Source organism: Lonchura striata, chromosome 4, assembly GCF_046129695.1.
Source record: "Lonchura striata isolate bLonStr1 chromosome 4, bLonStr1.mat, whole genome shotgun sequence".
Taxonomy (NCBI): Eukaryota; Metazoa; Chordata; class Aves; order Passeriformes; family Estrildidae; genus Lonchura; species Lonchura striata.
The window spans coordinates 12,933,286-13,005,374 of NC_134606.1; the positions used below are offsets into that span (position 1 = coordinate 12,933,286).

General features: G+C 42.6%; 1 protein-coding gene across 1 annotated transcript; it reads right to left on the reverse strand.

The window, feature by feature from the left end:
* Positions 1–22,576: 22,576 nt before the first annotated feature.
* MSX1 (msh homeobox 1) lies at positions 22,577–24,941 on the reverse strand. The gene is made up of 2 exons (XM_021554333.3): positions 24,497–24,941; positions 22,577–23,083 (listed from the first exon to the last, which is right to left on the reverse strand). Exons 1-2 carry the CDS (start codon positions 24,939–24,941, stop codon positions 22,653–22,655), a joined length of 876 nt encoding a protein of 291 aa, XP_021410008.1. The 3' UTR covers positions 22,577–22,652.
* Positions 24,942–72,089: the final 47,148 nt, after the last annotated feature.

Below are 72,089 nucleotides of genomic sequence, written 5' to 3' on the forward strand. Positions count from 1 at the left end.
CTTCTGATAGAGTGACTCTCTGTCAATGGTACAGTGAGAACCAATTGGCACTTTGGGGAAGCTGAAGAATACCTCTGGATCAACCAGAATTCTTGAAATTACATTATTTTTCATGCCAGTATGTGAAGACAATATAATAAATTGCAAATAAATGAAAGTTATGAGAACAGAGATCAACTCAAGAGATTCTGCTGGCGTTGTTTTTATATAAAGCTTAATTAGGCTGTTTTTAAAGGGCTAAGACACATGGAATCAACATGAATCTGAATTACCTGTATTCCATAATCCCATTATTATACCTCATCAGAAAGCAATTACTTGAAATATAGCTTGCTCTAAAACAGTCTCTTTCTGGCAGCAGTAGAACAAAAATACTAAAGTTCAGCCATGTCAGCTAAGACAAAGCCTGGTGCTGTTAAAAACCGCAGGTATGCATAGTCTTCTGGTGTAATGTAATAGAGTAATATTAACTTTTAACAAAACACAATGAACATTCTATTCAACAAGGTGTGACATACCTTGTTTATGTCATTTATCTCCTCTAATGTTACTTCTTTGGCTTCAAACCAGTTAAGCCAGAGAACCCCAATACAAAATCTCTAGACCAGTATTTCTAGGCCTAACCAACGTATGAACCATGTCAAACTCCAGATTGCTCTGACTGCCCCACTGCAAAATTACTTGAAATCATATATTTATGAAAAGAGGAACATCAGATGTCATCCTAGCTTTCTAGCATTTGGGGAACTTGCTTCCACCCTGTCAATAAAAGTAGGGTTTATTAACAGAGCAGGAACTCAAAGGAATTGCTTGAAGCCTCTTTCTTAGATACACAATTTATTGTATTCAGACAAATTCACCAAAAATGTGTCAGGGGAAAAAGGTTGTTTCATATATTTTCTGATCAAAGAGCTCATTATTTAAAATACTGTCAGGTCGTCTTTCATCTTCAGAACTGGCAAGCATAGGAAAACATATTGCAAATAAAAGCAGCATTCCAAAATGTCATACTGATTATGCATTCACAAGTCAGCTACTTGAGGTTCAGTGAGACAACAAATATCACAGAGCCTACTATGTGTTTTAGCTGTTGTGGTTTGAGAGGCTGGACAATAGCCTTTTCTACACATATTTCCAGAACAGCCATGTCACCATATGTATAGCCAGTGACTGTATTCCCTAACCTATACATTTAAGTTTAGGCTAATTTCTTTTGGTGGTTGACAGAATATGGTAGAGACAGGCATCAAGTTCCTTGCATTTTATCACATCACTTCTTTCACAGGACATATGTTGATATGTTCTGTAATTTGGTCAAGTAATTTTTCCCCACTATTTCCCCACATTATGACAACGACTACAATATATGACAATTTGGTTCTAGGAACCTGAAAAAACTGTAATACGTGTTAAACACTTTTTGGGCATGCAGGATCTTCTTCAAAGTTATGAGATGTTCCCCAGTGTGTACCCTTCCAACATTAATGAGGTGTTGAGAAAAAAAAGGAATGCATGTTAAATTGTAACTATTAATGTGCAACTATTTATTCTACTGAGTTTAACATTTTTTCTCTCTCAGAAAAAAATCTTTAGTGTATATTTTCATTAGTATGGGATCCTGAGAAGAACAGGGAAATTGAGAGTATTTAATGTCTTTTGAAGGAATGCTTTCAACTGCTGAGAATGGAGGGGAAAAGCCATGGAAGTAATTTGCTACTGAATTTCTTCATAATTACAGGGTTACGACACATGCAAAAACAATGAGTCTCCTTTTGAAATTTTACGTGGGTGAAAGGTGAAGATCAAGCTGAATTGGGTCACTTGTTTACTCTGACAGTGATGACAATCTTGAATATCTAGTAATCAAAAGAACCCAAGAGCCACATTGACATAAATGAAAATTAACACACCCTAAATTTCAGAAAAGCCTATAATTATTGTCTTTCTTTTTCCAAAATTGTTTCTACATATTTTACTGATAGAACCAGTACAAACTGATAAAACACCAATATAGCTTAATTATCCCCAAATTTTTTCATGTCCATATAGCCTGTGTCTGTAGTAGTGCCCATTATGACACCCTTTGGCTGTCTTGGAAAGCTGGCAATAAGTTAATGTCTGATGATACCCAACAATTCAGCTGAATCAACGTTTACTGGTATAGGAATAAAGTTTGTGAAGAAGTTATTACATGGTGTGCCATTGACATCTTAATTCATTAATGTTCTTTAGCACACACAGGTAGGAAATTCTTCACTTCAAGGATGGTGAGACACTGGAACAGGTTGTCCAGAAGTGTTGTGGATGCCCCATCCCAGGAAGTGTTCAAGGCCAGCTTGGATGAGGTCCTGAGCAACCTGGCTGAGTGGATGGTGTCCCTGCTGGCAGGGAGGGTTGAAACTTGATGATCTAGATGATATTGAAGGTCTCTTACAACTCAAACCATTCTATGACTCTATGAATTTCAGCTGAAATTAGAATCTCTTTGTCCAAGAGATGGTGAATGAATCATAATTCATCAGGACCAGTTCAAGGTCCTGCACAAATCAAAAAGCATTACAGAAAGTGTTCACATGTCTCTTTAAATATGTAAAGATGGTGCTAATAGGATTTAGTCTTCTGAGGAAACAGAATTATAAATCTTTGTGAGCATAAGACACACCATTGTTTCATATTTTTTCCCTAGGTTTTGAGAAACAAAATATTAGATTCAAGCTGCATGATTCATGTAATTCCCAACACTTCCTTTCCTGTTTTAGCCCTGTAGAGATCCATATTGTGAATCAGCAAACTCACCTGCTTTGTTTGGGTAGGAAAGGACCCTTTGTGTGCTCAGATAGAATTATTTTGTAGGAGTCATCCTCTGGAGATGAAGAAGCAGATTTTAACAGGTTTTACATAATACAGAATTAGAGACTCCAAATAACCAACTAGAGAACAGGTAAATTCAATGAGCTCTTCAGAGTCACACCGAGGGCTTGTAGCCATAACTGCTCTCAAATCCAGACCTCTGGGAGCCAAATAACTTCTGTACAAGATCTTCCTTATTCATCACCATGAAGATCCAAATCTTGCTTAAAAAGTAGTCTAGGTAGACCAATAATTATAATTAGGAGTATTATTAAGAATGTGTCTTGAGAACATCTTCCAGGTGATCAAATCAGACTGTGATCTCAACAATGTTACTAAAAAGGAAAAGCATTAGAGAAAAGAACATCATTTCAGGCTGAAAAAGACTACCTGTTATGAACTAGTGAATTAACATTTTCTTCTAGATAAAATATGGCAGCATACTGGCAGTATACTCAGTTTGTCATGACGAACAAAACAATTTATTAGGTTTCTTTCATCTTTAATTTCAAAAATCACCTATCTACTTCAACAGATGGAGCTTTTGACAAGGGCCAACAGTAATGATGATGGACATACCCTTTTCACTTACAGGGGATTTTTTATTTACATATATAACGTTTCTCATAGCATTAACAGTATTCAAAATATGCTGAAAAGGTTATTGAAGCAAGTCTAGATCTGTCTGTCATGTAAACATGGGGAGTGCAAATATATACGGGATGCTTATCAGTAGCTTAAGTGTCTTCTGTCATAATGGCATTTAAGCCTTATTTCATGTGTTCTGAGATTTTTTTTAAAAATCTGTTTTTAAAAATAGGAAGACAAATCACTTCTTGAGAGTTGTTCAGCCATTTGACTAAGAATTACTCTTTACCCCCAAAATCCCACAGCTCTTCTAGCATAAAATATAAAGTCAAGATATTGTAAGTATCAGGAATAACATTGCAATTATTTTATTTAAAGTGTATTTGTTTACTTGTTTCTGTTCTCTACATTCCTAAAATATAGTTCTTAAAAGCTGTAACAAGAACTAATTTAAGTAGCACCTCAGAAATGCAAAGAACTCAATTCTTTTTTATCCTTACTATGTTTGGTTTTCATTCTGTAAAATGAAGTATGAAATGAAGCCTGAAGCAGAGTGATTAAGAAAGACAACTGTAACAAAAATGTCACCTTTCTCAGAATATTATTTCCTGCTTCTTCTGATCCCAGTATTCATTTCTCACAGCAGTATATCTGTTTCTCTGCACGAATATATGGGCCAGAGGTTGATTTTTTGTCTATGGAAAAAACTAAGTATAGTAGTATAGAATCTAAATACAATCTTTTTGCAACTTGCCTTACTTACCTACACATACCAACACCCATCACTCCTGCAATGGGATGGTCAGACAGCTTGCAAATAAATCTCTTTTTCCAGAAAACTCAGCCTAGCAGTAATTGTGGGTTTGTGGGAATAACTTTGTCACAAGAATTGACCAAATCAGAGCCTAAAGCAAAGAGCAAACATTCCTTTTGCCTACACAGCTCCCTGTCATCCAGCTGTCTTCTGCACACCCTTGCACAAGTCAGAAGCAATAACGTGTCCTCCCAAAAGCAACTGCTATTTGGTATTAAAAACAAGAACCAGGAGGCTTTGGCTGTACAGATCCACAATGCTAAATGTTGGTTCACAACACAATCAGATAAAGACAGAAAATGGAATCAGAAGGAAATCATGAAAACTACTGTATCAGCAGCCCAATAAGGTTTGTTGAAATAGGAAAATCTCATCATTATATTGAAGTTGTTGAATACAAAAGTAAAGATTGTTCCTTAGCCAGCAATGCCATACAGCAATTTTGATGGTAATTTTTGTATTATGGCATCAGTTATTTATAACTAAATATGTGCCCTTCTCAAGATGAAAATCATATGATGAAAACAGAAGTTAAAATTATTTTTTTCCCTATTAGCCTGTTTGTGATTTTTGAGAATAGGCTTTTCACTAAGCCTGCCTTTTGTCTCACTTCTTATGAATAACAAGATTAAAACTTGAAGGGCTCTGTCCTCAGCCAGTTTACATTTGAGTACAAGAGTTGAGGCTTTGGACTAAACTATTCAAAAGCTCAATTGTGTTTTAAAAATTCAAACAATCTTAATATTTTAATATTCCCCCTCGGGTTATTGAGAAAAATCAGATTTAATACTCACCAACCATCTGATTTATATAAATATCTTATAAACTTTAATACTGGTGCCTTTACGCACTTAAGAGCCACATGGGATATGAGAACAGGGAAAAGTTGCAGAGAAAGTCAGTGGGAAAAGATCTGGTTTCTTAGTTATAAAGCAATAAAAAGCATGCATTTAAAATTACATATTTTAATATTTCACATAACCTGCACTGGATGCTGTGGAGAATGAATGCTGTGGGTTCTGAACTTTGCATGTGCTTGTTGATGGTTACAAGTCCAGGTGGGGGGCCCTCGCTGTGTGCTCAGGCACTGTGTGGTCAAGCAAGCCTGCTGAGGAAAATCATCCTCCTGGCCCAAACTCCATGAACCACTCCTGCTTTTTAGGTTATTCATATTCCTCATCTGTGGGATTTACCACCAATAAAGGTAACTGGGCTGCTGCTAACACGGATGGCAGTGATGTCATTTGCTGTATAGCACTAAAATGACAGAATTCATTGGAATTCATCACCTGATTTGGACAAAATTCCTCCCTGCAGAGAGGGTTGATATGAAATGAGTGTACTATTAAATCTTCAAAATAAGCTGCAGGCTAGGGAGCACAGGAGGGAATCCATGGGGATGGAGGCAAGAGGAATCAGAGAGTGGGGCAAGGTAAATGTGTCAGGTAGGTCTCCATGACAATGCTCCTGCATGAATCCTGGAGGATGTGAAAACCCCCTGTGTGCCCCTGGAGATGGAGAGGAGGGATGGAGGTGTCTGAGGGCTTTTGGCACTGGGATAGCTCTGTGCTGGCCTGGCTGTGCAGAGGGAGGACAGCATGCCAAGGGGACTGAGGAAGGAACTCAAACCCATAGCCTTATCTGATGTCATCTATTGCTGTATAGCTTCACAGTACTGTGGAAGGTTCTTTTTTTCCAGGATTGACTGTGTTATCTTACACTGTGAGAACTGAGGGGCAAAAGCAGGGCCTGTGCTGAAAGCTGCCATTGACCCAAGAGTGAAATGGCAAAGAGCTGCAAAATGCCACCAGCCATGAGAGGTGACAAGAACCAAATCCCACGGTTGTTGTTCGACCCATGCAGACCCTGGGTCTGCTCAGAACAGCACTGTGCTCCAATGTCACTTTGGAATCTAAGTGGTTTTAAAGCCAAAGGAAACGGACTCTATCGCAGAGCAAGCATCTCCCCAGACAGCAGTGCAACAGCACGGTCACACTGGAGCCCTGCCACAGGAAAAACCCTGAAACCTTCCCGTGATGACAAGCCCCCAGGCTGATGCTCCCTCTGGAGCTCTCATGGCTGCAGACGCCAGGAGACTCAAGAGAGAGAGGCCCATGGAAAGGCAGAAGCAAGGAGCAGCCTCTGCACAGTGTCCTTCTCTCCTTCCACTCGTCTTGGACAATGTCACCATACAGGGACCATCACAGGATCATTAAAAATTAAAAGAAACTTTAAAAGTTATTTAGTTCACTCTCCTTTTCCCCTTTCAAATGCAGGATCAAATTTAAATCAGCTCATGATAGATGCTCGTTCCCCTGTCCTGAAGGAATTTCTAGCTATGGACATTACTTAATTTCCTTAGTAATTTGTTTTTTGTCTTTGTCTTTTTTTAGTCTTTACCATTAGACATTTTTCCCCAATAGCTCACTAAACTAGGAAATTTAACCTCATCATTTATTTTAGCAGACAGAGAAGCACTTTTTTCCTTCCTCACTGAGGAACACTTGACATGTTTGAGACTCCTAGGACATCTTCCAGAACCCATCTCCTCAATTTCAGACTGGGAAAGGCAGGCAGATGGTAAATTACTTACACAGAAAGCTTATGTATTAGACTATTGCACCCAAGTCTGTTAATGCAACACAGATATAACAGGATAATCCATCAGGAAGAAGCCCTCTACTAGGAGCAATAATTTCAATGGCAAAATTGAGTAAATAGTAAATATTAGAAGAATCCCATCATTTTATTGAACTCTGTGCTCCAGAACTGACCTTAATCTGATTTACAGAACTTCTCTTTTTGGTGTTAGTGAAAGAATGGTATATGATCCATAACTTCAGACTAACAGCTAAAGGAATTGGGAGTGGCAATGCTTGGTTCTGACAAACTACTGTATATGCCATTCTTGCTGGAGACAGATGTGAAAATGGAAGGGGTCATTTGCACATTAGCCAAGCCTTTTGTCCCATAAGAGTGTTTTATAAACATGAAATGTCCAGATGATTTCCAAAAGAGATAAAATATTTATTGCAATATTGATATTGATTGCTCAAAGTCTCAGATGTGTCTGTGTCTCACTGTACACTGAGACCTAAATTCACCCCCTCTAAATGGATCATCAAACTGAGGTCCTATACAGGCAGTACAGAAATACAGGACCCTCCAGAGAGCTGCAGGAAAATCATTCGCTAATTGCCCATTGCCTTAATTGAGGAATTAAAGGCAATTTTATTCACTACTTTGTCACTTCAGCCAATCCAAAACTCTAATTATGTAGGCCAAGAGTGGAACTTAAGGCATATGATCTCCTACAGGAACTGTTGGGTGCTCTAGCCCACATACAGTGATACCACAACATTTTCCTACTTACCTTGTTCTGATTCATAACTTATCTATACTGACTCCAACTGCAACCTGTTGCTCTGATATCTCTACTACATTGTATTTATGATACAATACACCAATCCAAGCTTTTTCTTCTACAGAAGTGTTGACATTCAGAGCAACAAGAACAGAAAAACAATTCTGAAACAAAGGAAAACGGGAATAATTTTGTAGAAAATTTCTGTCTTTCTAGAAGGAAATGTAAAGAAGAAATGAAGACATACAGCTGTGTAAGCAAAGAAACTACTTTTATAGATTGTCAACGGGTATAATTGGGCCTGAGACTCTACTTTCAAAGCCTGAGACTTATTTACTACATGCAGAAGACATGTAAAGTAATATGGAATTTCCCACAGCAAGGACAACTTAAAAGTTCTGCATGTTGACAGAAACCCAAAAACTTTGCCACCTGGCAATCACTTCAGTGACCTGTGAAAAATAAGTCGATGGTCTCAACTCAGTTTCCAGATGTAAAGTGGCCACAGTGAGAAAATCTCCATTAAAATTAACAGTAGTTGGCAGCTATGCCAGCGAGGCCTCAGATGTCCCCTGAGAGCTGGCCAGGAATGGGAAGAGCTCCTTCAGTTTGCAGTCATTAATAAACAGCTTGCACCCTTGCTAATCTTACAGTACAGTAACCAGTAATGGCCACACAACTTACTCACAGATGCAAGATCTGAAATATTATTTTTTATTTCTTTTTACAGCATTTATTTCTCAACACTCTGAGTCCCTTCAAAACATTTTTACTGAAACAAAATTTCTGTGAAGAAATCCTCATTTTATGTATTTCTACCACGTAATGGGGGAAAAAAAAAAGATCAAATTCAAACATCTGTCCTAAATAAAATACAACACAGACTCATGAATCTGACAAGGAATTTGGTTAGCAAAAGCTTTATTAAGGTAATTCAGGGCGCGTAGTTTTTATAGCTGGGATGTGGCTGCAGAGGCAGTGCAGTCAGACCCTGCTTGGACAGCAGATGGTGTCCTACTGTAACACTAAGCTCCAGTGCTCAAAGAGGAATCTTAAACCAGCCTTTAAAATACTCTCCAATTTCCATTTAATTACTTTAATTGCCTTTATAGGCTATGTAATAAAAATGATGGATCTGTTTAAGCACTAGGCTGAATTAAAAGGTTTAGTGCATCAAAACCAGTGATTTTGAAATATATGTCCCATTTCTATGAGTATTTTCCAATATTTAAATCAACTTTCAAAGAATGTGATCATGCCACTTAGCTGCCTGAGCAGTCCTCTTCAAAGGTACCACAGACAAATAGCTATTAAGAATCCCACTGAGTGTCAAGGGAATCAAATACCTCCCTATTCTCTGGACCTTGGAAAATGTTCTCCTTACAGTATAAGTTATCTGCATATAATAATGAAAAATAAAATCTTGCCATTGTTCTGATAAAGGCAATGCAAAGAACTTATGAGCCTTCATGGGAAACGACCACTTTTTTCCCCTGTGCTGCATAGCAACTTGTTCAGTGGGCATCTGGTCCCTGTTGTAGCTCTCAGATACCAATAGTACAATTAAAACTCCACAGGAATTAAATTTCTTCCTGGTAAATTACATATTGTTGCTGTAATAATGAATCTAAAGGAATAATTTCATGCTTTCACTCTGTGACCAAAGATATTTGTCCTTGTGTGGTTTTTTTTCCAGATCTTTGGGATCTGCAGAAGTTCCCAGAACTTTGTGACTAATAAGGTGGACGGGTGGTGAAGAGAAGCCTGTTGTGTTAAGAAGCTCCAGGACTGCTGAAGCCCCTGGACTTCAGGAAAGTAGATAGGCAAAAGTGAGAGATCCTTCCAGGATTTGCACTTTGAGGAGCCCTTCAAAGTGCTGCACAGAACCTGAGTCATGAGTGAACCTGGTCTGAAAACCCTTCTCCAGATGTCCAAATCACAGCTGTGGTCACTGTGGGGTCTAATGCATTGCAGCAGACCAGTGTGACTCAGCTCAGAGATATCTGGAGTTTGCAAGCCTAGACTGGATTTACTGTCACTGGGAGGGCAACATTTGTTGGGAACAGTTTTGTCATTCATACTGGGAGGTGATGAAATCTCTGCCTGCTGGAGCAGATAATCATCATCTTGTACAGCCAAACCCAGGCTGAGACAGGGAGTTATAAATGGTTACAAATCCAATCATCACTGATTTTTTTTTTTTCCACACAGAGATTCTTGTAAAATTCTACTGTCTTTTTGCTTTTTTCTGAAAAAATTATTAGTCCTCTAGCTCCAAGTTATGAGAGTAGTCTCACTAATTTTGGTGAGACTCTTCACATGAAAAAGCACTCTGGACCTGATCTCTTAGAGAAATAGGTTAGGAGTAATTGTATGAATGAGATACCTGGTTTTCAAAAAATGCTTTTATTTTCTTCCTCATCCCAGATATGACAGAGGATGCAGGGGTCAATATTCTCCAAGAGCATTTACATAACTTCTTCAAAAGCAATAAAATGATGAAACCCAAAATCTGCAAATTGTGGTGATTTGTAGTGCTTTGATTTATATCCCTGTTGGGTTTGGAGTGAATGATTTCTACAGAGACCAGTCCCTCTAATCGGAATTTTACAAGAAACGGATGTGCTAAAAGAAACAGAAAGCTAACAGGGCTTCTGGTTACATTTTCAGCCTGATTTATAGAGCTGTAAAACTCTCTGTATCAGGGAGCTGACACCAATTTCTAGAAAGCTGTGAACATTTGTTTCCATCTGATTTTCCTGCAGGGCTCCTAGGCCCATTTCATTCACAAGCGACCCCAGTGAAATCCATGTCAGGTGTTGGAGAGTGTGGGACACCGGTGAAACCAGCGAGCTGGCAGCAAAGGGGAACAAACTGGTCCTGGAATGTCGATTTTGGGGACAGAAGTGTACTTTTAAGGAATGAGGAAAGGAAAGGGAGCTGAGGTGGGAGCAGGCATTACCAGGGCTGCAGTGGCTAAGGGAGATCTGATCTGGCCCAGCAAGGGATGCTGCAGAGCTGAGAGGTGCCTGGTTGAGGACAAGCAGGTGCAGGAGGCAGATGGGCGAGCCTGGAGCTGCAGCAGCCATGCCGCTGCAGCAACAGCTGGCACCCTGAGATGCAAACACCACCTGCATGCAGAGATGCATTCAGACAGCAGGAGAGCAAGGTGGTGAGACGAGGAAGAACTGGAGAGAAAATGGGCAGCAAGCCAGGGACTGGAGGTGCATTCTAGTCAAGGCTGCAGCCTTGGTTAATGCACACAGCACAGCACAGGGACATGGTCAGACAGTGCCAGTGAGCTGTGAGCAGGGAGGGGGTGGCAGAAGTGCTGTGGCTGCTCTCCTCTGCAAACCTCACCAGAGCTGGGTTGCAGATGGGGACATGCACTTAACAGGAGATGCCCATGGCCAGTTATGACAGCAAAATTCCCCAAGGATAACCAAACCAAACCAGCACATACACCCAGCCACTTGAGCACCTTGCAATGCCCAAGATAAGAGACAGTGGTGAGGAGCAAGACAGGGCATGGACAAGGGTCAGGAGAGGAGAGATGCAGTGAGCTCACAGGTCATTAGTGGGTAGATCACCAAGAACTGTCCTCTGGAGCTGGGCTGTGATTCACAGTAAAACATCCATCTGCCTCTGTGAGGATGATAAGCTATTTGACCCACAGCAGGAAAAAGCTCCACAGCTTGGATATTTCCAGTTCTTCTCCTTCTGATAGCTAGAAGTGTGTAGAAAAGTTTGTCTTGCAATTTCATGCCTGAAAGGAAGGTGGTGTAGAGGTTCAAACAAAATTATTTGAGATCTCTTTTGAAAAGGTAAACTGTTCCCCTCCAGAAAAATAATTATGTGTCAGCCACAGGTTTTTACAGGCGTTTGAACTAGCATTCCATCCAAAGAGAGTTACAGAAGATTTTAGTGAAAGGGAAAAGAGAAAATTACTTTAAGCCAGCACTTTTAAGCTTAATGGATCTTCAGACCCAAGGTCCTGATCATTCATTGTTCTAAGGCACTCCACATTCAAGGGCACTTAGCAGGATGCCCAGTTGGCAAAGACTTGGGGATCAAAGTCTGAAGTATTTGTGTGTAGGCTAACAGGCGACATAAAATGGCAGCTTCTGTTGTCATAGCATTTAAGAAGATGTTCTTACCTTGTTATGCTGTTTAAAGAAACCCTATCAAGTTGCCTTACTGTATAAAATTATTAAGTATTAAATCCATTATTTTATAAAATGTTTAGTAGTATGTTGAGTTATTTTGGTTTTAGAGTGTCAAATTAAAAAAACAGATACCAATTAATAAACCAAGATGCATTTTCGTTCACTAAGTGCAGCTCCAAAGTTTATTACAACTTCCCAAGGATTTACTTCCTGTATCTAAAAAGAAATGTATAGGTGTCTTAAATTAATTATAAAGATCAATCTTACATGGAGAAGCCCTGATCCAGCAAACACATATGCTTATGAGTAATTTAACTGCTGAGCAACTTCATATAATTCAGTGGTTGAAGGAGAAGCTGTGATCCGTGGAGCTCCTAGTGTGGGTAAAGTTTTTTGTGGGCACAACTGTTTGCAGGACTGAAGCCAAGTATAACACTTATACAAATTCCCATCTAGAAGAAAAGGCAAATGAATACATAGTAAAAAGCAATTACATGCTATTGAATGTCCTAACAACTATATATTCTACGATAAGTTCACAAACACAATTACGGGTTGGAAGATACTCAGGATTCACCCCTAATTGATGGATAATGAATGGAGAGGTGGAATGAAATAGAGAAGTGAAAGGAACACAGTGTAACTCTCTTCATGTCTGAGTACCTCTCTAATTTAGGTGTTTCATAGATGCAATAGATATACACAGAAAATATGCTAACACAAGAAAAGGGGGTTGCTCTCAACTACAGTCTTTGGACACTGAATGAAGATGTTGTCTGAAGAGAAATTATTTTGGTCTCTCAATATGTTTTAGAGCACCTAAGGCAGATGCTTTACAGATGCTCAATGTGGTCTGCAAGTGAAAAGCAGGCATCTCTAAAGATGGAAAAAATTTTCTGCCATACTCGAGACCCTGACACAGAAATTACCTATGCATTTTCTATCATGTAACTGCTAGCCAGAACATTAAAGCAGAGCCAGGTTTCTCCTGTTCCTTGTGCTTCCTGAGAAACCCTAGGCTGTGCCCTTAGTGCTGCACAGGGACATGGCTCCCACAGGAGAAGGGGGGCTTCAGACCCCAGAGCGGGAAGAGGCCACTGCTCTGGGAGGTGGGAGTATTGGCTTTGAACTCCTTGTGGAGGGCAGCCCTGCTCGCTCTGAGCTAGGCTGCTGTGCTCTGTTCCAGCTGTAAATTTTTAAGATTGACACCGACTGACCTGCCTGATGTGGAATTCAGCACTTCCCAGCAATGGAGTGCAGGTTGAGCGTCTTCACACCCTCACTATGAGCTGAGCTTCCTTGAGAGACTCATGTAGCTTGTTAGGAGGTGGTGTTATGCCTTCAGGAAGCTGTGTATTCCAACACAGGAGCACCAACTGGTTCAAGACAGCAGAGAGCATGCCAAATTTCTCTCTGAGATGTAGGCACCTGGAGCTTACCTCTGCCCTGGGACAAGCAGAATCCAAATGGCCATCAGCTCTCCCACAAAGCTAAAACCCTACAACTGGGAGAGACTGGGTCATTTCCTTTTTGGCCTGTCCACCTTATTAAAATGTGTGTGAATACCTTCAGTCCTCCTGGGCCTGGCTGTGGAAGCTTTAAATACTCTGCAAGTTCTCCTTATGAATTGCCAGTAAAATAGATGGCTTGCAAATGTTTATGTTCCTGCACTTACCTCGCCCCTATGAAATAAATGCTGCTGCCAACCACAATACAATGCACCCAATGTCTTCTGCAGTGTTCTTGCTGCTGCTCACTCTAAAATGTGTCTTTAGGGGTGTGTTTCTACCTGTCCACCTCCCCGCCCCCAGCTGTAATTTGGCAGTCCCTACATGGAAGAGGCTGTGTTTGCTCTGTTTACACACTAGACATTCACTTTTGTTCCACTGCATGCTAACTGCCTTTTTTTTCCTTTGCATTGTTTTTTCCATTCTTATTTCTCTGAGTTTGCTCTCCTCTCTGGCTGAGCTTGGCTGTCTTACATCCTGCACTTCTGCTAAAAGTCGTTCCAGGCTGGATGCTGCCGCAGTGTGGTAGGAATACTACAAAGGTGCGGTTATTTTGCCAGCCTTTCTTCCTGGTGCATGCTCGGGATGCACACAGCTTATGACTGGATCTTTTGTTCAGATTTATAATACCTGAAGTATGCAAATGCTTCCTTTCTGTTTACACAGGAGGAAAATAACACAAACAAGTCTTAATGAGCCTTTTCTTCTCATTTGCAATTAAAATTTAAAATAAAAAATCCTCTTCATATCAACCCAAAGTTTTGTGATGGGGCAAGTGCTCCTGTTTCCTCGGTGTCATTGTCACCTTACAGAGTTCAGTGTGCTATGACTTTCTAACCACTTCTCCCTTGCCCTACCCTTTTTGTCAGTGCAACCATCAGCAAAGGTCATAGCTCTAAATCTCATCAGACAACTGATGCAGGCTTAAAAATGCCATGAAATGTTTTGTGACACATAGCCCAGAGGAATGGGGCTATGGGCAATGGAAGAAACCGGGAATAGGGATAATGAGGAACAGATAAGCTAATACCACCTCTAAAAGCCTGGAAATGTGAAGCCACATCTTCAGGCACAATACAACCACTTCACGGGTAATCAGGTGCTCATTACAGGTCTGAACGTGCACATACCTGAATAATCAGTGGTGCTGCTGCCGCTGCGTTTATATTCAGGCTAAGCACTCATGCAGGGTGTAGGAAGTTTCATCTGATGGGACCAGCGAGTAAAAGTAAGGGTTAATCATACCTGCAACAAAGGAAAGCTTTCTACTGGATCATCCAAAATAGTGCCCCTTGTAGGTTTTTTCCCCCTTTACGCAAGAATTGCTTCACTGTTCTTTGAATGTGAGCTAGCTTTGCTTATCAGTACCCAAAAAGCAAGCCCCTGCAGGGTCCCTGCTGACAAACGCTGCAAGGCAGTCATGTCCTTTCCTCTGCCCTGAATGCAGTAATCAGAGAGATGCAATTTTCCAGTAGTGCTTGACAGCTTACATCAAAGGCACAGAAACTGTTTCTGGACATTGAAAAGATAAAATTCTAATACTAACTGATGCCTTCCTTCAGTTTTTATTGCAGTTCAATGTAAACAGATGCTGCTGGTTTTGAAAGCACATGTTCAGATCTGTCAAAGTGTATGTATGGCAGTGGTGATATCTGCTGTAGTAAAGGCTGGTGTTTGCCATCGTGTATATATTCTTGATTCAATCATCCTTACGGCACTAGCCCTATGTGTGTGCTTACACGTCCACAGATGTCTGTCTTTACATGTGCATGCATACAAACACAAACACATGTATATGCATTAAATGGAAACTGTAACCCAGTCTTAACCAAGGGTTTAAATTAATCGTAATACATACACACTTACAAACATTGGGCTATATTTAACTTTCATATAAGCAATGTAGAACTATTATCTTCTGAGGAGCTCTGCAGTGTATGAGTCAGCCCCGAAGCCTCTTACTTAGCCCATGGAAAGGCGCCACTGACTTTATTGGGCTTTGGATCAGTCTGAAACCAATGGCTAATTGTCTTGTATAATATAACTTTCCCTTCCAGCAAACTTAAGATAAACTTAGATTCTAATTCCAACAACTCTGTAATTTTTTCCAAACAAATTCCTTATGGAATGGAAATGCCCATTCTTGTTCTGGGCATTTTTCAATGTTTTCATGTTTCTTTGTTTTGAAAATTGATTCAGTCATATTAAACATTATGCAAGCTTGAAAAAGATCACAGTCTCCAAGTATGCAAAGTGAAATTCTCATGCATACATAGCTCAGAAATAAATGTCATTAGCAAACTTCAAACTTGGCTAGTATTAAAGCCATCTTTGAGGAAGGGTAAATCACATTTGGAGAAATTCAGCCTGATGTTTTAGAGAGTAATACTTTAGGATTACTTGTCCATCTCAGCTTTCTTATTTTATTATATACCCTCTATAACTTCCTATTTGCTTTCCAGGTGTTTTGAGACAGATTTGAGTATGCACATGAAATTTACAATTATTTAGAGGGAAAATTAACATGCTTGCACAGGTCTTCTTAAATTAAAGGGCGAACTGTCTGAAGACCTACATTTCAACTCTAAGCTATTAAGGCCATTAAGTTCATCCTAATTCAGGTATCACAGTTGATAGAAATGTAGCTGCAATTATGTAATTTTTAAGAAACTAGTCCTGAAGAATCTTTTGATAATCCTCCTTTGAGTAATTTCTAAATTAAAAATCGGAGCTAGAAATTTATCACTAAGACTTCTGAACACAGAATTTGAACACGCAGTTAATACTTAAACTGTATTTAAAAAGAATTTTGATCTGCTAATCATTTAAGAAATTTCAAATTTCACAGGGTCTCAGCTGATGGGCATCTCACAGGGTACTCGAGTTTGGGTTCCCTGATAAGCAGCAACAGAGAACATCTCTCTCAATAACATGCTGTCTGCATATTCAGGTGGGTGCCTACAGTCTTAATTGGAGGCAATTAATGTTTAAAGTGCTAAATTGTTTTGAAAACCACTGAATCCTGTTTCTATGTCTATTCCAGTTCCACGTCATATGTATTGTGTTTTGCAACCCTGTATTTTGTTTTGTAAATAGAATTTAGCTTGTATTATTTATGTAGCCTCCTATCAAAAGAGAAAATTGACAATGTTGCAGAAAGAAAAATCTGGTCAGACTGACAACATCTACAACATCCCACTGTCTCTTCTTGTGGTACACCACAGACTCGGTTTTCACAGTAAGTCCAAAGCTCATTATGAGGTTTAGAAAAACATTTATAGCTTTTAGTGAGTACAGTGTGAGGAGCAGATGCTCCCAGGACTAATGCACACAAGCTTGCCATAATGCGAGGGCAAATCTCAGAGCCTCCACTCCCTTGCTGATGTAAATGGCAACAGGGCCATTGGCTTACATCTAAATGCAATGAAATGTAAGCCAATCACCCCTTGAGTTTTAAAATATCCTTACTTAGTATTTGTTAGCTGATATTTGCATAATAATGCCCAATGCACACAAAACTTTGCATCAAAAGAAAGTTGTTCCTTCCCTCCAGCTTGTCTTTTGGAAATAATTCTTTTTTCCTCCATTCCTGAGACTTCCCCACACTACTCGCAATCTTCCAGCTAACATATTTTTGCCATCCTTTGCAAACAGATCTCTTTCCCTCATGCTGCCACTTCCTTTCTCTCTGACATGTAAATGGAACCTGAATTACAGAAAAGCCTCTAAATACTGCCTCACCTGAGTGCTCTTTCTCTTTGTACCCTTACGCTGGGCAGCAACAGCGGTGGTCAGAAGGTCTTGAATGTGTTTGTCGTTATAAGGTGCCTCTTTCTCCAATATACATCGCATGCACACCCACCCTGCCCGTTGCTGGGTGCCCGATACAAAACACAACAAAAGCATTTCTCAGTTAGGCTGAAATGAATATTTAGTTTGGGCTGCATCTTTTTGTGCCTGGGTGCCTGAACCTCAGGTCTGTCCGGTGCTAATCACTGTGACCCCACTGCCCCGTTGTCTGCCGCAGCTTCCATGAGAATGGACCATAGACATAGGAACAATCCCGGGTTTTAAACATTGCTCCTACAAAACTCTCTCCCCAAGGCTTGTCTCACAGCTCTCTGGCACGGCCTGTACTATTGAAGCGGGTAGGTTTGATGGCTCTGAGACACACGCAGGAGATCTGTTTCTCTTCTAAGCCAGAAGAAATGCAGAGTGCTGTTCACACCGTTGTGCGCCGAGGGGGCTCCGCGGCACAGCCAGCACCGAGCCGGCTCCAGGCATCGGGTCCGGGAGGAGCTGGGCTCCCTCAGCTGCGCCACTTCCCCAGATGAAAAGAGCTTTGCACGGGGGTTTATTGCACATTCCTGGTCGCACGAGGGAGATTGGGTCCAGGTAGCTGCCTCCTCGCTTTCCCTTTAATCACTGCAGGGTGGGAACCGGATCCAGCCTGGAGGGATAAAAGATCTCTGAGATGAAGAAGTACAATGGAGCAGAGTTAATGTCGATCGGTTTACTGCTGTAAGCAAATCACTGCCACATCTCTCTGTGCAGCATGTTAAAATTTACAACTCGTAGTTAAATGATTCAGAGCTGTTGCTTCTGGTTCTGCCTCCAGCTTCTCCTGCCACATAGCTGGACAGACAATGGGTCCGTGTCGCAGAAGGGGCCTCGGGCCAGCCCCAAGGAGCTGTGTTGCAATGCCCATTATCGCAATGCCTCATTTTTAGGCTCCCTGCTGTGGAACAGATTGCTCAGGCCAGGGACAGACACCACTGTGCTTCACATAAGGTGTGGAGAGACTTAAAAGCTAATAAAAGAAAATTTCAGAGGTCCACATACTCCTTGGGTTAGAATATATATATATATATTCTACTATAGATACATATATACTTTAGATTATATAGATTTATATATAGATAAAGAATATATATATGATATGGGTATAAATAGATATAGATATATAGCAGGGCCAGAACGATGAAAGGCAGGAAGAAGGTGTCTCTTTCTGCCACAGACTCCCTCACAGTTCGGTGCAGAAGTCACATCAGCCTGCTTTTTCTGAAGAATTAAGAGTGGGTGAACTAGCTCATTGCATCCAGGAGCTCATTGGGTACAGCATATTATATTCCAGGCAGTGGGAGACTTACTCACCAGTCACCACTCTGCTGGATTTAATTTGGACTGCTCTGAGGAGTGTCCTGGTCTCAAGACTGCTTACACAGCTGCTTTTTCTTGCTCTCTCTGACCACCTCCGTGTCTAATATAAAATCAGATGTATCATTAGAAGAGATGAAGACCAATTACCTCTGACTCTCTAATAAGCTGGTGATTGGTGTTTTCACTTTGCATATAGAATATCTGAATTCAGCTGTTTACCTAAATTCAGGCAGTACCAAGGAGTTAGTGCCAAGCATCCGACTTCCTCCTGAAGGGGTCCAGCCAGTTTGTTCAACAGACCTTTAATTTCCCAGATTTTTAGGAAAAAGTTTTGATGTGACCCAAGAGATTCATACAAAATGATGAGCCTGGATTTCAGCTTATAAGCACTAGTGAGAAGCACTCAACCTCCCCCCCTTCTCCTGGCCTTTACAATGGCTAAGTTAGGCAGCTTCCCTGTTTTGCCTCTGATTTCTTAAGGTTCTGTTCTCAGGCACAATCCTGAGCAGCAGGAGGCTGTTGCTGCGCCTAACTCACTTGCTGACTTTAGCTTGCCCTAACTTTAGAAAACAAGATTTTAAGCTCCCACTTTGCTTGAACACTACGGAAAACATTCGATAAAGTAATCAACGAGGCACCGATTGGTGTTTCGAGTGAAAGAGCGAATTCGGACAGAAGCCCCCAAACCACGAGAAATTCAGAGCAGATGACAAATGTACGGTTTAACCAACGATTTGCGCAGCAGGTTTACCCGGTAGTCACTTTCTCTGAGCTAAAACTGAAGGAGAGCCTTCCCGTGCTTTCTAAGCTCTCAGCCCTCGCCGTGTGCCGCTCTGCCCTTCTGCCACAGCCGCAGGCGGGCGCGATCCCGCCGCGCTCCCAGCCGGGGCTCTCGAGCTTGCACGGAGCCGGCGCCGGGAAGATGCGCCCGGGCGCTGCCCCTGTGGACGGGTAACGGAGCCGTTCCCCTCCTTTGTGGGAATAAGAGTAGAAAACACAGCTTTTATTTGGTATGTGTTTCTGCGCGTGCTTGCTTCCTCTCCGTGCTCCGGCTACTGCCAGCCGTGTTTCCTACGGCCCGTGGAAAGTGTCGCACCAAGGCACTGCCGCTTTCCCACGGCAGTCAGCCCCGGCTGTGAGTCCGTGGCGGTACGGGGATGTGCTCGGGGCCCCTCTGCTTTCTCTCGTCTGTCTGCCGAGGCTCTCTCTAGGAGTGCATGTGGAGATATGCATGGAGGGGAGGGGGGTACCGGCGTGACTGGGGAGGGGTGGCGGGGGAGAGGGGAGTTATTAGGAAACTTTGCTTTGGCTACTCTCTATCCTTGGGGCTGCGTGGCGCCAGCACCCTCAAGTTGAAAGGAAAACAGCCATTCTCACTTCCAACTGCCCACTGAGATCCTTAAGGCGACAAAGACACAAAAGTGAGTTTTATTTGCTGGTAAGCCAGAGGCAAGAAAAAAGAAAAGCCAATTCCCCCTTAAAAAGAGCCGACAAATCCTTTTTGCTCTTTTGTGTGAGCTTTTCCTATTCACATGGAGCGTTCATCCGTGTGATTCCCAACTTATTGTCATTACTTAGTTATTAATTGTTCTCATCTGGGTTTAATTGAGCAACCAAGGACTTTAGCCCAAGGGTCAGGGGGAAAACTTAAAGCAAAGACATGTTCAATAGGAATCCTGCGCTTCGAATATCCACCCCGAGTTAACATAATGTAAAAAAAAAAAAAAAAAAAAAAAAAATCAAACAGAGACAAAGCGGAGAGATTAAAGGGTGCCGCTCTGCCCGGAGTCTCGCGCCGCAGCGCCCAAAGGTGCCGGCAAAGGGGAGCAGTGTTTGCGGGGAGCCAGCTCAAGGCAGTCCTCCCTTTTTAAAATCTCTGTCGGATTTTAAGGGCATCTTTACAGGATAAACCGGGCCTCCTGAGCGATTAGATCTCCCCAAACCCGCGGTCTAATCGCGCAGAGGCTAAGTTAGAGCGATAAGCTGGAGATATCCAGCCTTTTTCTGCCAGAGACACAACGTGGGAAAAAGTCGGCACAGAGCCTTCCCGCTCCGGCGCGGCGTTGGGCGCTGGGGTCAGAATCACAGACACTGTCATTTGCACAGAGAAAAGAAATGAGAGGAAAAGAAAAGGGTTGGGAAAAAAGTAGAGGGGAAAAAAAAGCAAGAAAAGAAAACAAACAACCACAAAAGCCCCAAACTCACCCCAGCTCAAAAATGACTGGGCGACCAGAGCGGAGCGAGAGAAGGGGGATTAGAGCAGCGAGCTCTGGAGAAAGTGACTGTGTTCAGGTATGTTGTTTCGCTGAGTTATTGAAAGCATCATTGATACTTAGGAGATGATAAAAGTCTTGCCTCGCCCCCAGCTACAGTCTCGCTGGAGCCACAGTGCCTGCAGAAGATTGCCGAGCCTCATTACAGCAATTATTTTCCTTCTAACTTTGCTTCAACCTTAACGTTTTAAATTGCTGGAAATGAAAGCAGTGGGGTGGGGGGTGGGGGGGAAAGACAGAAAGAAAAATACAGAGTCCTTAATTTCTCAGCCGCCATTCCTTGAGTACAAAGATAAAGCACGAAACTAAAAAGAAAAAGAAAAAAAAAAAGAAAAAAATACACAAAAAAAGAGGAAACCAACGCTCTCCCTTACCCGAGGGATTCGTCAAACCAAAGCGGGTGGAGCGGCGCACTGAGCGGGCTCAGGGCGCAGCCGGCGGGGAACGCGGCGAGGCGGCGGCGCCGGTGCTGGCGGGATCGGCAGGCGCGGAGCCGGGGCTGCGTGTCCGCCGATTTCCTCCGCGGGCTTCTCAGCCGTCGCCAGCGGTTTCCTCGGGGCCGTGGTCGACCGGGCCGGGTTTCTAGCAGGGCCAGCCGCTGAGAACGGCAGGGTGCTCGAAAGCCTGAGGGCGAGCAGGAGACACGGCGCCGAGCGGTCCCGACCGTCAGTCCCGCGGGGGCCACCGGCCGCCGGGCCCGCACTCGTGCCCAGCACCATCGGCCCCACGCCCCAGCGGCTCCGGTGCTGACACCGCCTCGCCATTAGCGCCCTTTGTCCCCTTCTTCAGCACCAGCCGAACCGCGACAGGCCCCTCTCCTCCCCACCGCCCAATTCCCGGTGCTCCGTTCCCCCCGAGTAATACCGGCCGGCAAACGGAGCTCTGGGGAAAGCCCTTCGCGCTAAGCTTGGCACTGAGGTGTGGGACACTCTTCACAGCCAGCGGGAGCTGCGGCCGGCACCCTCCCAGACACAGGCAGGGAGAGGAGCAACTTTTCTCTTTCCTCGGGCCAAGGAAACACGGCCGATCCCGGCGCCGCTGGGGGAAGCAGCGGCGATCACATGCACCTTCGGGGCAGGAATGTGGAAAGAACTGCTGGCAAGGAGCAGTGGGGGAAAAGGAGGAAACCTCAAACAGCTGTGAGGACAGGGCAGCTCTGGGAGACACAGAAAATTGAAAACTCAGCTGATGTCTCACCACCCAAGGCTGAAGCCCCCTGGAGAAGAGGGAAAACAGTTACTAAATAGCCGGTCCCTCTCTCATCTCCTGATACACAAATTCGGTCTCTTCTGTCACACCCGAGAGGGCAAAGAGCAAGCAAACAAATTACATAAAACAGTAGCTTAAAATTAATTTATTTAACAAATATAGCTATAATATAAATGATAATAAAATTTCAAATATACAGTATATTACATAGTACACAGAGCCCCTTCCAAAGGAGCTGGTGGAGGAGCAAAGAAGGTAACAGACAGCACTGTTACATGGGAATGGGAAAGGCTGTATTACACTTCTCTTGACCTCGCCTTGCAGAAAAGTAAGAGTAACATCCTGTCTTTCAGTCCCCTTTTTCCATCTCTTCCACAGTTCCTTCCCCTGAGGCAGGGGGCTGTCTGCAGGCTGCCAGCCAGACCCAGAGAAGCAGGACACAGTTGGCCCATCACCACCCTGCACCTGGAAAAAGCTGGGGCAATGCCTCAGGTTTCTGCCAGCTCCCCAGGACTGCTGAGGAGACCAGAACAGTGCTGGGATAAGGGCTCAGCATCAGAGGGGGAAGCAGAGAGGTCAAGCAGAGCCAAACGGAAGGAGCCTCTGCCATAGGCTCCATGGGGAAGTCCACAGAGGAGAGCCAGAGGAGCAGGGAGGGAGTGTGTGTGGAGCCAGAGGGAGCAGACAGTCAGCAGTCCTGGGCTGGGCTCGGCTCTGGCTCTATGTGAGGTGGTACATGCTATATCCCACATGTGCTGTGTATAGTCCCACAGGAGCCACGGGCAGCCCTGCCCGCTGAAAAGGGCTGGAGGCGCCGTACAGAGAAGCGCCAGCCACGGCCGGGCCGCCCAGTGGGAAGGAGATGCCAAAAGCAGCAGGCGGGAGCATGGGCTTGGCTGCCATCTTCAGCTTCTCCAGTTCGGCCTCCTGGAGCCGCTTGGCCTTGGCGCGACGGTTCTGGAACCAGATCTTCACCTGGGTCTCCGTGAGGCTGAGCGAGCTGGAGAACTCGGCACGCTCGGCAATGGACAGGTACTGCTTCTGCCGAAACTTCCTCTCCAGGGCCAGCAGCTGTGCCGTGGTGAAGGGCGTCCGGGGCTTCCTGTTTGTCTTGTGCTTGCGCAGGGTGCAGGCGGGCGGGCTCAGTCGCCCTGTACCCGGGAGCAGCCGGGGAAGAGGGGAAAGGAGAGACACCTTGGTTAGCAGTGCCCAAAACCCCACAGCCTGCAGAGCCCCCACCCTACCACAGCTGAGGTGGAGAAAGGGAGACATAGGGTCCTACTTGAAGCAAGGTACCCCAAAACCACCAGGATTGCCTGGGGCACACTCAAAACTGCCGTCTGCCTTTCTAAAAAAAGAGAACGGTGCTTCATATTATAAAGCTCTGACTCCATTGAAAGAACCCAGCAATGGGCAGGAATGAGACACCCAAAAACTCTGCATCTCCTGCCTTATGAAGAGGAGACGCAAATAAAGGGAATGGCCCTCCAAAACGAAGAAACAAATCCTGTTTTTTTATTGGATTACAGGAAACAAAAAAAAAAAAAACGGACTGGCTTCTCAGTCGCACACCCTTCTTCATTAGGCCCCTGGGAACCGGATTAAGCATGTAATTAATTACGAGGTCTGAATTGACACTCATGCTCTATCTACCACTCTCCACTGGTCTGCTCCTCTCCTCTTTAACATTTCTAAGGGTCTTCAACATCCAGCTGTCCCGGGTTTACTTAGCAACAGCAAATTTTACTTTGCAATTTAAATAAATTAAACCGCTGCTTTGCTTTACACAAATCCTGCCGGGAAACCTGCCGTTTTCGGGACAGAGGGGCAGCTCTTGTTTGCAGCTTTGCTAAGGACACCCCAAACGCTTGGAGAGCCTCAGACTAAGGTCATCCACTTCCAAGGGATCCCCGGCAGGAAGGGAGCGGGGCCAGGCCGAGGGCAGCCGGCCCATGCTGCCCAGATCCGGGCGCAGCGCAGCCCCTGGAAATTAACGGCCTTCTCTGACCTCGGCTCCCACGCTGTTATTTGTACTAATTTAGATCTCTCTGCATTAAAGCAGGAAAGCATCACTAATTGTGCCTCTTCGGACTTTGGACATGCACCATTTAAGACGCCAGCCCGTGGGGCTGAAGTCCGCAAAGCTGCCGCGCGGTCTGTGCGCATCCTTACGGAATAACTTGAGCCACTTTCTGAGGAGAGCCTCAGTGATGTTGAGTCAAATCTTAAGTACCTAGTTCGAGCCCCAGGTTAAATTAACAGGCTGGCTACGTTGCTTTTTCTTCCCCCTCCCCCGGCTAACATTTGGCACAAAATTTCAACCCTGGCACGGCCGCTCTTCCTGCGCCTTCGCAGCCATCCTCCGCGAACTCTCGAATCGGTTCAGTACTTTAGACCGATCAAACTGGCCCAGGAGAGTACGAACCGCACGAAAAATACACCAGGAGAGGCAGGCAGGGCGAAAGCGACAGGAAAGCCCCGCCACCCGCGCAGCCTTGCCCTCGGTCCGCCCGGCCCCACGGGAGATCGCGGCCGGCCCGCAGAGCCCCCGGACCATTACTTACTCGGGGGAGGCGGCGAGAAGCGCGGGGTTTGCATCCAGGGACTGCGCTCCTGCTTCTCGGGGCTTTCCGCCTTGACGTGCGTGTCCTCGGGCAGCTTGACCAGCCCCCCGACGGCGAAGTGCCCGCCGAGGGGCAGCGGGGACGGCGGCGCCTCCGCCGACAGCGCGCCCAGCCGGGGACTGAGGCTGGCCGCCCCAGCGCCCGGCGGGGGCCCGGCGCCCTCGGGCCCGTCCCTGCCTCCCGGCTTCCTGTGGTCGGCCATGAGCGCCTCCACGCTGAACGGCAGGAGGGACGGGGAAACCTTGGGCTTGTCGCTTTCCTCCTCCCCGCCCATCGCCGCCGCGACGGGCAGCGCGCCGCCACCGGGACTGCTGAAGGCGGATGCGGGCAGCTCGTCGCTGCGGACCCCGGTGGGCGCGGCGGTCATATCCACAGCCGGGGCCATACAGGGGCTGCCGGCCGTCGCCACCGCAGCGCCGGGCGGGAGCGGGCGGCGCCGCCGCTCATGGGGCCGGGGGGCGCGGGCAGCCGGCGGCGCGCTCCGGCCCCGCGCCGCCGCCGCCGCCTCATAAAGCGGCGCGCGCCGGCTCCGCCCAGCCGGCGCGCGGGGGCGGGGCCGCGCCGCCCCATTGGCTGCGGCCCGGCGGCGCGCGGGGGGCGGGGCCGGGGCCGCCGGGCCCCCGCCCGCCCCGCCCGCCCCGCGCGCCCCGCCCGCCCCGCGCGCCCCGCCCGCCCCGCGCGCCCCGCCCGCCCCGCCCGCCCCGCCGCCCGGAGCGCTCGGGCCCGCTCCGCGTCCCCCGGGCCCGCTCCGCGCCCAGCGCTCGTCTCAGCGCGGAGAGCAGCAGGCCGGGCAGCCGGCACAGCCCTCCGCTGTGGTCAGGGGAAGGCTCAAAGCTCGGGGAAAAACGCATTAACGTCGGAAAAAACACCGGCCTTTCTGTTCGTAAAGCGCGAGGCAGCGAGCCCGAGCGCGTTCTTCTGCAAAACTAGCAGATACCGAGCTGTCCCGAGTGTGACCTCTCAAAGGGAAGGAGACCCTGCCCGCTCCGCCGCCCTTTTGAGTTTTTTGGGGATTTTTTTTTCTTGTGGATTTTGTTTTGTTTTGTTTTGTTTGGGGTTTTTTTGTTTGTATGTTTGATTCGGTTTTTACATGATCGCCGGCCCTGCGGTGTGTTCGATGTGACTGTGGTGATCTGCGTTTATATACATGTATATGCGCATACACGACGCATGATTGAGCTACTTCTTATGGCGTAGATGTGTGCGTGTCTTCAGATAACGAAATATTCGCCCACTTAAAAAGGAACATACAAGCCCCTGAGCCCTTAAAGTCCCGGTATTTTGTTCTGTTAATTCGTTTTACGATCCCTTATCCCGGCGCCCAGGACGGATGTGCAGTAAAACGGAGCCGCTCTCTAATAACGGGATTGGCCGCTCGCTGAGAAAAGTTTATTGATAGCTGCAGGGCTCTAATCTCCTCGGAACACAAGAGCCTCTTGCAGTCATTTAAGGGCAATTATCTAAACAGGGAGGGACAGCGAATTCCCTTTCCTTTTAACTGGACTCTATAAAGATGGTAGATTAGGAGCATATAGATTATGAAATGAATTGATACAATAGACATTTTATTAACTGATAAGCAACAGGATCTGATGGAAATGAATATTGTCCTGCGCGCAGCTCCACACACTTATCTCGCACACGCGTGAGCACATACCCTAGCGGGGTGTTTCCCGTGTTCTGCGCGTACATCACACCCGCCTCCCGCCTGTGCTTTGCTCACGGATGGTCCCTCTCACCCGCGGGGGTGATCTGCAGGCGGTTTGCGGGCTACTCCCGCAGATTCCTATACATGAAGGTGAGCGCACTTTGCACACACATACAGCTCACGTTGGTACCTCCAGCTGCCCTCCTGCGCCGTGCCGCCCCGCTGAGCGCTCCTGCGAGGCGGGAGCAGCGGTGCCGCCGCCCAGCCCGGCCGGCTCCGCGCCCCGCCGGCTCCGCTGCCGGGGCCGGGGCCGGTGCCCGCGCTGCCCGCAGCCTCCCCCGCGCCCCATCGGGCCGGGGGGCCGGGTCGGGCCGCGACGGGGAGAGGGGGTGGGGGGTGCCGGGAGAAGCGGCCGCATTGCTAATTGCGAGAATAAACAATCTGTCACGATTAGACAGTGCCTCTAATAGGCAGACAAGTGATGTTGTTTTTAGGCGCCAGCAGCGGTCTGATCAAAGGCTTCAGCTGGAGGGGGACTATTGAGGACGTTAACCCGCATCAAGGGAGCAAGGCGCCTTAGCCCTGGGACATCGGCACATTCAGCCTGACAAAATTAGTTTGCTCTACCAATCACACGACATTTTCCCAAAGCCCGGTACTCGTCTCGAAGATGCACCCCCCCCCCATCCCACCCCCGACTAGGAAAACACGCACATATATCGATGCATCGTGTCACGGTGTCCCCTCCACCCGATCCTACAGGTAGGATCTTGTTTTGCTTGAGTTTTTAAATTATTATTATTTTTTCCCTGAATCCAAACTTAACCATGCAAAAGAAGAAGTGATGTGTTTATTGGACCTCGAGGCAGCCCCTGGGCTGAGTTCAATCTCGTTGTTTGATGGAAATATGAAAATTATAGTTAGAGCTGCTGGCTTTCCCCCCTCTCATCTCTTCTTTTGCACAATGATTTGAACACTGGGACGTTGCTGAGGTTTGAAGAGATGCGTGTGCGTCCCATACCGGGAGCGCGATCCTGCTCTCATTTAGAGTTGACAGAATGAGATAATTAGCTCTTTATTTATCTCCCAGCAATGAGCGCTTTGTGTTTACATTTCTGTCATACTCGCTGGTATTTCAATCACTGTAGCAATCACTACAGCAAGGACTTGATTCTAATTCATATGCTGGTTTTTCATCTGTTTGGCTGAAAACGAGATGCCAGTAAAGTTTCTTTCGTTTCTTGCTCATTTTTTCTTTCCCTTCTTTCTTAATGAAATCTACAAGTGTTAAGTTAGGAATGGAGAAAATAAATCTGCAAAACGAAATCTCCCTCAAGATCTACTTCTGTGTTCAGCGGGAAATTTTTAGTTTCCAAATTCTTCCTCCCTTGCTTACTGCACTTTGGGTGACCAAAACAGCACTGGATTTTAGGAATTTTTTTAGAACCCGTTTCATGTTGTTGATACTCTTGTTTGCTTTTAGGTGCCTCTCTTATGTTCCGCCCTGGGCTGCAAGGAAAAATCGAAGTGAAAGGGCAGAGGGAAATAGGTGACTTTATTGGAGCTTGTTCCAGTCCCGTGTTTTTATTGGGAGCTGTGGCGTTTCCCTGAAGGCAGTTGTGCTAGATAACAATATTGGGCAATTAGCATCTTAAACAGTCCCGTTTCAATATAATGAATGTGCTAGGCAAAGCCATTACCCATAGCATTTTATTTCGGTGGGAATACAACAAGGGCTGGGAGGAGTGCGTGGGGGATGGGAAGAAAGGACAGGAGGCAGCGCTAAGCCAATTCAGGGCATTGTCTGCCTTTTGTAAACGTTATCTTAGACTTAAAGGCAGAACTCAGAAAGGAGAGGGATGTTTGTTGTTTCCCTTGTTTCTACTTTATTTCTCCCGAGACAGCAGCCCTTAGGAGACCAGACAGTCCCGCAGGACACGAGCCGGCTTTGGGGACGGGCAGCTCCGGGGCAGTTCCGCTGCGCCGGGCACCGCCTGCGCGCTCCCTGCGCGCTCCCTGCGCGCTCCCTGCGCGCCCTTCAGCAGCCCGGCTTCATCTCTGCTAGACTCAGCCCTGGGGGCAAAGAACCAGAACTGTCGCAAGTGCTAAAAATGTCCCGCGGGCTTTACAAGCCCTCAAAACCCTTCAAGTGCTCAAAGCCCTCCCCGATTTCGTCGCTGATTTCCGAGTGTCGGCAAAATGGGAAAACACCTCAGTTCTTTTTTTTTTTTTTTTTTTTTTTTTTGGCTTTTCCTATCCTGTCCCTTTATTTTCCTTTTCTCTTTCTCTCTCTCTTTCTCCCTACTTCTTTCTGTTCAGATTAAACATAACCCAAACTACTTCCAAGGCTCCAGAGACCGGGACTGGTCCTCAGGAGGTCACCAGGAGCTGTTTGGATGGCCAAACTCCAGTCGCCGAGGCGTCCCCGGCTCTTTGAGGGTCGGAGGAGTCGGGCTGAAAGGAAGGCACTATTTCAAGTGGCCTAAATTAATTTGATCGCGACATTATGATGCACTTGGAAAAGATGAAAGAAAAGGCTGGCCGTCTCCTCCAAGATCTCTATAATTATAGATAATATATCCTATTTCAAAGCAATTAGCTCAATCAGGCGTAACGAGGCACTTTGCTGCCAGGGAGTAACAATGCCTTACGGTTATTTAAGCTTCAAGATGTCAAGCAGACTTCGAGACTCTGCTCTGCCCAAAAGGGAACTTGGCTGCCTTGGTGAAAGCCCCATGGCTAAGGCATTGGTTTCCCTTCAGTGACAACACACCTATTTAATTTAATATATATATTTTTAGAACTCTTGCAAAGGTGTCGACTCTGCCGGAGAAGAGCACCGCTCCTCCAGGTGCGTTTGGGGCCGGTGCCTGTGTGGCATCACCCCTGCCCCGGCCAGCCAGCACCGATCTGCCTCGCCTCGCCCTGCTCGCTCCGGGATGCTTGAGCTCTCCGACCCTTTCCCCCAGTCGGTGCCTTTCTTTCGTTAGCTTTTCGGGGTGATTCCTGCTATGTCTCACGGAGTTCTGCAGGAACAGCCGCTGGTGGTCGATTCGCGGTCCCCAGCTCCAGCGCAGACCTCCCTGCTGAGTCAGCGCCTCTTCCCAGCCCCCAGAGCTTTACCCTGCCCTCGCCTCGGCTTTTACCTGAAGCGCTTGCAGATGGCAAGTTCCGAGAGCCCCGGGAGCATTGCGTTAACCGCGCCCCGGCTGTGCCGCCTGTGCCCTGCCCTGTGTGCGGCGGCTCTGCGGGAACACCTCGAGGGGAGCACGGCCCCAGGGCCGGACCCTCGTCCTGGCCCAAACCCGCAAGTGGGGTGCGCAGAGCGGGCTGTCCCAGGGCCCGGGGCGGTGGTCGTGGGTGCGGGTTTAGGCCGAAGTGCCGAAAAGCAACTTCTGCCCGTTCTCCGGAGCCGCTGCGATCGCTCCCCGCCGCGGCCGCGCCGTGCCCCGCTGGCCGGGAGCCTCTGCCCAGCGCGGCACAGCCCGGCCCGGGAGGCAGCGAGAGCCGTGCTCGAACGAATGGCTGCCGAAGGAAAATTACTGACTGTACAATTAGCCTGTCAGCGTTCCTTTCAGGAATTTTTACTGTTGGGGGATAACAGAAGGGAAGAAAAATTAAAGATAAAATTAGAAAAATAATGGCCTAAACCGCTAAAGCAGTTCAAGGGAGAGAGGCCGGCGACGTGAATGTGAACTAAACGAAGTTTAACCACCCCTCCTTCTTCTCCCCATGCGCAAAATAGAAAGCTTATTACATGATTCACTGTGAATCACTAGATTGAATGCGATCATTATGAGTGAATGATAGTCGGAACTCTGCTAGCCCTTTATTTCTTAGAGGCAAAAGTATAAAATATGGAGGATATAAATGATCTTCTCTCTGCTCTCTCATAAAGGACATTCATTCAAAACCGCACTCTCTCTCTCTCCCCCAGTTGCTTTGGTCCCCTCGAATTCCACAACGATCAAGGTAGATTATGACGAGTCCCAGTTTATTTTTCTTCAAGTCCTTGTTTATTGGTGGGATATCACAAAATTTAATTTGTCCCAAATTCTTTAAGATGAGAAAATAGTTTGTGGTTGTAGGAATCCATGCCAGTACTGCCAAGGCAGTCTCCAATGCTCAGAGCAAGTCCGTTATCATGCTATTTCATTTCTATATTTACTCCTCATTTCTCGGGAGTCTTTTACATATTGTTGCATAAGAAAAGGATTCGACATTTCTAGTTATGAGATTTCCTAGATTTTTTTACAGGCAGAGCCAGTTTACAAAAGCTGTATTGTTTGACTGGGGTCTGGATTTCCATTTGGGGTAATTATTGTATTCCCAGTCTTCTTTTAATAATTTGCTCACAAGGACAGGTTTTTTCTCTTGCCTTTTGAAGAAGATTAAATACCCCAAAGTTGCAAGACTATTGAAATAATCCTTCCACTTCTTTGTCTATTGTGTAAAAGCTATTTCTTACATCTCTCTAAATTGCTGGAAAATATGTGACACAAAGGACCACATGAAAACATACAGCACAGTAGAAATGCACGTCACCACATTTTGAAAACACGCTGCAATCCTGATCTAAGCCTGATCCCACCAGAGAGGTGTGTGCAAATGGAGGGAGGGACCAAACACAAACCCACTTTTCAGAATGAAGTACATTTCAGCTCTATAATAATCAGCTCCTGAGGAAAGAATGTCCATAGAATGGAAAATGAAGTGAAAGCAGCACCTGTATGTGTCAGGGTTGCCTGTGCAGAAGAATTTCTCCTCCAGCTGCTGCCTCCAGCTGCAGAGCTGGAGGAGGGCCGTGAGCCATGGCCCCACAGGCAGACACTGGCTCAGCCTGAGGCACAGCAGTGGAGCTTGCCAGATCTCTTCTTTCCAGTATCCCTTTTCTACCTTCCTGCTGGTGTCACACAGCATCCCAAGCCAGGCTGCTTCTCCCCCCCGCCTTTAATTTGACTCGGTAAAATTCCAGTCTCAAAATTATCCTTCTAAGCTCCAAGGAACAGGTTAAGGGAAAATGTTTATTTTCTTTCTCTGCTAAGATGGTTCATAAGAGATTGCTTTAAGCTAAAACCTTCCACTTAGGAAAACATGTATTTGTGCAAATACATATAGAGGGATTTTAATTTCTTTATGTAAAGGAAACTATGGCTAAACAGCAGAGTAACTGGTGTCAGGTATCTTCCAGACTCTGTCAGTTTTAAAAAAGCACCATCACACTCCTGCAAATCTCAAAGTCATCCTCAAGTATCTGAAACTGTCCTGATGGTATGTAACCCCCTGTTTAGGAACTCCAGTGCCTCCTTATTTTGGTGATGTGATCTCACCACATCCTTTTGCTTAGTGGCAACTGATGGCTAGATATGATACTGGGGGCTACATCATTCTAATAAATCAATATATCCAAACAAATTCACTGCCAGAGGAGGAGGAAAAAAAATCCCAACTATTTTGTAGGGAAACACAGCCTTTAGAAAGCTTACGTTCCTCTTAAACTTTGCATCAACCACAAGCATATCCATAATCTAAAATGTTCCTGGCTTGCCTGCTGCTGGGCTGATTAGCTTTTGGAACAGAAGAGATAACATTTCTAGACATTGATCTGCCTTGTGCTGCCTTCATGTTATTGTCAGTGTATGTGCTTTTGGCATTATTTATGTAGAGAGTGTGAGCTCTCTCTTGGTATTGGGCCACTTTGCTTTTCAACATCTAGGGGTTTTTCTGTCTCTCAAAGCAGGACTTATTTCAGCCTCTCAAACAGATTCAGACTTCTTGCAATCCGTGGCTTTAAGGTACAGCAGCCTCATGCAGCCTGCAGCCCCTGCAGGGGCACACCCAGGCCATGGGTGGCTGTGGGTGCCCAGACCAGGTGCACTGGCTGCTGCCCACCTACCCAGCCCTGTCAGCAGCACGGGCCACACTGAGGAGTGGGATGATGCCTTTGCATCTGATCTTGCATTCTGTTCCCTGCTATTAATGGTCCTATTACCCTTGGATGGATTTAGGTCTGTTTGATTTTTACTTCTGAAAAAAATCTTAAGATAATGCAAAGACACAAGGAGGAGGCTCTGACAGCAGGCAGAGCAGGGGCACGCTCAACACATGGAATTAGTTATCTCCCTGAAGTTTGCTGGTGCTATTTTGCAAGTAATTTCTCTTCTTTTATGCAGAAATTTCCCATCAGAGTCCAACCTTTACTAGTTACTAAGTGCAGCTGCAAACCCTGGCTGTAGGTGACATATGAGCACACAAACACACACACACACACACACACACACACACACACACACAGACTGCACACCCTGACTCCCACACTGTGGTCGTGGGGGCTTTGATGTAGGGGCAAATCACAGCACACTTGACCCAGCAGTAGCTATTTACAGAAAAAAATCATGTGCAGCAGCCTCACAGGTAAATGTGAGAAGTCCTCTCTAGCCAACACAACTAGCTAAATGTCAGTGATGTATAAATCCAGGGACTGAAAAAGAAATGCCACAGGAATGTACACAGACCTGGCAAGGAATGGAAGCAGCACATTCACTGATAGTGACAGGGAACACCTCTATTCCAGCAGAGAGTTTGTAAAATAAGGGTGGGAGGGAAGGAGGAGAAGAAAAAAAGGGAGAAAGGAGTACCACGAGCATCTTGGAAAGTCACCGGAAGCTTTGTTCTTAGGAATAAATCTGGCTTCTTGTGATCCCCTTTCAGCAGTGCTGGCTGGGAGCCAGCTGGGTCCCCTGGAGTCCCCCTGGCCTTTTTGTCTGGAGCCTGGGAATCTGTCTAGAGCACAAGGCTGGGGGGACCAGACTTGTATTTGCAGGAGGGGTAGGCTTAGGCAGTGGCCACATAGAGGAAAGGGGTTTTGCAGTTCTCAGACCTTTGGGAAACTTTCCCCCAGGGCTGGAGGGTGGGCAGGGGAGCTTTTCCCTGCTTTGGGGGCATTCTTGAGGGAGATGTATGGACTAGGGAGCAGGAGAAAATGCAGGCTGGCTGTCTCCAGGCCTGAGATGCTAGAGCAAATAGGGTGGGATGGAGGGATGGAGGGGAGTGAGCAATGCTCTCTGGCCCTCACCCAGCTGGCCTGTGCAAGTTGTCCCAGGGTGTCTTACCCTCCCAAAGATACTGTTGCAAAGGCAAATGCCAAATGAAATGATAAATTACCAACAAACAGAACAAAACCAAAAGCCTTGGACCCATGGAGCATTATATTTCTCTTGCCTCACTAGGCCTTCCTTTCTGCAGGCCTCTTTTAGGGTGATGAAAACTGGGCTGTCAAATCTCCCTGTCAGATCCAAAGACGGTGATTGGTATCTTTCCAATACTTATGGATTTTCACGCATGATTGAGACCTTTTCAAAGAGTTATTCATTTATTCTTTCAGATTCAGTTATCCTGGTATAGAGTTATTCTGCATCTATTTTTGTATTTTCTCCCACCCCCTTTTATGACCTTTAGAAATAAAACGCAATTTATTTGGCTACTTCGCAGAAAAAATCTAAAGCCTGCCTTAATTTGTAGTTTACTAGCCTTCTGATGTGAGACTACATAGGGAGACCCTATCTGATCAAATGGCTGGTACCCTGACACAGTCCAATTATGTGAAAGTATATCCTTGCTTATCATTTCAAATATCATATAAGTGCAGAAACTGAAGTAGCTCCCTGCCTGTTTGATTTTCCTGTTCAGACACACTTGTTTAAACAGGCACCGTGAGACTTCTGTAATCTTGGAGGAGTTCAAAAAGCATTTTCTCCCTGAAAGCCCTCAGATGGGTGATGCTGGCCACCCCCAGCCAGCTCCCAGTCAGGCAAGGCAGGGAGTGGGGGAGAAAGGGATATTCCCTGCAGCTGAGCACTCTGGCCACGAAATGCACCTGTGGCCAGGCATCTCCCTGCAGCTCTGCCCCCCAGCCTGGCCCTGCTCCTGAACTGCAGGTACCCCCCCCACCCCACAGAAATCCCCATCCCAGCCTGGTCTCTCTGCTTCCCTCTTCCCCACCCAGTGAAGGATTTTTTCAACTTTTTGATAATTTCATAGGAGTAGGTTTCGTTGAAATCAGTGATAACACTTAGAGTTGAGTATATGAAATAGGTCTTGGAGATTTTAAATATTCATATGTTTCCCCTTTCTAAGCATCTGCAATAATTTTATCTCTAGTAACATGACAAAATTGATTATCAGTTAAGGCATATACAGAACTTATAAGACATTGAGAAAATAAAACTATGTACAATAAGTCACTGCTTTTGAAAAATCATATTTTCTACTAATTTCCTTCTTTTTACAATTTTTACCCCTTTTTTACCCTCAGTTGTAGAGATGCAATAAAATTTACTTTTTCTTGAAATAGAACTATGTTTAGTAATTATATTTGATAAAGAGGATTCCTTCCTTTTGTTTTGATCTGGTTTTGTTTATGTTTGTGTTGTGTTTGGGAAGGCTGACATATAGCTCTGGCTAGGTCTTCCTTTGTGCTTCTCTGTGATTCTTTAAATCAAGTTATGCCTGAAAGGAGATAATATATAAGTAGTTGAAGCACTCAGCCTTTTATTTAGCAGTGCTATCAGTTTGCAGGCTTGAGGAAAACAAATTTCTTACAGAGAGGGGAAGGAACTTGTGAACATGTTGAAGCAGACTGTAGAGTCAGAGATATTAACAGCCAAACCAGTCAGAGGCTTCTCCAGACACAAGGATGTCAGAACCAGGTGGGAGACAGTCCCTGGCTCAGCACTGTAAGGGCAGAGTGCTATTTAAAGAATATCTTGCAATGACATTTTTCAGGTATCTTTATGGGAGGTGTTGAAAATACTCCACTCAATTACTGAAGCATAAAATAGAAAAATTAAACAAAAAATCTCTCCTGCAGGGTGCAATCCTTAAACACAGAGTACTCTGAGTTCCTGCCTGGTTCAGGGGGAGCTCAATAACTGAAGGCAGATCATACAAAACTGAGGCCACTCCATACAAAGCCAGGTGTTTATCCCAAACCAGTCAGGCTTTGGCTAAAGGAGTGTGGAGCAGACAAAGCTCCAGAGCCCAAGGGCTGCTCTTAATTCACATATATTGCAGATGATGCTGTCTTGCAGAAGGCGGTAAAACCATGCAACTGTAGGCTTGATCACAGAATTCTGGTTGCATTGCTTGAACTGGAGAACTGTACTTTGGGAATTGTACTTTGCAACTGTACGTTGCAGTCTTCACACCTGTCATCACCCTGAGAAGTTTCTGGGTTCATTTATAATGTATGAGGACTGATGGAAACATCACATTCCTTAAAATGATCTTCCATATAAATTACAGGCCTTTTCATTTTATCCAGTGATAATAGCATTGAGTTCAAAAAGTGTGTACTAAGATAAAAGATAGCTCCCAAAATGGTCCAGGTCTTCAGATGGAAATACCAAAATATAAAGAAGCCATCACTGAAATTCAGAGATTGTTTTAGCAGTTAATTATGTGAGCAATAAAAATCCTGTTTTAATTCCAGCTTAACTCTCTGTTCTCAGCTTTCATGTGTTGTTCTACACAACTATCACTTCTAAATTAAGTGATGAATGATCTTTCCTCCTGTAAGGAGATTAAACACTCTCTCATGTTTCCTTTAAGTAACGAAACACCTGGATGGAGCAGTTTCTCCATCTATTTGCCCTTGTTTCCAGTCTCTAGACCCATCTGTGTAAGTCTTGCTGGCACTCACTCCAGCATTGTATCCTTCTCCAAGTGCAGACAGAGCACACTTCACTCGGATGGTGCGTGCTGATGTGCTTGATCCTGTCCACACTTCTGCTCCTCATGTCTCAACCCCAGTGAACTTCAGGTCTGTCACTGAGCAGTCATCCTACTGCCCAAAGCAGCCACAACCTACCAGGACATCCACACAGATGGAACTCATGAATTATTTAGGTGTTCTCAGCATTTGCTCCAGGAGATGGGCTTGCAGGGCTTCCTGCAGCTCTCCATAAGGTGTGAGAGCTGAAGAGGCATTGCTGGCCCTCCACAGATGAAGCTTCCCTCTGCCCTTTACAGCAGCCTTAAAGCAATTGTCAGCTGTATTTGGATATGTGTCACATGTGTATATGGATATGGAGTCACTTCTGCTTCTTATGCATGTCCTAAAAAATCTCATGGGATGCACTATAGCTTGCAGAGCTATGAAAAGGTTTTGTAGATATCTGAGCTAATGGCAACAGCTAATCTATTACACTGTAATTCACACCCTGCACTGACTTATCCATCACTTTTCCTTCTTCTTTTAACACTTATGTGCAGTTTCTGTGCTTGGTGCTCCTGCCAAGTGGGACAACAGTAATCATTAAATAGGTTGTAATATTCGACATGCAATGTATGTGTTATCCACTTCCGTGGGAACATGCATTTATTGCAGGCCTCATAACTTTTGTTTTACTTCTCCCAGTATTTGAGAGCAGTGGCTCATTTGAAGGCATATGTCCTGTGGCAGCAGAGGACCTTTTCTTCACTCTGTCTCCACAGTGTCCTTTGCTGGGCATTTGGTCCCAGTCAGGCCATCATGGTGTGCTGCAAACACATGGGCTGTGATCCTACGGATTCTGCTGAGTATGTGGGATAAAAACTGGGACTTAGTGCATGATTTTTGGAATTGGTTGTCTTTGCTTATTGTCCTAATTTCTTTGCATGTCAGAAAGAAATATGGGGTGGGAGGATTGAGAGGAGAAAGATGGGGAGTTCCAGAGAGGTGAGACCATATTCAGCAGTAGCAGAGTCCAGTTTCTAATGTCACAGGAAACTCTTGCGGAATGTTCCTCCTTGATGTGGTCAGAAATCTCTCTTTAGGACAGACTGCCACAAGAGCTAGGCAGCCTGGCACTGTCTTCAATGAGGTTTTAGTGAGCAGGTCCATTACACTTATTCACATCACAGGAGGAATATGCAGGATCAGAAGACAGTGCTCTTCACTCTGGAGCATGAACTGGAAGGTAAACTCAGAGTTTACCACTTCATCATGGAACAAACTGAGGCAGTTTCCTATTTTTTGTTGGTTTTATTTCAGTTTCTATTATAACATCCCTGACATTTCTAGTCTGAAAGGAACAAATGCAACTTAACCTGGGGCTCAGTTCTGAGGTGAAAAACTCCTTGCTCTAAATATTGAAGTCCATTGACTCAGAGTCCATTGACTCCTATAAGAGGCTTGTTTTGGTCCTGTCTGTGATAGCAAAACCTCCCTGAAATTAGTAAATGCCAGCCTGGAGCAAAAATCAGCTCAGCACAGAGGAAATCATTTTATCTGAGGGATACTTGGTATGGGCTTCAGTAACAGTTAAAGAAAAAATATGGTAACACTTAAGAGCTCAACGACAAGCAAGAGCAAGTCATGGACTCGTTGCAGTTAGTGTAACCTCCTTGAAGTGTATGAGATGAATGCATGGGAGCTAAGGATCTGTCCCTCTATCCTATGGGCAGACTGGGATCAGATAACACAGATGTGTTAGATTAAGAAGGGAACCTTATAAAATAAAGCACTGGCTGCACTGGGAAAGCCTTTCATTTTTTTTTTTTTTAATCTGTCTATTAAAACATTAAAACACAACAACAGCAAAAAAGGTATAAGGCAGGGCAGAGAAGTAAATCAAAGAAGTTGATGCAGTCCTCCAGATTTATACTCTTTAGACTTTTTTTTTTTTGTTTCATGCACCCAACCGGTTTAAAGGTCTATTCTCTTTGTGGTACATGCATGCACATAACTACCATTGATGTGGAGTCTCCAGGTGATTTGATGTGCATTCCACATAAGGCATGGTGTCAAGTATATGATCCCCACACAAAAGAGCTGCCTGAGAACTACTCTTTGGAATATTTTTTTTTTTTTTTAGATTCCTTTGCTCTACATCTAGAATTTAGCAGATCAGAGTGCCTAACCAAGCAGTGGAACTACCACTGCTACTCTTTCATCAGCTCTGATCTGTGTCAATTTATGGGGGGGAAGGGAGGGGGCTAATGAGAAGAAAATTTCAAATATGGCTGCAGTCTTGCAAAATGTTGAATATTTTTTAGAAAAATAATAAGAAATAATTCGAGGAGCTTAAGATTTTTTAGCAAATCAAAAGAGGTGTGCAGGAGTGGAAATGTATGTTTTTGGAACACACAAATTTCAGAAATCATTCCACAAGTCACTGTATGGTCTCTGTTAAGAGTTTTTAGGTCCACACTGTGACTCATCCCAACTCAAGCCTGGAGCAAGTCTGCTCCCCTCTCCACCGGGTGCTGCAAACCCAGGTATACAGGCAATCACAACTCATGTGAGACACAGACATTTAGCAAAACTAGCAGGTGGATATACCCATGCCCAGCAGCTGATTTCATGCAAGTGTCAGCCACAGTCAGGATGAACCAAGATGTGTCTTAAGGGTGGACTAAAGATGCATATCAGGCCTTGAGCTTTCTATTCTGGTTTGATATATTGTCCTTCTGTGGCAAATGCAATTATTTGAAGGTAGGATTTTTGTACAGTAAAGTTGGCTTTTTCAGATAAAACCTAAACTTGCCTGTGTTTCAGAGACAAGCACCAACAATCTTTGTTCTTTCTTGCACACACACATGCAGTCCACCTCCCAGGTGGGAGCTAGTTAGAATTGTGATAGAAAAACTTCTAAATTACTCTTAATTTTATTGTGTGATCAGATACTTCCCATTTTAAAACAAATGAAAATTTGGCCCTTTTGGAACAGCTGTATGTGTCTATTGTTTCAAGTTTTCCATGCTTGCCTTCCTGTCTTCCATTATTTTACTCTCCCAAATGCCCTGTTGGAATGAAGAAGAAGAGTGACTAGGAAAAGGGAGGAAGGATTTGGAGAAAATTGGGGTGCATGGTTTGAAGGAATAAAGGAGTAGACAGATACAAAGAGGGTTGGTGACAGAGCTAGGATGGGCTCAGCAGAACACTGGAAACAAAACATTATGAGATTCATATGGACATGCTGTAGGTTTTCTTTCATGGAGAAAGAGGAAAAGGGAAATTTAGATGGTACTGATTTATTTTTTATAAGGAAACTGAGCTGGAAAGAATCACATATGGTAATAGTCCTTTGAACCCTCTGATCTAGTTGCCGTCTGAAAGATTTTTTTCCTGGAAAATGTACACTTAGATAAGACAAAATCAAATGCTATAAATTTGTTTGTTAGTTTGTTTGTTTTTCAGTCAAACTCCCCTCTAATTCAAAATATCAGAATATTTTTTCTATTCATACCTACTCTCTAACACTTTCCACTTTTTTAAACATGAGCAGCTAAAAACTAAATTTTATGTTTGAACAAATTGCAGGTTTTAATCTTTTTTTTCTGCATGCCAAGTAAATTTTAAATTAAAATCCCTCCTTCTTCTCTGATTAAATTCCCAATAGCTTAGACCCTTCCTTCTGCAGCAGAGCTGCCATTTCTATGCACATCTTTCACCATTCAAATCATTAAGGAGTACATGTTTTGATTTCAGCGTCCTTACTGTAATGAAACACCAAAAATAGGCTGTTGGGATGGTCCCTCTATCAGAGCTCATACAGAAACTCATGTTTTAAGTGCTGAAAAAGCAGCATATTTCAAAGGCACCATATGCCATCTGACCCTGTACCTCATGGATTCTTGGCAAGACAAAACTGCAAGAGTTACCTGCAGTAGGAACCACAAAAACCACAATGGGCCTTATCAGTTGCCAAAGCACTTGGCTTGTTATCAATAAACTCTGGCAGAATTCAAAGGGCTCCTCTGGCTGTGGGGCTGAAGATGCTGAGATGTGGCAGGGGAGAAGGACTGGACAATAGAGGGGACTGGGGAGAAGGACTGAAAAATGGGAATAGGGAGAGCTGAATTACCAAAATACTCATCACCTGCTGCTCCATATCCTCTTGCAGGACTGCTGTGCAGTGGGACAAGCTTAACCCAAGCAAAGCAAGAAGCAGGGAGAAAAAACATTTGCTTCTGATCTAGATAAGTCATGATTTCAAGAATGCATGTAGATATGAACTACAGCATTTCCACAAATGTATTTTCAAGTTGTAACTTTCCTATGTAAACTACTGGGGCAGCAGCTTCTCAAACTGAGGGCCAAAATACTTTTCTACAGATTATTGTGATGTCTTTAATAATCCAAATGAAGGTGTAGCTATATTGTATACTTTGGTTTTGAGAACCTTTTTTTGCAACATTAATCCCTTTCATACACCTGCAGAAGGACCAGTAGAAAATTTTCTTTTGTAGATGCAAGTGCTGTGTAGAAGGATTTGTTTCTAGATATCCTTAAGGACTATATTTTGGTTTTAATGTTTTGATTTAGCAAACCCAGATTTACAGAATTAAAAGTTAACTTAGTGGACAATTGTGCATTAACTAGTCTGAATTACACACACATTGAGGCAATATTAGCCATTAAAAAAAAATTGATTTTAAATAAGGTTTGGAAGGGAGCACAGCAAAAAAAATCAGAAGTACTTTGACATTGCCAGAAATTTGTTGACAGGTTGTGGATATTTTTTTTTTTAATTTCTCTCTTTAGTTTTGATGCTAAGAATACTTTTCATGAAAAGACATGATCAATCTATCTTGGAATTCATGTGCTTCACTCAGTTATTCCATATTTGAATATAGCTTGTCATTTATGACAACACAGTCATTATTTTTCTTAGCAATGAATAGAATGACAAGACAATCATTAGTGTGTGGGCAGAAGACCAGAAGATAGCAGAAGTTGCTGCAAACATCTGATCTAGAATTTTGTACCCTGCCCAGGAGGTTATTTTGCAGACAGTTTTAACAATTCCTTTCATGGCCTTTGAAGTTTTTTATTAAAAAATGGTGAATTGTTCCTTCTGCCTTTCGGAGTTTATATTTATTCTTGCATCTACATGGTATCAAGGGAAAAGTCTCCATCCTCCCCAGGTTTTAACTCCAGCAGATTGAGCCTGTTAATGTTTACCCCACACTGTAGCTGACCAGTAATCCAAATTCCCACTGCTTGGAGGAAGGGACAATAAATCCTGTTAAGCCATAGAGAGCATTTTAGGTCACTGCTGTCTTACATCCATACCGGAAGCTGCTTTTCTCTGCCTTTCTTATTCTGGCATTTCTGACAGCAGAAAACCAGCAGGTTTTTGGGTTTGCAGGTCAGTGGCAGTGCCATGACTGACTGTGCTCAGAAGTGGGGCAAAGCCATGATGCAGCCTCACAGACATTAAGAGATTTGGCCAGAGTGGCTCTCCGAAAGTGTATCTAGTGTTTTAACAATTTTGAAACTTAGAAAATGTATATTATTTTGCTTTTTAATTGCCCAGAAGGTCTAAGGCATTGAACATCTCAATGTGCAGATGGGCTATACCTATTCTGCTGTGAATCAGAGTGGAGGGGAGAATCCAGACATAAATAGACATAAATAATCTGTCAGCCCAGCTGCATGGTATGAATTCAGACAAATATGTTTAACCAAATGTGGATGCTTCAGAGAGTGTTCTTGTGGTTACTCCAACTGCTTCCATTATACTTTTATATTAACAGTGTGTCTGCTCACCATGTGCAATAAAACAATTTCTGAGGCTCAGCCTCAGAACATGGGGCTCATTCACTGTCTTGGATAATAGCGTTGCTTGTTTGCACTGTTCTTATTGAACTTTCTAAATATATGTCATTTTCCTTTTCATTCTAGGAGTGATTGTACATTACAGCAATTACAGTCAAACCCTTCCAGACAGTTTGAAGACCAAAACTTTCTTTGTGTGGAAGTCCAAAGGCAATTATTGGCATTACAGTTTAAGAGAAGCATTCCATTTCCCTGATGCAACAGCAGTAGCTTTCTGTGGCATGTTAAATAAAGCAATTTGCCCTGTAGGAGACTAATGCATGCAGAGTCATGATGAAAAAAAAAAAAAAATCAAACAGCTGCACTGAAAGAAGTAGAAACCTCCTCTTCAGAAAGATACAAAACTTATTCTGGCACTGTTTTAACCAAAAGACACCAATAATCTTTAACCTTTGCCTTAAGCTCCTTGACATTTCATATATTGCTTCAAAATTGAGACTCTGTAAAGACACAGGCGTGCTAATTATCAGTCAAATAGTTGCTTTTTAACCAAAAATAGTTGATAAAATGGACTAAGACAGTGCTTTCATAACACATGCCAGCATATAGAAGCCAGTTCAAGCCAATTTTTTTCTCATAGTGGTTCCCATTTGCAAAAAAGAAGAACATTAATAGGCTTAAGCTAGAAGTATTGAGACTTGACTTCTAAAGTACTATCTTCCTATTTTGAGGAGTCTTAAATATTAGGCAAATAATAAAATTATTTACTCCTTTCAAAGATGCAATTTACAATATTTAATTAATTAAATTATTCACCTGACATAAATGTGAATACTTGCCTAGCTTGAGAAGCAGTGTGAGGGGACTATCAAATACTTACAGACTTGAGCACCTTAGAAAAAGTTAGAATATATCTTCAGCAAAACCAGCGGACACTCTCCCATAATTTTGAAATCCTTGGAAGCACTAGGGTCTTGATCCTAAAACATTATTAACTGCTCATCCTAAATGCATTTACACCAGCTGAGAATTAGTCTGGAATAACAATCATAAGAAGATAAAGAAGACACAATTACTAAAACAATAAATATTTAGCAAGTAAGTGTCAGCTGAAAGTAAGAACAAACATGTCTTCAGGATAATGTGTGTGATTAAAATAAATGCATTGCATATTACAGCAGCTCACTGGCACCTATAAATGGAGTTGTAACATTTTTTCCAGAAAAATTTCAGCTCAAGAGGATAGGAAAAGCTTTGAAGAGAAAGAAAAGGAATGGATTTAACAGCTCTGTTATAATAATGAAATGCAAGAGCAGCTGATTTCGACACCCATCACACAGACTGCTCTCTTGAATAGTGAATGTGATGAGGTTTTCAAAACAGAGAACATTAATATTTCTAAGATGGAGCCAGGTTTACTAAAACAGACTCAGAATATGAGGAAATTTCCCATTTCTAAGAACAAATTAAGCCACATAACTTTCCCTACCGTCAGAATGAATTAGAATCTTGCAATTTGATGGAAAAGCTGGAAAACTGGATTCTTAAAGAGGATGGAAAGGTAGAAAAGATTGGCCAGTAACTGTTGCTTCTTTGAATCACCAAGTGATAAAACAAACAGCAGCCTTTCCATAAGCCTTCAGCATGCAGAAACATGAGCTTTCTTATAATGTTTTGATGTTCTCACAAGCACTTTTTAAAATGTGAATTGATTTAAGGATGGTTAATTAAATGTGACCATTAATTTGGGTTTTTGTGTGCCGTATGTGCCGTGGAAGGGCTCAGTTTGTATTGACAGTTTGAGCCCTGCATGCAGTGTGATTATACATGGCATCAGCTGACTGGAAACCCTATCACACCAGTTGCAAGGCCAGATTAGGCTGATTAGCAGTGAACACTGATGAAGTACTCTCCCACTGGTCGCCAAGAACTGCACTGTGAGCATCTTTCATCATCTGGCACTCAGCTTTTTGTGTATGGTCTGGGTTTAGATATAATGGTGACTCTTCAGAAAGCAAAAGGGGGTATTCAAAGAAAATGTTTTTCTGAAGTTGGAAGAAACAGCCTGGCTATTGTTTATTCTCTGACCACACAAATACCTTGTGGCAATTATGTCTTTTAAAACTGTAGCTCTGTCTCACTCCTTACATGTGAACAGTTCTGTAATAGCAAATAACAAACAACAAAAAGTCACAACAGAATGTCAGCTCTCATTTGAAGTTTAGAGGAATTATAACATTGAGTAATAAAGTGATAAAATCAGTGAAAGGCAACTCTTCTGATGTGTGTGTCAGCACAAGTTGCTTGCACCATGGTCCTGTGTGTCATGTAAGGAACTTTCAGAGCTCTGCATCACTGTTCACATCACTTCCATGGCAGGGGACTGGAACTGGATGGTCTTTAAAGGTCCCTTCCAAACCAAACCATTATATAACTCCACCATTTATGCAGAGCTTTCATGTTCAGAACTGCGTAAATATGTCAGATCACACCCTCGAAAGCAGCTTCCTTGAAAAATGTAACAGAAAAAAAGGAAGAAAATTCACTATCAGACAACTTCCACCAAAGAAAACAACCTCGCCTTTTTTCCATCCTGGACCTTTTAAAAAATTGAAAGAACTGCAATATATGGGGGCTGGGTGCATTTTGGAATGTATTTAAAAGTAGATCAGGAGAAAAAAAGCCTTAGACTCTTCAACAAATGATCATACTTAATCAAGAAAAATGGAAGCTGACGCTTTAATAAATGTGTTGGAATTATCCTCCTTTCTGGGGGCAGGCTCTTGGATGTTAACAGAACAACCCAATGTTTATGGCTTTGCTGCCATGAGAAGGAGTTGTGGGATGGCATCCTCTGTGGTTTAACATGATCCATCAGCTGATAGCTCGTTCTGCTGCAAGGCAGATCATTGTCACCATTACGATTTCATCCGCTGCCTCAAAGCCAATTTCCCTGCATATAAACGCTTCATTCAGAGCACAGAAAAAATACATTAGCGAAACAATATAGCATACTGTACAACAAGGATTTTCCTGCACTGTAACTCTACAGCTCACCAGGCAAAACCCACTTCTTTTTATTCGAGTTCCCCAGGGTGCTACATGGAGACACCAATCCTGAGACGGATTAACTGTGGCGCTTTCATCAAGAGGAACTTGTCTTCACTCTGACTTTGGAATAGAAAGGACGTGCTATTACCCTTTGCCTTTGAAAGAGAAAAGCTTTCTACCTGCATTCCTTGCTCACTTCCATAGTTTAGCTCATAGGGATTAGAATTTGCTAGATATAGGATAAGCCCCTTTCAAAATACTCATATAAAGAAACATGGAGAGAGCTTTCAGATATATTTACTGAGTGTTTATTACTGTTAGAAACAGGTAAATTTGAGTTAAAGTATGAGCAAAATATTAATTCTTTATGTGAAATAAATGACAGTAGTCAGGAAAAAAAATGGGTTGTTTTTTTTTTTTTTCCCCTCTCTGTTACTTTTGCATAAGATCTGCTATTTGCTATTCAAAGCCAACCTTCTCTTTTCTCTAATACATGAGTGATTTTTGGGGGCACTTTAATTTTGGGAACCTGACTCAATCCATACAACAGAGCATAAAGTTTCTGGCAGCAAGTGTTTAATATCTCCTCAGTACTGAGGTTTCTGTAAGGTATTTCATACCTAGCCTTGAAGAGTGCAGAAAGCCTAAATCTCTACAGATCTCAGGCCAACATCCCAGCCCCACCCAGGATGTTTTTGTGTCACTGGCTTCAAAGGAGGCTGAAAATGCTAAATATTGGTAAGGAGGTCTGGTATCACATGATGACTTTGTAATTATTTTATAACTATAATTATCTTAGATATGAGAAGCAAAGCTCCTTCTCTGTTTGACTTGGATTTAATTTAAACCTGTTTTAAAGCCTGCAATAATTTTAGCTGATGTCACTGCCACTGAATAAGTCTGTAATATGAAACATCACCCACGGCTTCCTGGCCATGGGCAGGGTCAAACAAAGCCCAGTTTTCTCCTTGGGCTTTCAGATCAGTGTAACCAGTCACAGAAACATGGGGCTGGTGGTGAAATAAGTAGCTGGTCTGATTTGGGAGAGGATATTCTTTATGACCAATGCCCAACAATATTATTTCTGAAATGGATACCTCCAGTTTTAGATAAAACAAACAGATTTAGTAGGGCAGCAGTGTGCAGAGGACTGTCTGACACTGGCCTTGACTGTGCCAGTGCATGAGTGAGGCAGGCTGCCCCTCGTGGTTCTCCTGCTACAGGTCACAGCTCATCCCTCACGAAGGACTGTCACTCATCGTGGGGAGGGCTGTCCCACACTGTGATGGCAGGTGACCATGGCGTGGTGGATGAGACTCATGGTCCATGTTGGCACAAAAATGCTCTTCACACCCCACCCACCAGCTCTTCCAAGATTCTAACGGCAGATCAAGTGCCTCAAACACTACAAGAGGACTGAGCCAATGCCTTTTATCAATGTCCAAAGTCTTGAGAAAAAAAGAAACTGAATCTGTAAAAATACTGAATTATACTGGTCAGTGGAAGTACATTCACTATTTTTAGCAATCTCCATCATTTCTAGTGAGCAACACATCTGGGAGGGAACAGCAGGCAGAGACCTGCTGTGCTTTCTCACCTTTCCTGTGCTGCCCACCCTGCTGCTGGAGAAAGCGCTTGTGCTGCTCTGGCAAAGAAGAGGATTAGGGTAGCTGCTCTAGCAGAAGTCCTCCCATGGGATAAGGAGTTTTTCACCTCTACATGTTAGCCAGCCTGATTTTCCTCTTGTCTGCTTGGCTGGAGGAGCGGCTCCATGCATTTGTGACAGCAGAAGCCGGAAATGCTCACATGGGAAAGAAAGAGAAGTCAGGAGGCGAATTGCTTTTCCTGAGTCGATTTAACCGCTTATCAATGGCAGCGTCAGTCCCATGTGGTTCAAAGCGCTCCGAGCAGAGGCTCTTGACTCACCCATCTTTCTGTCCTGAAGCTGCCCAGGCACAGCTCCGTGCCTGCACGGCGAACCGGAGCAGGGAATCGATCTGGCTGGAGAAAAGTATGTTAAAACACCCTCCAAAAAACAACATGTTTTCCTTTCCAGCCAGAATCGCTTCTCCCATCTTCCGGGCGCACAGCTGCACAAACAGCTGCGGCGGGAGCGGCGGTGCGGGGCCGGCGCGGGCGGCACCGCGGGGAAAGGGAGGCTCCGCCGAGGAAAGGAAAGCTCTGCCGGGGAAAGGGAAGCTCTGCCGGGGAAAGGGAAGTTCTGCCGGGGAAAGGGAAGTTCTGCCGGGGAAAGGGAAGCTCTGCCGGGGAAAGGGAAGCTCTGCCGAGGAAAGGAAAGCTCTGCCGGGGAAAGGGAAGCTCCGCCGGGGAAAGGGAAGCTCTGCCGGGGAAAGGGAACGGGGCCCCAGGGACCCAGCCCGGCGGCGTTCGCTGCCCCGCTCCCCTCCCGCACCGAGCGGGGCAGCGAGCAAGAGCCGCAGCGCCGTCCCGGCTGTCCCTGGGAGGGGACGGCTGCTCTGACACCTCTGATCTCCTACAAGACAGGCTAAGAGACAGGATGCTCACACCGCTCAACGGCCAGGAGCAATGATTCCCGTTTCAGGTCGAGAATGAAGGGAGAATCCTGCAGAAATGTCCGGTTTAAGCCTGAGGTACATTTGGAGAGGTTGAATAAATAATCATATCCAAGCTATGTTCCTTCAGGGAAATTTAAAATGGTTGAGCTAATTAATAACTTTCACATCCCAAGTGCTTGTGACCTTTGTGCATGCCAACACCACTGGATGGTGGCTAGGGTTTTTCTTCAACAACCAGAGGAGAAGATGGTCAGGTACTGAGTCATTTGTACCAATACATTACAAATACAGAGCCATTGCTCAAGTAACTCATTGCTAGCTTAGCTCAGTATTTGAAACTGGACTAAAGCAAACCAAAGCTGGAGGTATAACTTAGACTGCAATAGCTGCAGACAGGCTGACATAGTGTTGCCAATCTAAAGCACTGGGAGATCAGTCAGCAAGCGTTCCCTCATGTAAAGATCACTAAATACTGCTTCTGAAGCTTTAATTGCATCAGAGTCTCTAAAATTTATTGTGAGGCTGATATTCTCATACCTGCTAGCAGTAGCAATAGTGAGGTTTAAGAGAGTCAAGGTACAAACAGCAGATCTGGCCATTCTGTTAGGCAAATAAAATAGTTCCACTTCTTCAGGTGCAGAATGCTTGAACTTATCTTTGTGACCAATTTCTTCTTCTGTGAATCTTCTTTCACGTGGCAGGATTAAAGCCTCTACAGAGTTATATTGGTTTTACTTGAGTAGTACAAATTCCTTCCCCAAAGATGCACTAAGCATTGCACATAAGAACTACATCCTACTCCAAGAATGAATATCCCATGTGATTTGAATGTTGTTGGTAAGATTCCTGATGGCACCCTGCACCAGAATTGCTGGATAGTGTTGTATCACCATTGTTTCTGGATAATTATACAGCACCACAAGAATACAGGGTCTGGTTGGTGGATTGGAAAAATATTCACAGAGAATGGAACTCATACAACTCAACTGATACTGCAACTAAATATCAAACAAGATGGACTGATCTGCTGACAAACTCAGTGATAGGTATTGCTAGAGCCACTCACAACACTGAGTGTCAGATTCAACTCCATTAATGCTGAAATATTTTCCATTTTTAGAAAATGTCCTTCTATTCCTCATCAAACATATTTTATTGTAAATACAATGACTAAAACTAAAACCAAGTCACTCAAACATATTTTGACATAATATGCATAAGTTTGTGCATGTGTGTATATATGGATACACTAAAAATAGTAGCTTAATTTTTTTATGCATCCATAGTTTTTCCACATACAATATATAGCAGATGCATTTTTTTTAGTGATGCTAAATTTAGCAATTTAATTATTCTATTTGGCAATTTTAAATAGTAAGAGTTTGCACTCAAACAGGCATGGAGTAAATGCCACATTTGTCTTGCAATGGAATTTTTCTGTCTTTAGCTCTGATTAAAGCTTTTCTGAGTTTAATGAGAAATACATTTGAAGAAATTACAAGCTGATTAATATGGAATCAGTTTCGGTTTAAGAAAAACATTTCTTTGCATTGTATTATTCCTATTATTAAACATTTACACTCTGATGCCATATACAGAACATGATGAAAAAGAAGCAACACACAGAGATATTTTTTTCCTTGTATTACAGTTCTGGGTCTTCATTAGCTATATTAGTAGAGACAATGTTATATTGCTTCCAATTACCAAGAACAGTGTATTAGAGTAAATATAGAGGTTATCCCACTGCTTAAGTATGCTCCAAACAGTCATTTCTCTGATGTATAACTGTGTATCAGTAGCATTTTTCTCCTGTTGATTTGTGGAAGACCATTTTATTTGATCTGTGCCTGCACAACACTTTTACAACAATAACAAAAAAAGTTTCCTTTAAAAGCTAATTATTTTTCCTTATAGTCTACAACTGCTTTCTTAAGTGGGCTACTTTCAAGGGTTGTAAAAAATTTAGAAAAAAAATTATTTGAAAATTCATTCATTCATTCATTCATTCATTCATTCATTCATTCTTCCCCTTATCTGAGACAACAAACTCTAAAATAAAAGTTTTCAAAATGAAAAGGTTCATACTGATAGCAGACAAAAATCTCTTCATTGTATATCTAAAAAATCAATTTACTAAAATGTGCAACAAAAAGTAAATAATAATTTCTTTACTTTCTTGTAACTCAAAATACACAATTTTTTCCACTATATGGATTATGCAAGACTCTACTTTGGTTATTTTTTGTCTAGGAATTCAGGACACATAAATATTGCAGTAACAAAGCGGAAATCCTTGGAGCCAATTTATCTATTGAAAAGGAGTCTGCACATCTTAAAATATGGAAATGGCAAAATATCAAGGGGAACTTGTTTACTTTCTCTACTGGAGACTTCATTGAACTAAAGCTAAATATTCGAGAATAAACCCAGTCTTTCAAATGCACAGGTGCTTAACTGGAATTTTTCGTTTTGCAACAGCAGAACCAAGATGAGAATCTGGCCCTGGAGCCAGCAGGAATGCCATATGATATCTGAATGGTAATTTTCTCTGTATGTGCCACAATAATGCCTCAGACTTGACCTTTGGCTTTGTTGTCACCAAGTATTATCATATGTATAATTTGACCTTTCTTACTTGTATGAATGCTTGGCCTTGAACTCCATCTAACCTTCTAGAAGCTGTAAAGATAATTTCTATGCATTTGCAATAAGGCCCCTGATTTGACCTATGACTCAAATGAACAATAATTTCTTAATATTCCCATTTCTCCTAAGACTATTTCCTGTAATAGTATAATAATAAGGCAATAAAATGTCCTTCAGTGTGAACTCTTGTTATTCTAAATTTTGAAGGTCTGTGCTTTAGGGCATTCACAGTTCATTACATTTCTGTGCTGTCAAAAGATAGTATCAAGGCATCAAAAGTTTCTAGAATCTAAATCAAAATAAATGAAAGGACAAAAGTGACATTATTTCACTGTGTCTATATCCAGGCAAAACTAAAGACAATAACAAGCTTAATTTTGGGACAGTGAAACAAAAGGATATCTTAGCACTAGCAGAAGATCATTAGTAACCCTGCCACTTCTATTTAGAAATTTCAAAGCGGAATAGGAAGAAGTATTAAAAAAAATTCAGTTCCAACTTTTGGAACAAATTGTACATTCCATCATTACACAGCAAAACAATAAATAAAACAATATCATAGTATTCTTCAACAAAATACGGTATGTGATTTTTTTTCAGGAAAAAATCTTTGTTAATATTGATACACAAAAGGAATGCAAAGTATTAGAATTGTGCAAAGGCGTTATAACTATATTGAAAAATGGATTCAGCCTGATGACATCCAGTGTGTGATACAGAAGTGCCTCTTTCAGCTGTGTAAGACTGTGAGATCACCTTTCCAGCTACAGAATTTGCCTTCAGCACCTAAAGCTGTATTTCACATCACATTTTGTTCAGAGTAGAATGCTAATGGATCATCATATTTGATGATCAGGCCCAGTGCAGAAGTTTTCACTTTTTGTGTAGCTGCACCCAAAGCATGAATACATCTAAACACTGCCTGCATATAAAAGGCTTTGATTTGAAACTCAGTAAATGAGGAATTTGGTCCTGTTCAACAGGAACACAGAATATAGAATAGTAGAACACAGAATATATAAAATTAGAAATCAGACTCATGGGTAAGGTAAATGCAATAGCCAACACATGGTGATTGAAATCAGTAGAGCTAAGAGCAGCTGCCAGCCATTACTCAGATTTTGCTGATATCAAGACAGAGATGAGTTTTGGGGACCATGAAATGACTTTGGCAAGGCCAGCTGCAACTGGAATATTTATGAAAGGGGGTGTGCAGCAATATACCTACACTTGCTTTTGTACCATGACCTGGATCTACAGTCCTTACAGTGTCTCCTGTTCCAGCCACCCAGAAAACCCACCCCTACATACACTTTGTGGAAGATATTTCATACACTCCTTAAGATTTTCTTGCTTCCTTTCTTTTTTCCTTGAAACTGTGCATCTTGGAAATTACTTTGCATGGCTTTCACTCTCTTTGGTTATTCAAGCCAAGGCTCTTTTGTGGAAATGAATCTTTTCTACTTAGAGCTGAAGTGTCCATGTAACTAGTAGTGATGCTATGACATGATCAATGTGACTCTCCTCCTTATACAAATTGCTTCTTCCGAGCTATCTGTCTTGCTAGCATAGTTTTCTTCCCCATTGCAAAGGCTGGTGACACAAGACTAGCTCAGACACATCAGTCAAGATAATTCTGAAGCTTCAGAGTACAGAGAACAATGCAAGAGATAAAGACCAAATTATTAGTAGAATGTGCAAACTGAGAGTCAATTCAAAACCTTTATGCTGCTCTTCTTTTTTGATTTCAAGCAGAGGGTTTATATACTCCAGCCCTGGTGGCAAGGGCCAGCCTCCCTTGTCACTCGGAGGTCAGCTGCCACAGACAGAATGGAGGGCTGCAAGCTGAATGGTGAAGGTGCCTGCAGCTAAACTATCTCTCCTAAACATAAAGTGTTTCTTTGGCAACAAGTAAATGCTTTGGGTTCTTTAAGATTAGAGAGATATATTATGGTTGGCCAAAAATAACAGAACATTCAGAAAAGTTTGGCTCCAGAATGTATCTCTATCTTGAATAAGCAGATTAAGAATCACTTATTTTAAACAGTTTTCCCAACAAGAGTGAGCTTGAATGTTTGGCTTGCTGCAGATGTACTGGTCAAGAGATACTAAAAGAACAAAACCTCAAGGACTGAAGTTTTAAGTTCATGTTCTGTCACCCCTGATTTTCCAGAAAAATGCAAATTTGATGCTGCTCTCTGATCCAAGCTTTGAGACTTTCATCAACATCATGAGTCCTTCCAGGAATATCCAACAACCTTCTCTTCCCATTTACAATCCTCTCACAGTGTCCAAGGGAGGGATTGCTGAGGCAGCTCGCTGGCATGGTGGCATCTGGTGAAACAGGGATCATGCTGGAGCATGGGACACAATCATTCTCTTTCCAGCAAGCCTCAGGGGTCCTGTCTCCTTGCAGAAGGACTCCCATGGAAAGGCACTGTTGAGCTCAGCTCCTCGCCCTCCTCCCAGGCATTATCAGTGTGACAAAAGCAGAGTATCCCAAGTGTCCAGCCTCAGTAAATAATTTTTCAGGCAGTAAAAGACTGTTGGCTTCTAACACCAGTAACACTGGGGAATAAGTGGTCATGCTGGCTGCATTTTCTCCCTCGTATCCCAGTGCTGCATCCCAACAGCACCCCCAAAAGCAGAGGGCTCAGCTACCTTACACCCACCACTGGAATGGTGGGGCAAAAGCATCTGTTGGTACAAGTACAGCAGGAAAAGGTACAGCTGTACAGCTGTACAGCTCAGGTACAACAGGAAAAAAGAGATAAAAAGAGAGTTAAACAAGGAAAAGACAAAAGATGGTGAGAGCTCTAAGGGATTGGATGGAGCTGGCAGTACATTTCAGGCAACAGGCAGATAATCAGTCAGCTGGCCAGAAAAACAACATTGACAGAGGACACAAGCAAGAGCTCTGCTTCAATGGCTTTTGGGCCTCACACTGGCTCTCTGCTGAGGGTGAGCAGCTTCTTGGCTGTCAGACCATTGGAAAATTTCTGGTTTCCACACTGCTCTTCTAGGGATGCAGTCACAGCTCTAGTTCTTTACTTGAGAAGTTTTCACTCTCTGGGAAGTCCCTTTTGCTCTAGAAGTCCTGTTTTCCATTCACTATCCAGCATCATTAACAGCTCCATCACAGGCATAAAGGTTTTTCATCCTGGTTTAAAGAGAAATGAGCATAAAGGCACTTTTTACTGCTGATAATGTAACTAGTACATTTTTTTACTAATAATTTGTTATTATTTGATGCTGTCACTGAAAGGCAAATAGCTTTCAAAGGCAGAATTTGCACACCATCTCCTACAGATTTTTATGGGGAGTTTGGCATCTATCTGACCCCAACAGTGTCATAATTCTCCACTAATAATAATGAAAACAATACACACTACTTAGGATGTAAAAAGGCAATTTTTATTTTTATTTAACTTAAAAAAGGAAAGGGGAATGGAAAGTTAAGGGGAGGAGGAATGGAAAGGGAATGAAAAGAAGAAGGGGAAGGAGAATGACCAAAAAAAAAAAAAAAAAAAAGGAAAAGGGAGAAAAAAGGAAAAAAGGACTGAGAGTTCCAAAATCCAAACTCTATTTCTCCTCCCGCTCTCTGCAAACTGCTTTCTTATGCAGTGGATTATGAAGTTTTCAAAGCTGGATTAGAGACTGCTATAAAACAGTTTGCCTGACACAGAAGCACATTTAAATTAGCAATGCCATAAACGGCACTGCGAGGGAGGGAGGGCCTGCTCGTGATTCAAGGATATTGTCTTTTGTATAATTTTTCCAGTATCATAAATTTCTGCCCGAAGTTCCTAGCAGAATAGCAATGCTCCAACATATATTGAATTGGTGTCTTTCATAAAATGTTATACATGGAACTACAATTTGTGGATCACATTTATTTAAGATTAGTGTAATTTATATATATGCACCTCAACAGCATGATTTAAACCCATAGGTTTTTAGATGTAATTTTTTAGATGTAATTTTACCCTTCTGAGACCTTTGTGCTTAGCTGGAGGGTGTTTACTGTGACTGAGGTATTTTTTCTAAACAGAGAGGCGGATTATTTAAAACCTTTTGGTATGGAAAACCCACAGTTTGTCCACCTCAAACAATCTCTTCTCTCCCTCAGTTGTCACAGCAACAACTTCAGCATTTGAAAGGAATCTGCTTCAATAATCTAAGCCTCTGATCTTTGACAGGCTTATAATGAAGGAACAGTTTGTTAATGCTGACATAAACATTTTGAAAACTTAAAGGTACAATTATTTCATGTTGTTTAGGAAGTGAGCACTACATGGTCAAGAGAACAGCACTCTTCAAAAATATTTACTCATGCAATTTCCTAGTGAGAAAAACAACTGCTGACTGTACAGCTGAACTGAGATTCCAGCCCTGTGGTTTGAGCAGCAAGAATTTTTCTTTGTCTCCTGCCCAATTTATAGTTCTTTTTTTTTTTCTCTCTCTTAGAATCCCATGATGATCTTTTGGATAATACCAGGATATATCAGCCCAATCTGTTAATTTTAAAAGATACGACTTAGAAACCCAGGCTGAATCAGACCCAATTCCAAGTGGGTCTCCTGACTATGCTGCTTGTAATAAAAAGCCAGAGCTGCTTCTCAGCCAGCCAGCTGCGATGGAAGTTGTTTGCCTGTTTAGCAAACAAAACTGTTATTTCTGCTGGGAGGAGGGCAGAAAGCTGACACGATGACAAAGTTCCCCAGGCTGTGCTCAGCTAAGTAGTCCCTGTGCTTTCTGGGCAGAGCAGAAGCCAGAGCAGGCGACAAACTGGGGCTGCACTTTGGAGTCCCAGCTGCAGTTGCTCTGGGGACAGCGTCGCTCTTGGAGCAATTTCCTACAGTAGCGCCAGGGCTCCAGTGGTCCTCGGGGGCGAAATCCATCATCCTGCACGCTGCACTCCATCAAGTGGGGCTCCGAGAAAGGGTCAAGTGGTCCGCTGCCATGCTGTTTGAGCTCATCAGAGACATATTTAATTTAATTAAGGTTGTCAGCACTATTGATTTTGGCAGTTTCAATTACCGTGCTGTTATGGCTTCTGGATCTACTGATCTGTGATGAGCCCTATCAGCACTGGCACACATTGAGGAAAAAGCCCTTTGTCTCCTTTAAAACCTGACACATCCTGCCATAGGCCATAACTTATTGCTTTTATCCAGCCCAGCTCCTCTTCTGTTCCTCATAATTAATTTCTCATTAGACAGCTCTTTATTGTTTAATTTGTGCAGTTTATAATCAAATTGGGCACATTAATTGTAGTTGAATTTAAGGCTAATGAAAAATAAAGGTTTTCAATAACTTACTCTTCAATTATTTCAGACAAGATAAAATAAAACACTTTAAGAGTTGTCAGCTTTTTAAATTATAAATTAGGTTGTTTAAAGACCATGGGCATTTAGGAAGCAGTTATCACACATTTAGTAATTATAAATCCTATGCTCCAATACAATTATTAGGATATATTTACAATTCCTCTTAGTTTTTTCCACCCTGTTGTTAGTTAACTGCATAACGTCTAATTGTTGGTGGTTTAAAACTGTATGATCTGAAGTCTCTGGGCCTGATTCCTCTCCTTCAGCAGACTGAACTGTAAATCAGCACGTCTGAGAAAGTCCATATCCTTAACACTGGGACAGGAGAGGTGTCTGAAACAAGAGAGATGTCTGGGTAAGAGGAAGAGGACCCCATTTGGTAGAGATTTTATAAAATGCTGATCATTCTTCTAGGCAGCACCATAGGATTCAGCATCTTTCCTTCAAGAAAATGGTAATACAAAATTTACATTGGGAACAGGACATCAGCTGGTGAAAATCTGCTAAGTCCTCTGGATGTAGACTACAATTTATCCCATGACATGAATAATCTTCATTTTAGCAATGGGAAAACAAAGGCAGAGAAGCAGCTTACTTGAAAGGGCAAGTGGGAGGTGAGGCCAGCCTGCTAGTTCTCTGTTTGTTTTTGGCTATTTTGAGGTTTTTCAGTTAACAGTGAACAGGGAGGGCGAAGGAGGATGGGAAAGAATATGGGATAAAAAATTCAAGTAATACTCACCTTCTCTCTTGTCAAGATGAAAATCAAGAAAACCGAGTTTCCTTCTTTTCTCAAAGGCTGCACACAATGCATGGCATTTTAGGAGTGAGCAGGAAAAGCAAAGGGAAGAAAAGTGAGTTTTTCATCGCTTTTGAGGGGCAAGTTGGGGTGCTGTAGGTCCATAGTTTGGATGTGAGGAGATGATGGGAGAATTCCATTCTTTGTATGTTCTAAGACCTCTCCTTGTCCAGGCAGGCAGGGTCCCAGCATGTTACACTGTTAGAGTACCTTGTGGACATGTGCCCATGGCACCCAGGGCAGGGATCCCTGGTCGCAGCATGACTTTGGGAGGGGTGTCTGTGACCTGCTCCACATTCCTTGCCCAAGCAACACAATGATGACCCCTGCTCCTGCCCAGTGAGAGCTAAAGCTGTGCCTGATGGTGCTTCTGCATCAAGGAAAGGTGGGTCAGAGACAAAAGTATGTCCAGTAGCTATGGACCAGAAAATGAATCAGCTGAAATACTGTTGAGAAAATGGTCACATCCACTGCAGTAAAAGTGAAAAGCTGCTATATATATATAAAAAAAATTAAAAATATGCTTGTGCTGTTCAAAGAGGGTAAAATTCACCCACATCCTCACAAGATCTATTTACTAACTAAACCCTGTATATAAAAAACACAATGTCAGAGATTTTCTTTGCATACCTCAGTTTATACAGAAGTTATTTTTTATTGCAGCGAAGTATCTTTGTCCAAAATTCCTTGGTGGGGACCCTATCCTTGTGGATTTGTAGGAATCTTCTAATTTATATATTGCTTCCTGTTTGGAATGAAAAGCAGGTCACTATTACTAAATATTTCAGCATCATGTATATTGTCTAGTTCAAAATTATTTGGAACAGAAAGAGGAGATACTGTTTTCCCAAATACTCCCAAACACTCTACATCAATCACCATTTGAGTATGACAATTTCCACCTGCCCAGCTTTTTGGAAGGGAAAGTGAGAATACTTTCTTTCAATAAGAGCATGAGAAATGCTGGATGCAGGATTTTTGGCACCAGCATACGCAGCCAGGGAATAAGGGAGCTGGGGAATGAGGGAACCAGGCAGCACTTCCCCAGTGCTGAGTGCAGGGGCAGGAAAGGAAATCAGAGCTTTGGCGGGAGAAGAGGGCTCCTGGAAACTCAGCGTCTGATAAGGATGTGTGGGAACAGCAGGGGAAAAACAGATCAGCAAGCCTTGAGTAATGTGTGATGGGAAAGCAGCACTTTGTCCTTGGCCCTGTTTGGTGTAACCCATCCAGTGAAAGCACAGGTGTGCCTGGTGGGCACCACAGGCAGAGGTTACTGTCCTTGGGCTGCTTGAAGTTACTCTCCTCTAACAACTCAGTGTGCACAACTCACTGCTGAGATGGTGAACCTACTGCTGTTGTGCTCTTTCTTTCCTCAACCTTTACATTCCTGGATATGTAATTTCCAAAAACCCTGGCCTGAGGTCCGCACTCTTTCTAGGAACTGGAATTATCCAAGTAGACAAGAGCAAAAGATCTTCCATGCAGTTTGTCATCACCCACAGGACAATCAGATCCAGTAACTTCTGGCTGGCATCTAACTCTAAGTAGAACTATCAGACCTGGTTGTGTATGCAGGGAGCAGGCATCTGAACCCTACAAATATCTTTATCTTTTAATTGAAAAATAGCAGAAAGATTGTTTTTTTTAAGAGAATTTATATAAGAATATTAATAATAATTGTTCCCAGGCAAAGTTTCTTTCAGCCAAATTTCAGCTGTGAGGAAACTCATTAAGCAAGAAATGCACTCATGAAAAGAGAGGTTTATAATGGAGCCAATGAGACTGCAGCAGCACTGCTAACAGGTGCCTGTTACAGCAGTGACAAGGTGAGTAAGACTTCTAAAGACATTATAGCTAAGGCTTTGCCCACCCATGCAGCTAAAGATCTACCAGGGTTTCTGTTATGAACCTCTGTTTGCAGGGTCTTGATACTTTAGTCATAAAAAGCATACCGCAGGCTGAGAGTGAGAAAATAAAGACACAGCGCTCCAGGGCAGTTGGAACAAAAAATAATAAAATCCACATAGGTGTTTTGAAGGATCTCTTTGGGATTTTGTAATTTTAAAAAAACATGCTTCTTTTGCGATTAAATTTGGCAGATTAGCGGTCAATAGCATTAACTGGGGAGGGGTTTCTTTCAGTTTATTGTATTTTAATTTAGAGCCCCTAAAATGCCTGTGGCATTTTTTAAGCTTAAAAAAAAAGTCTTATGGCTCAATTAAGGGATAACAGAAATAAACCAGGATTACCTGTGTGTAATTACACAAAGTTAAATCTAAGAAAACAATACACTACCACAACTGTCTTGGGTAATTTGAGCAGTCTCCCTAGGATCTCCAGAGGCAAAAAAAATAAAGGTTGTGTCAGCTCATACCTGAACATTTACTGCAATATAGCAAAAGACTCTGAAGTGCAAAAGACCACAGAAGTAGATGGAAACACCTATCTTTTTTCTTGGTCAACCTTTTAATTGCCTTGAGGGATATGCTACAGAGCCGAACAAACTCTGCACTGAGGCACAAATTAGTTTCGATGCTCAACTCTGAAACTTTCTTATTGCCCTTGACTATTCTGCTCCACTGTCTTCCCCTTGTCCACTAATACAGTATTGCAGCCCAGTCTGAGCTCCACTACATACTCTTGGCAAGAAATAATTCAAATCAGCTAAGTGTATCCAGACCTGAAGTCAGAAGCTATTGTTTAATACTTCCTAGAAGGGGTACAAATTTTCTGTGTACGTCAAATTTATCCTCAAACTGCTTTAAAATGTGAAGACACCTTCATTACAGCTATTTGAAAATATCAAAATCAACCAAATAACTTGTCCTATTTCTGAAGAACAGGAAAGCATGGCAGAAGAGTTATTTGGGGAGCAAAACAGCTTGTTCTTTCTTACCATATTCTGGTTGGGACTATCTAAACTCGAAGCACTTTTTGACTACCAATACCTGCAGGCGCAGTGGCATGTTAGCTGAATTTAGCTCTCCGTGTTTGGACATTGTATAGCTGGATGAAATTCAATCTGTTTGGGTTTAAACTATTTAGTCCTGAATCATTTACCCAAGCTTCAGAGTAAATGTATATATGAATAAGTATATATGAATAAGTATATATGAATGATATATGTATATATGAATGATATATGAATTTATGAGTGATACATAAGGATAAGAGGACCTACACCTTGACTGCTTGAGAAAATTGGCCATAAAACCAATGCCAATCACTTTCTTCCATCAAAAACTTGCAAAGGGAATAGAGTGACTCTATCTGCAATTATAAGATTAATTTCATTATAACCATCCCAGCCTAGATTTAAGTATGAGTATGTGAATAGCAGCACAGTATACACAGTATATATGTAGTACTGGTATATGCCATGTCAGTAACTCAAAACATATGTCATATGTTTCTCAAAAGCAGCCAGGTAGAGTGTAGCTACCCCCTTATCACCACCGAAGTTCCCTACCTGGACCAAGTCTATATATTTATTGGTGTTATACATGAAGTGGTCCTGCCCTCAGCTGTATTTGGTTAAACTCAGTATAAACGGTACCTTTCAATGCTGGGATCCTTCCCCAGCCTGGTGATAAGGCATCCGTTCCCAGTATATTATAGCAGTATATTACAGCCTGTGAGCTGGGTTAATTTACACCAGCTGAACTAGTCCTGCACAGACTGGGCAGACACAACACCAAGGCCCTGGGAGGCTCCTTGTGTGTTACAGAAATCCCTGGCCTCCCCTTTGGAGCAACCTTTCTGCCCTTACCACTGTGGAGGCAGTACAAAGCATCTGAACCTTGGGCCCTAACCTTTTATCTTTGAACTTTACAAATTTATTTTTCTATGCATGAAGTATTTGCTTATAAAACCAGTATGACCACCAGAATAAAAATGAGCAGTGACTCTTGGCTTTGTCTTTTGTCCTCTACTCGACATGTTCTGTACACTCAGATATCAGATAGGGAATGTACAATGAGCACCAAAATCAAGGGTTTGGAAACTGAACACATACACTACCTCTGCTCACCAGGGGCAGGAATCTATTTTCAGACCAGGGAGTGCAAATGGATATTTATTTTATTTTGCTGCTTAATTTTAAGGCACTTATTGTCATTTCCCTGGCAGCAGGGTGTCAGAGAGGATAAGAATTGCAAACTCAGAGGAATGACCCTTTCCATTCATCTGCCCTTATTTAGAAGTGATGGCCTCTATTTCTTTTTTCATTTTTTAATAGGAAAAAAACCCTCTCTATTCTGTCCTTCAGGCAAGTTCACTGAGTCCACTGTATTTCAACAGGAGCTAAAGACATGGTTCTATTTACCCTCCCCCAAAAGGTCTCTATTAATTGTTTTCAAATGTTGGCAGCCATGTGAAACCCTGCCTAGCAAGTCTGGCTCCTTATATGATTTTTATTAAATTCACTTTGCACACAAGGCACATGAGATTTATGGCTGAAACTAATAGGTTGGTTCTCACTAAGACATAAATCCATAGGCTGTTTATTGAGGCTCATGGACATTGAGAACGCAGGTAATTGTTACTGTGAGTGCTCAGCTTAAAAACAGTCAGTTATGTCTCCAAGGAAATTTGTTTAACTAAGCACACCACATAAGCTCCTGAAAAATTTCTTTATCTGTGATAGTGAATGGAAGGACTGTGCAGGGTAAGTTCTGTATCTCATCTGTACATTTAATTTCACTTGTAACACTTTTCATATTTTCCTTTTACATGGTGTCTTACAAGGAGCACATGTAAAAAGGATCACATTCATTTTCTTTCCACGCTTGTTTTAACCATTCTTCATTTACATATCAGAATTTCTGCTTTCTTGCTGCAGACCCTTACAAACTGCGGCTGAGGTTTTGCAAGTCCAGTTCCTCCTGGCTCGCTCATGACCACAATCTGCCACAGGAGCATCATTCTGGTGACAAAACACAAGGTGAAGCAGAGCCTGGGCTGATCTTTTCCTCTTAGGCTCCAGCCACACTGCCAGGTGCTGACAGCTGCAGCCAGACTGGCGCGTGAGCCAGCTGCACGCTGGAGGCTGCTCAGATGTGTCAGCTCAGTCCTGTGTCTGAGCAAATACGTCCTGCTCCTCGACTTCGTGTTACCTTTCAGCAGGACTCAAACCTGCCTAAATGCCTTTCACCTCGCATTTGTTCTGCAGCATGTCAGCTCACAGGGGAGAGAGAGGTAGCTCGTGGCACCTGAGTGGATGTGGGGCCCGCACAGGTCCCATGTTTTATCTGCCAGCTTCATGTGACTGTCTTGAGCACCCTAGGACATCTCACATAGCCCTTGACATTTTTGTCTATACACAGTACACTTCAGTGAAATATACCAGCTGTTTCTAAAAGAAATAAGGATCACGGAATCATAGAACAGCCTGCTTTGGAAGGGACCTGAGAGATCACTTTGTTCCAACCCCTCCCTGCTGTGGGCAGGTACAACTTTCACTGGGCCAGGTTTCTCAGAGCCTCATCCAACCTGGCCTTGAACACTTCCAGGGATGGGGCATCCACATTCTCAACCTCCCTTGACAACCTGTTCCACTGTCTCACCACTCCCACAGTGAAGAATTTCTTGCCAATATCTAACCTAAACCTACTCTCATTCAGTTTGAAGCCATTTCCCCTTGCTCTGCCACTACATGTTCTTTTAAAAAGTCCCTCTCCATCTTTCTTGTAGGTTTGTTTCAAGTACTGAAAGGCTGCAATTAGGATACTCCAAAACCTTCTCTTCTCCAGCCTGAAAAATCTCAATCCCAAAAATCCAACCCAGAGTTGGATGTAGTGTTTAAGGTGAGTTGCTATTGCTTTTCTATCACTTTTACCATACTGAACTTCAAATATCAGATTTATTTATTATTGTGGTCATGTCAAAACCAGCCCAAACAGGTGAACACTTCATTGAATGTTGCACACACAAATGGGAAGGCTAACACACCAAGGTTACTTACTTAAGTCTCAAGGAGTGTTTATGCTATGCATAGGTGTCATACAAAAAAGCAGTGCAGCCACATTAATTTTGGGTTCAAAATAACTGACCATTCTAACTGATGGAGTTCAGTAGCTTGGCACATTGTTATACCATTAGAGGCACATTGTTATACCATTAGTGACACATTGCTTTAGCAATCTGTGCTGCCCCCTCTCAAAACATTTGCTCAGATGTAGATTTTTGTCTCTTTTGCAACATGCTGCCAAAACCAAAGAAAATCAGCCCTACAAAATAAGGATAAAAGGGTGGGAGAGTCCCTATGATGCAGCTGACTGTATTTTTAAGTTGATACCTCATTCATTTAAAAATGGCATGTAAATACTGAAACCCCCCAGACAGCTAAAGAAATACCTAAAATTCCATAAATTCTTTAGCAGATGAAGAATTAGCACTAGTACAGACCTCAACAATTTGCAGGAACTTAGGTATCTTTATGTCAATGGTGTTTACCCTGGGTGTCTCATACATCCTGGTACTGGTGTTGAGACAGAAAAATATGTTTTTGGAACACTTTATTTCTCTCTCTCTCTCTCTCTCCTTGTTTTTTCCTTCTCAACAAGCAGCTTCTGCTTGGCTCTTTTTTACAGCATCTGCTTGGTAGTCTATCAGTTACCTAAATCTGTGAGGTTGTTGCTTGCTGATGAAGTCTCAAGGCTCTTGTCTGATCCAGTGACTGGGTCAGTGAGGTTGTGTGTCCTGGGGACTTGGGGAACTGTATGGAGGTGACCTCTGACACTCATCAAAGGCTCCACAGCGCTGTTTGGCTCCTATCAGTTTAATCAGCTGCTCATTGCTGCTCCCTCCCCATTCATGGCTCTGTGGCTCAGTGCCTGCCTGTCAGAGCACACAGCCCTGCTCACACTCAGCCGGGCTCCTGCAACCCACCATTCATCCCCCAGCATCCTACAGAAAACTTCCTGCACGCTGAAAGGAAGGGCAGCAGATAGGAAGCTTTCTTTTATTTCAGAGACACAGAGGTCAGTACTGTTCCTGAATCTTTTCTGGCAGTTCAAGGTGATGCTTAGACTGTAGTTTCCATGTTTGCTGCATGCTTTCCAAGAATTAGAGGTATTTTCAGGGAAAAAAACTCAAACAACCCTAAACCTACAAACGAAACAATATTTTCATGAAAATATAATGAAAAACATATGTAAACTACTGCAGAAATCTGCTCTTATCTAGTGAAAATAAGAGAAAGAAAAAATTGTCTCAAAGTGTTACTTAATTTTTTAAAAAATCAAGGCCCTATAAAATATTTTCCCAATTTTCTTCTGAAGTATACAAAACAGAGATTTATAAGCAAAGTTAAAGAAGCTGTCCCAGGTCTCTTGCTGCTATGTGGTTAGCTCCACATACTGGGAACACATACTCTGTGTCACTTTATGGAGAGGGTATGAAACCAGGCTCCTTCGTGGCTGCACCTGGGCTTGCCAGTGGAGGACATCAAACACCAAAGGAATGAAGGCCGAACAAAAGTTAAAAATTTTAAAACTATCAGAATCTCAGGAGTGATTGAGAAATTAGACAACCCAGGAACATTTCAGCTTTCTGATGAAGGATTTCAATTTCCTGTGAGATAAAGAACAAGTATCATGTTCTTCTGTGTTTCATCCATGCAAGTGAAGGACAACTTGGGAGCAGAATAACATTCCAGATGGATTTAGATTGGCAAGTGGCCACTACAACCATCATTTCTTCAGCCACAGAGAGGTATCCCACAGCATATCACAAAAATTATCCACCACACAATGAACTCTGAGAAATGCCAGCAGGGCTCAGACACCTTGTCTGCAATGAAAAGACCATGGCAGAATGCTCTGAGGACATTGACACAACAGCATGAATGTGTTTAATTGGTGCAATATCAACTCGGCTAAAGTAATATAATTTATGCTGACAATACTCCTCTGTGCAAAGAAATGCTTAAATAGTCTTATCTGAATGAATTTTTTTTGCAAGAGGGTAGATTATATAAATTACAGCAGTTAATAGCCTTTTGATTCATCACTGTATCTCACAGAAACAGAGAGTCTGAAGTGATTCCTGAGGTGGATAAAGTCTGTTGTGTAATGTGAGGATCAGTCTTGTAATCCTTGCTAAATCAACAATGTTTTGCTCCCATTGAACTCAAAACCTGTCCAGGGAAACAGGAAAAAAGTAGTCTTTCACTATAGAAAGCAAAACTTTTTCTCAATATTTATAATTTTTTTTCCTGTAAATGTTATTCATCAACAAACCTTCATTTTCTGTAATACATTTCAAAGCTTTTTCTTTTAGCTCTATTCTTTGCTATTCACTCTAAATTCTGAAGTGGCAAGTTAGACTAGCAATCTCATTAGCAATTGAATTTGTCTGTCTGGTCTGATATGCCTGGCAATGACCTGTTAGTATTAACTATTACATTTCCTTCTGTTTACTGAACACTCTTAGCCACTAAAGCGTCACAAAATACAGTAATTAAAGTGCATGGATTTATGTTTTGTTTAATAACTAAGATAAAGTATATATAAGCCATAATAAGAAGAGTTACTACACATTTTTGTGCTACTGCTTTAGCAAACCTTCAAGTTGCAAAATATGCACCATTGCAAGGAAGATAAGAAGATTAAATTGTATTTCTAAGGTGTCCACTCTTCAGCTGTTGTCGATTATGAAGCATTGCCTCTTGGTGCATAAAATAAGTGAGGTTTTCCTCTGCCTTCTCATTCCTTTTGCTGAGTTGGTCATTAATCTGCTATTAATGCGTATTTTAGTGCTACTTGTCAGGACACATCAACATCATTGTAACGCAGGAAGAAACTGCAATCATATATTTGGGAAACTGAGGTACAGAATTGAAGCAACATGTAACTAGCAGAGCCAAAATATGAACAAATATCTATCATGTTCCAGATTTTATCTCCAACCTCTGGTTCATCCTACCTTAAGAAAAGGATACTTCCCTATTTCTTTCATATATTTTAACATAATAACATAGATTGAACCAATTCACTGTGATCCTAAGTGAATTCCAGAAGAGTTCCCTTAAAGCCTTAAAGCAATTATTGTCTATATTGCTTTCCCAGAAGTAGCTGGATGGAGAGTCCCTGGCTTTGTTCACCTGCAGTTCCATGGAAATGAATGGGGTTCCTCTCAAGCACAGCTTTAGATCTCTGCAGGGCAGGTTTGGAGAAAAGCAGGGGTGGGCAGGGAAAACAAAGAAAAACAACACCACCACAAACAACAAGTATTCACTTTTGGGTACTTGTTCCATTTCTTCACTAGCATAAAAGTAAAGGACTACAAGTCCATTTTATGCCACATTTTCCACTTCTGGTGTGCTTTTAAAAAGAAGTAAGTTACCTTGTCTACCTCTTTTACTGAGGAGTAAAAGGCTTCTCCACCTGTACAACAGTCAGGCCTCACCTTTATTTATTTAGTTCGTTACCACCAAAATGTTACAGGATACAAATATACACACCTTTGTGACTATAATATGTTACACAAAAAGAAATATTATAATTTGATAGCTCAATTAAATGAATAAGCAAATATTTTGGATCTCTCATCCGTAGTTAACCTTTCTAATGGATATACATTTCAATGGACTTTCTATGAAATTTTAGACTCTTTAAAAAGAGGAAGAGGTTCTAAAATTAAAATGCTGCCATATAGCCTGCATGGAAGTCAAAAACAAATTCATGCTTTAGAATATGTCCCAGGATCACAACTACAATTTTTAGGGGTTGGCTACTAGCCCATTCAAAGATAAGAAGATGGCAAATATTAGTGCTTATTTCTGTTTGCTAGCCAGCTAAATATTCTGGGACTAAAATGAGATTATATAAACAGGTGATTTTATCAATGTAATGGTGAGACACTGATGATGGTGACAATAATGTGGTGCAAATATCCACATGGGTCAGTGGCCCTGAGGTAACAGAGGTAATGCCTTCTGAAGGGCAACTCGTTTGTAGCATAACGGGGTCAGTATTACAGCAGCTGTGCCATGCAGGAGATATTTAAGAGCAATTAATAAACAAAGGGCATGTTAAATAGGGAAAACCAGATCAATTTGGCACCTTTCTTTGGATGCTGCATCAGCTATTATTTAGCTAAACCTTGGCGCCATGTTCAGGTGAAGGAAAGAGATCTATGAAAGAGCTTCACAAGTTGTCTGGGTAGAAATGAGCCAGAGCCACTAATCCTGTGTCTAGGTACTTGCCTACAGCAGTTCCATGCTTGAGCTTTTCAGAGACATGGGAAACACGTAGCTGTACCTGGAGCATTCTTTCTTCAAGCAGGCACAGCTGGAGTTGGGAAGCTAAGGCAGAGATTCATTGTCCTCCATCACAAGCCCTCCTTCATTCATCCAACTGGAGAGCTACCAATGGGAACCACCACCAAAAAGCAGTACCAAATTGGGCTTGGAGGTTCTTTCCGACCTAATGTAATGTATTATTCACAAACAGGTGTTCAGATTAATTCTGTCAACTGGGGCCTAGAAAGGGAATCAGTCTTGTTTCACAGAGACTCTGTATAGTGTTTGCTATACTGGCACTATTTTGCAATAAACATCAGCAGTGCCAGCTGACAACTGTGGCAAATACTGGTGCTTGGGACATGGACAAAGAAAGTGGAGAGAGAATAAGAGAATGTTAAAGTAATCTAATTAAATTTCTAATCCAGGGTTACATAATTAAGCAATAATGACTACGGGGAAGGGCATTTCCTGGCAGTTAATGACCGGCTGGAGGATTTGAGGGCTTGAGGTAAAGCCAAGTGTTCTTAACACTGTCAGTCATTAATTGCCAGGAAATGCCCAACTCAGGAGGTTATTACTGCTGTTATAAACCAAGAATAGAAAAATATGAAGAAAAAAGACAGTAATTACCTTTTTAAAGTGTTGAAAGCTGAGCACTGAACTGCTTGTCGCTGTGGAGACAGAGTTTTATTTATAGCATCAGTCCTTTGCCAGTGTTTAAAGACTGCCTCAGTACCCAGAGGAGGGCAGGAGTTAGTTCTCAGGGCTCCATTAGGTATATAATTGGTAATTCAGAACATCAGCTCTGTGCCACGGGCCACATAACATCTGCAGACATCAAGAGTATCACAAAACTTTACAACACTGATTACAAAATACTGGCAGCCACTCAAAACATTTTATAGTTACACATACCTTCAGAAAGCATTTCCAGTAGTTCCTGCTTTGATCTACAGAGTGTGTGTCTCTAAATAGGATCCTTGTAATGTCACATTGTGCTGTTTCCTAGAAATTAAGCACTTAGGGACCAGATCTTTAAAACTGATTAATGCCACAGGTCTGTATAGCCAGACTATGATCACTAACTGATTTTACAATTGTGTAACTATTGATTTCATTGGAACAGCTCCTGATTTGCACCAGTTAATATAAAGGTTGAATTCAACACACACTGGGTACAAATGCAAAGCCCAAAATCTCCTTCTTTTGAGCCTCTGAAAGAAATTATACAATAGCTGAGTCCAAAAGCAGCTAAAAAGAAAAGTTATTTTGCTCCTTTTAATGTTCATTCCCCAAAAGATGCTGTTGCTATTTATGTGGTATGGTATTTGAAATCTGACCAATGCTTCAATGAACACAGCCTTCTAAAGGAATTGGTCAAAAACTTAATTTCTATAATTTAAATAATTTGGAACAATTATTAAAAAAAAAAACAAACCAAGACAAAAAAACCCCAACTCCATTAAAGGATTTCTATACATAAATCAGAATGGAAGCAGGACTGAGGTACCTGACAATAAAGTTGCAATAAAAAAAATTCCTTCATTTTTCCATCCTGCTAAGTTCACTGATTATCAGATCTATAAATTCTCACTCTGAAGACACGGGGCCTGATCTCTTAGACAGCCTCAGAATAAATAGATCAGACATCAATAGAATAATTTCATTTCAAAACAAAATTAGATGAGGGTAGATAGGTGGCTTCCACTCCCACCTCTCCTCTACCCTGTGTAGCAGCCTAGTAGTATGAGTACTCAGCCAGGGATACAAGTACTATGCAACTTCAAACACTAAACCTAAGTCTCTCTAATCCCCGCTGAGTTCCTAAACCATTATTACAGCGTGAGGATTCCTTTTGTGCTTGATTTCCAGCCCCATTAATCTTGCATCCTTTGCTGACTGCAGCGCAGATCAACAGAGGGGTACTTGTGTTTCTTTATTTGGCCACATTTCAAAACAGAAGCCTGGGGCTTCTGAGCCAAAACAAGCCCTTATCTCAGGACTGGTTTTTAAAACGTGGATCTTTAATCACCTCCCTATAAATGCAAGCACAGAATTTTATGCTTAGTAAAATTAATGCACTCAGCAGAGTATTTACGCTTCAGAGAAAGGCGAAAGTAGTGCCTCCCTCTTCTCTCTTTTCCCTCACCTCATAATTTTCCTTTAGTGTTCCATCCATTCAGAGGTTGAGCCACACAACTGGCTGTAGGCAGATGTGGCCTTGCTTTGCCTGTTCTGTGAGGTGCTGTCTAGAAGCTTTATTAGCTCAAGCCCTGTGCCGTGCCCCGTGTGGCTCCTGGGCTGACGTGGCTCGCTTCAGCCAGAGTCATCTAATGTCAGGCAGACACATCTACAGCCTGGTGGCTAATGCAGGAGCTGCCTAATTGTCCAGAGAGACTTCATGGGCAGGTTACATGCTGAACTCATGAAGGTTAGGCTGCATCCTGGGCACCAAACACCTAAAATCTGGAGCCTACGAAGTTTTCACCATATTTAGGTGGTGCTAGATACCAGTAAAATCTTCCATACTTTTCCAAGCACTCCTCAACCTCTTTAAGGAGTTAAAGAAGATGATGCAGCATCTTCACTGTAACTGTAATGCACCACAAGATGGGCAATTTTTACTAATTCCCGAATTTAGCACCTTAGCTTTGAAAAATTAATTTTATTCAGTGGTGAAATTTCTTCTATTCCGGTGTATGAGCCAGTGATGTACTGGATTATGTACCAGGAGACACACATGTCACAGCCAAGGTGAGGACACAGCACAGACTTCAGAGTGCAGTGACAAGGAAAACCTTGGGATGGGATTCTCCTTTGAACATGAAGCTGGGGCTTCTCTCCTGCCAGGCACAGCTGATTGGCAGATGGGGCCAATCAACCATATCTTGTGCAAAAAGTTGTGGAGTAGTCAAGAGGATGTGGAGGTGCCCTGTGAATGCACAAGACACAGATCTAGATGGGGAAGAGAAGGATGTGGAGATAGAGGCATTGGCTTTGTCCCAAGAGAATCAGTACTTCTGCACTTGCAGGAGGGGAGAAAGAAAAGGTGATTTTTTTTTTCTTTAGGACAATGTAAACTCTTGGCCTTTAGGTCACAGTGTCAAGTTTTCCTCTTTCATTATTAATTTATGATAACTTCCAGATTGCTTGATGAAGTATTTATATTTTTTTTTATTTTTTTTTTACCCTCACAGAAAATCTTTAATATCACCATTCCATAGCATATGTTTATCTCCAGTTCAATAGTGTTATTCTTCCCTCTTGCCTAGAAAAGGTCTATCCTATATCCAAATACAAAAAAATGTTTCAGTACAGACCATTTTCCCATCTGTTACCTTGACTGTTTTATTCTGGATTCTTTCACTGTACCCTTCTTAACTGATCCATAAAATGAAATTAAATGAATCCAAGAAATGAAATAAAGGTAAAATGTTGGAACAAGCTTGTATTTTTGCAAACACTGCTACACAATCTTGTTTGTAGGTGTTTTTAGGAACACAACATTGCTGCAGAATTCTTTGCTTGTAAGACCGAGAACTACCCAGTGTTCCCCAAAGCAATGTTAACAACATGGTTTGCCACATCACTATCCCAGTAGTTATTCTAATGCCCAAACACAGTTGTGAGTACTGCAAAACACTTGAGGAGCTCATGGCCCAAAGCAGTACAGCCACAGCCATGTGTGTCCTATCATGAAAAACAGGAAGGGAAACTGGACCTGGAGTTTTCCCACTCAAATCAGGAATGTCAGACTGTCAGCAAGGATGCCATGCTCTTGCAGATCCCAGGTTCCCCAGCACACATCAGGTAGTCTGTTTCATGTCCCTTCAGAAGTCTGCTAAACAACAGCTGTATTATTAGGTTTTGTACCTATTTAGATAAGTTTACCCCTGCTGCCTAGATTGGAGAAGCAAACATAGTCTTTATTTTCAAGGAAGGTCATAAAGCTTATGCAAAAGACTAAGGAAAACGTTTAAGGAGCCTTAAAACAGAAGATACTTACACAGAGAAACAACCAGAAGGTTGTAGTTGAGCTCTTCCTTGCTTTGGAGGCTTAGGGATTGGCAACCTGTGGCTGCTTTACATTATAGCTTTGAACAGAGGCATTTAGATACAAACTGGAGTTCACTCACTATAACTTAGATTTATCACAAGCCTCGAAGATTATTACACAGTCTCTATTTTTCTAGTAAATATTTTTAAAGTAACAAATTGTAAAAAAAAGAAAGTATTAATTTATAAAATTGGAATTGCACTTTTTATAATGATTTTCTTATTTGATGGCATAGTTCATAAGGGGGAACAATAATCCAACATTGTAAAATTGGATTAATTTAAGTTCTACTATATACAGCTAGAGCACATTATCCCATCAGCTAAGAGTCAGCATGTTTTTCAACATTTACATTAAGCTTTATTATTATATACCTAATTGAATTCCTGTCATCAACTTCTCAAGCAAAATTAAGCCCGGTAACAATATTAACTGTAAAGAGCAGCAGAGAGTATCATGAAGTGTGGCCCAACTGCTAAAAATATGGGTTTTCTAAGTCATCATAAGCTGATTACTTATAAAAGGAAAAACACCTCTGAAAGCATTTAAGGCTGGGTGGATGGGACTTTGAGCAACTTGGTCAAATGGAAGATGTCCCATGGTGGGGGATTTGGAACTAGATAATCTTGTAGGTCCCTTCCAACCATTCTGTGATTCCATTATTCAACTTCCATGCAATTTCATATACTAATGAGCTTGCTCATGAATAGATTTCTACATATCTTAGTCCCTAAATACAGTCATTACAGGCAGAGTGAATGCAGATATATCAGCAGATATTATAGCTTGTATGTTATCAACTGCAAAGTTGAAATGTCACAACCACGCTAGGCTGGTTGCATGTGCAGGACTTGACAGACCTCTGAGCCCTGTGGTAGCAGGAAAAGATAAATATTAGAATCAAAGAGAAGATAAAATTTCTGTGTTATAAAGTTTCCAGTAAATTCCCTTAGTGATTGTCCAGAAAGTAATACAAATTTAAACCAAATGCATAAATAAAATCCTTTAAAAAAATTATTATGGTCACTAAAATAAATAGCATTAAAAATAAATAGTTTTATTTTTTAATTATGACTTCTCATATATAGTCTCTGTATACTAACTAAATGAGAAATAAATTAATTTCAATATAAAAAGAAGTATCTTTGCTTGAGAGCTGTTGAAATGGAACATTTCAGTATTTTTAAACTTTCAAAATTTCATTTTACTTTCGCAGATATATATTAATGTGAATTAGCATTTAAATTTAAACTTAATAAGTACTCCCCCAGAAAAGTTGCTTTTTTTTTTCAACACACCTTTTTTTTGAAGAGGAAATGCTTTCATAGTAAATGTAAATTTTTTCATATTTTTTGACTTTCACAATTACGAAAAAGTGTATTATCTTTTATATTAAATATTTTTCCACCAAAGTGAACCTTTTTCTGAAAAGCATATGTTCAAGTCCAGAATAACTAGAATATTTGCCAAAAATAATAGATTTTAATGAAAGGAATTATGGATGAAAAGGTCATCTTCTATTTGAAAACAAAAACTAAAATTGTTTTATAAAAATCAAATTATGGATCAGCAATAAATTAAACAATAGGAATAGTTTGATTTTTGTATGCACATGATGAAAGGACATGCAAAAGTCTTTACCTGGAATCCCTAACATGTACTTTGGGGTGAGTGT

What these genes read in the sequence shown, in the direction of transcription:
- MSX1 (XM_021554333.3), bottom strand. Translation starts at nt 24,941, where the DNA reads ATGGCCCCGGCTGTGGATATGACCGCCGCGCCCACCGGGGTCCGCAGC. An exon ending in CTTCTCGCCGCCTCCCCCGA is followed by an intron (nt 23,084 to 24,496) that starts GTAAGTAATGGT and finishes TCCCGGGTACAG; the next exon opens with GGCGACTGAGCCCGCCCGCC.